Source organism: Nuphar pumila, chromosome 13, assembly GCF_984573655.1.
Source record: "Nuphar pumila chromosome 13, dmNupPumi1.hap1.1, whole genome shotgun sequence".
Taxonomy (NCBI): Eukaryota; Viridiplantae; Streptophyta; class Magnoliopsida; order Nymphaeales; family Nymphaeaceae; genus Nuphar; species Nuphar pumila.
This window is the reverse complement of record NC_143261.1, coordinates 58,242,337-58,314,425: the sequence shown is the minus strand read 5'-3', so window position 1 is coordinate 58,314,425 and position 72,089 is coordinate 58,242,337. Positions and strand designations below refer to the sequence as shown.

Sequence of the window (72,089 nt, the reverse complement as noted above, 5' to 3'; positions counted from 1 at the left end):
CTTTTTTGCCAGCAGGGGCCGATGGCCCCCTGCCCTTTGTGCGCGAGCCTATACCCTTGGCCGACAGGCCCGAGAAATCTTTTGAAGCTACATCGTGATGGGGACAGATCATTACAATTGTTGGTCTCCAACGAGGAATTCCTAGTAGCGCGAGTCATCTGCTCGCATGGGCTACATCCCTCTTTTGGCAGCTAGAGTCTTTTGATCCTGCCCCATCTTCTTTTCGAGTCAATTGGGATGGTTGGCCCCAACCTTATGTATCGACAAAGTTGAGTCTTTGCCTTGCTTTTGCTTTTGTCAGAGTTTGATTGTTAATATCGCATATTTGCAGCTACGACAGATCCCACTCGCGCTCCGCGACCCGAGCCGTCAATCGTGTACGTCCGCAGACGTTAGCAAGCTCGTAACCCTCCAAGGTAGGGGAAAAATTGCACAGAAGACTTGGATAATTGAATTAAGTTCAATTGAACTAAAAGCGACCATTGAATGAATATATATATATATACAAATATATATATTTATACGAGCATCCACTTCACTTAAGGATGCGGTTTCGCAATCCTTGCCCTTTACCTTACCGTCGCGCTCTGCGCCTAGGCTCTTGCTTTTACATTTGTGTTGGTATTGCCTTGCTATTGCAGATGACGTGCAGGTTCTTACTCTTTGCGGATGCCTTAAGGGCATCCTCGTGGAGGATGCAAGAAGCATTTACCACTCTCCCTCTTGCGACAAGAGTTTAGTCGGGAGCGAGCGAACTTCTTAGCGGGTGTTCTGTTGAGAAACCCGTATCCCGTCTATCGAGGCCGGTATCGAGTCATGCGAGACATGTAGATACCCCGATAGCGGATGTGATTCGAGATAATCACATGCATCATGTTGGCACAAGGTACTGCAGTTTCAAAAGATAGAGTAAAGTTGATAAACTTTACATCTTTGTGAAACACTCCTGTTGAGGCTTCTATTGAGGAGCTATACCCCCTTTATCCTAGAGTACTTGTAGTCGTGCACGACACGTCTAGTACTGCGATGATCGGATGAGACGGTCGTGCGACCTCGAACAACGCTAAATGCAAACTGTTGTAATCACATAAATGGCCTCACATTCGCCTTCACAGGCAAGATGCTCGAGTGGTTTAAAGACCATAGCATAGAATGGGTCGTTAGTTAAGCAACCCCTAACGCACCCGTTCGCTTCTGGTTGTCTGTCAAGGGAGAGGACAGATCGGTACAAAAACTCCAATGGACAGGTTGTTAACAACCACCCCACGGGCAATGATCCGGCCTCCCCAGTCATTGGAGTTAGGGGAAAGGGGCTACAATAGTTGGCTCAACACTTCTGCAGAAGTTGGATGCATCCGTGGCACTGCTTTTCAGCCTCTGGTGAATCCTCTCTCGGCTAAAGCCGTCCCCTTTGGAGTGGACTCAACTGGCTATTCGGGTTATTGAAAATACATAGAATAATAGACGCCCGAACTAGTCTCAGTTGTTTCTATGTTTTGCCTGCGCGTACCCTCAGGCCAGTAATATCGGAACATAAAGTCTGTTCACATTGGTTGCTGAGCCGTGAGACTCGCCTGCACTACCGACTCGCTTGCACCACCGACTCGCTTGCACTACTGATTCCTTGCACTACTGATTCGTTGCACTACTGATTCGCTGCACTACTGATTCGTTACACTACTGATTCGCTGCACTACTGATTCGCTGCACTACTGATTCGTTGCACTACTTATTCACTTGCACTACTTATTCGCTTGCACTACTTACGTGTTTGCACTAGTTATCTGCATGCATTGCTTACCTGTTTAACTGCATATTTGCTTTAAACTGCGTAATCTACTGAATTAAATTGCACAATTCAGTTCCTTGTAGTCTCTCATGTGCACCTACTAGTTTTTTGCGAAACTAACCCATTCTATGGGTACAGGTGATGATTAGGTACACCACAGGCGATGGCAAGATGGCCCCAAGACGTTCTTCTTCCTGCTCTTAGCTCGCGTCCTGTTGTTTGGGGTTTTGTAACGGATTTTCCTTGGAATATCCAAATTTTATACTATTTGGAGAACTTCTTAAATGAAAGTGGCTTTTCCAAGTGTTTGTAAGTAGCATGTGTTGTGCGTTTTGGTTCTTTTAGCTAACGCGCTCAAAGTTGTCAGCTTGCCTTTTTGAAATTAATAAAAGTATAGTCTTCCCCTGATTTCGTAAACCATCTCTGAGATGAAGAGATTCCTTTTTAGTCTCTTGTCTGTTTTTTTTTTGAAAGGTTTGCAAGCTTGAAATTTTGGGGTGTTACAACTTGGTATCAGAGCTAATGGAAGCAAGGATTCTTGACCATTGAGCATCAGCATCGCGCTGTGAGTATACTTTTCCTCTTGCTTAGTAGGTGCACAAGGCATTGTTAAGTTGAGTGGCTTGACATGTTTTGTGTATGTACCAGCATTGCTGGGGTTACATAAACTACTCATGCTAAACATGAATAGTACTTATGTTTTTGCTTGTTTTGAGCTTCCTAAAATTTCTAATTATGGGTATTCCTTGTTTACTCCAAGGATGGCAAGGAACTCGAACGAAGGGTCGGCTGACGAATGGTCAGATCAGCGGGGATTCATGATGGATTCCCTAGGTTCCCTGGCAGCGGCTATGCGAGACCAAATTCGTTCCCAAAGGGAACCAACGCCCGTTCCTGAGCCGATCCCGCATACCGCAGTGACGTATGAGAAATTTCTGAAGCTTGATCCCCCGACCTTCGACGGCAAGCCCGACCCAGACATGGCCGATAGCTGGGTGAAGGAGGTGGAATGAGTGTTCGAGGTCTTGTCAGTGCCCGATGACAAGAAAACGCTATTCGGGACCTTCAGGCTGAAAGGGAATGCCCGCAGTTGGTGGGACATGACACGGGGTGTGCAGTTTTTGGGGATTTCGCCCATTCCTTGGGAAGCTTTCAGAAAGGCTTTCATGGAGAACTACTTCCCGCCTCACGCAAGGGAGAAGAAGAAGGTGGAGTTCTTGGAGCTCTGCCAGGGCAATTCGAGTTTGACGGATTATATCGCCAAATTCCAGAGTTTGGAACCCTACTTCCCTAACCTGTTCGCGGATGATCGCGAGCGAGCAGGAAAGTTTGTTCGGGGGCTGAAGGAGGGACTCATGCATCGGGTCCTAACGAGCATGCCCTCGACCTTCTCTGCAGCAGTTGTTGCCGCCACCGTTCTGAGTGAAGCATGGGAGCGCACTAAGAGTGCTCAGGGCAGGAGGCCACCCGCTATGGGTGGTGAGCCGAAGACACCTTCCAGCGACCCAGGCAAACGACCGCTCCTTCCTGTAAAGAGCAAAGGAGGAAGGAAACGATATCCTCCTTCGAAGCGTCAGCGGCCACAGGGCAACCCTCCAGCCAGGCAACAGGCTGGCAGCGTATGCCCCAGATGCCAGCGATCTCACTTTGGGCAGGCGTGCCCGCTCGACACAGGCGGATGCCTGTATTGTGGCAAGATGGGCCACTACGTCCATGATTGCCGCAAAAAGGCGGCTGATGATTCCAGGCAGACCAGCGGAGCACCTTTGCTCCCTCGGCCACCACTGCCGCAACAAAAGTATCAGTCGCCACCATCACAGACGAGCGGTCAAAGGAGGGTGCCGGGACGCGTCTACTCAGCCAAGGCTAAGCAGTTGACCAAGGGCGACCTAGTGCAAGGTACCCTTTTTGTCGCTAACCAAGCGACTTTTGTGCTTTTAGATTGTGGTGCCACACACTCTTTTATTTCGGTAAATTTTGCCGAGTGTTTGCACATACCTGTAAAACCCTTGCATAATACACTTGAAGTGTATAACCCGATTGGGAAAAATACCATTTATGCGGCCTACGTACCAGAGTTGGACATAGTCTTAGCAGATCGGCATTTACCGGCTTATTCTATCCTGCTAGTGATGACAGAATTTGACGTCATCCTAGGCATGGATTGGCTGCACAAGTATCATGCCAAGATTTTTTGCCGAGATAGCAGGATTGTTTTATCTCCACCAGGAATGCCCAAGATGGAATTCAAGATTGTGAAACCCGTTCGGGCGAGCAAGTTGATTTCGTCGTTGAAGGCGCAGAGCTACCTGAGGAAGAGATGCACTGCCTTTTTGGTCAGTGTCATCCAGTCCGAGCCGACGCGAGTCCCGATGGGAGACTTGGAGATTGTTCGAGATTTTCCAAACGTCTTCCCGGAGGAACTGCCAGGCCTTCCTCCACCTCGCGAGGTGCAGTTCAGCATCGAGTTGCTGCTGGGTACTGCGCAAATTTCTAAGGCTCCATATCGGATGGCGCCAGCCGAGCTCGCAGAGCTCAAGAAGCAGTTGCAGGAGTTGATGGATCAGGGATTCATTCGCCCCAGTGTCTCGCCCTGGGGAGCTCCCGTCTTGTTCGTGAAAAAGAAGGACGGATCATTGCGGTTGTGCATCGATTATCGGATGCTTAACCAGGCGACAATAAAGAATAAGTACCCGTTGCCACGCATCGAGGATCTGTTCGATCAGTTGCAGAGGGCCAGGATCTTCTCAAAGATCGACCTTAGATCTGGGTACCATCAACTCAGAATTAAGGGAGATGATATCTCCAAGACGGCCTTTCGGACCAGGTATGGGCATTACGAATTTACGGTCATGCCCTTTGGACTCACTAACGCTCCTGCATCGTTCATGGATCTCATGAATAGGGTGTTCAAACCCTTTTTGGACACCTTCGTGATCGTGTTCATCAATGACATCTTGGTGTATTCAGATAGCTGGGAGCAACATCGTGAGAACTTGAGAGTTGTTCTCGAAACCTTGCGAAAGGAGCAGTTGTTCGCTAAGTACTCTAAGTGCGAGTTTTGGCTCGAGGAGATCATGTTTTTGGGACATGTCATCTCCAAGGAAGGTGTGTTCGTGGATCCAGCGAAAGTCGAGGCTATACTCAGTTGGCAGCAACCGAGGAATGTTCGTGACATTCGGAGTTTTCTTGGATTAGCTGGGTATTACCGAAGATTTATCCAGGACTTTTCTAAGATCTCTCTACCCTTGACGCAGCTCCTGAAGAAAGAAGCTAAGTTCATGTGGGACGACATGTGTGAGAGCAGTTTTCAGATGTTGAAGGAACGTCTTACGACTGCTCCTATTTTGTCCTTACCTTCGGGTCAATGCGGCTTCGTGATTTACACAAACGCTTCCGGGACAGGTTTGGGTTGCGACTTAATGCAGAACGATAGAGTGATCACCTATGCATCGCGCCAACTTAAAATACATGAGAAGAATTACCCGACTCATGACTTGGAATTAGCAGCGGTGGTCTTCGCATTGAAGATGTGGCAACACTATTTGTATGGGGAGCGGTTCGAGGCTTTTACAGATCATAAGAGCCTAAAATATTTTTTCTCGCAGAAGGAGCTGAATATGAGGCAACGACGTTGGCTGGAATTCCTCAAAGATTACGACTTTTCCTTGTCCTACCACCCAGGAAAAGCGAACGTTGTGGCCGACGCTCTGAGCCGCAAGTCTCCCAGCGTTTCCGTAAACTTGTTATTTGCGGGGTGGAAGCTGATCGAGGATCTGATATCGTGGGAACCGTTTGCGGTCACTCCAGTTTCGATCAGTCTTTCCAGCATGGTAGCTCAGCCTGAGCTATTGTCAAAGATCTTTGTCAGTCAGAAGATCGATGCGCAGTACGGAAAGCTGAAGGCTCTAGCGCAGCGGGTCGATACCCCCTTCCGACTGAGTGACGAAGGAGGTGTATGGCGTAAGGATCATCTCTGGGTGCCAGAAGATCCTTTTTTGAGAGATGAGATTCTCGCTGAGGCCCACAAGTCCAAGTACACGATCCACCCAGGCGGCACAAAGATGTTCAAAGATTTGCAGCGCAGATATTGGTGGAATGGAATGAAGCGGGACGTAGCCGAGTACGTTTTGAAGTGCTTGACTTGCCAACAGGTTAAGATCGAGCACCAACGACCAGGCGGAGTGATGCAGCAAATGGAGATTCCACAATGGAAGTGGGAGGACATCACGATGGACTTCATCGTCAGTTTGCCGAGGACGCGGAGGAAACACGATGCGATTTGGGTGATCGTGGATCGACTCACTAAATCGGCGCATTTCCTCCCTATACGGCTCAGTCAGTTACTGGACAGCTTGGCAGACCTCTATGTCAGGGAGATTGTGAGATTGCACGGTATTCCTGTGTCAATCATCTCCGATCGTGACCCGAGGTTCACCTCCAGGTTTTGGGGGCAGCTGCAGTTGGCCTTGGGCACAAAGCTAAAATTCAGCACCGCCTTCCACCCTCAGACTGATGGACAATCTGAACGCACGATTCAGACTTTGGAGGATATGCTGCGAGCGTGCATATTAGACTGGAGGGGAGAATGGGACTCTCATACTGGGTTGGCAGAATTCGCGTACAATAATAGTTACCATGCCAGTATCGGTATGGCCCCTTACGAAGCCTTGTACGGGAAGCCTTGTTGATCACCCGTTTACTGGGATGAGGTTGGTGAACGAATGCTAGATTCACCTATAGTGCTACAGCACTATACTCAGCAAGTGTAGATGATCAGGGAACGTCTGCGTACCGCGCAAAGTCGGCAGAAGTGTTACGCCGATCGTCGACGTAGAGAGCTCATGTTCTCAACAGGAGATATGGTTTTTGTTAAGGTATCTCCTACCAAGAGCGTCTTCCGGTTCGGGAAAAAGGGAAAGCTGAGTCCGCGATTAGTCGGACCTTTTGAGATCCTGGAATGGATCGGCGAAGCGGCTTACCGCATTGCGCTGCCTCCTCAGTACGCTCAGATTCACAACGTCTTTCACGTATCCATGCTGAGAAGATATGTTCACGACCCATCGCACATCATTCATTATGATGATGTGGATATCCAAAAGGACTTGACGTTCGAGGAAAGACCAGTGGCAATCGTTGATCGTCGAGACCAAGTGCTCAGGTCGAAGACGATTTCTCCTGTAAAAGTACATTGGCAACACCATGGAATTAGTGAATGTACATGGGAGCTTGAGTCAGATATCAGGGATAAATACCCTGACTTGTATTTTGACCAATTTATGCTATAGAAATTTCGCGGACGAAATTATTTTAAGGAGGGTAGGATGTAATATCAAAATTTTTTTTTTTTTTTTTTGGTTTGGGCCGGATCCGACCCGGGCCACCGCCCCTCGCTGTCATTAAAAGACAGCGAGGCAGGCGGGAGGAGGGTTACGAAACCCCCCTCACCGCCACTTGCTCTCTGTCTCTCCGTTTCCCTCTCTCGCTCGTCCACTGTCACCGACGCCGGCGACCCCCGACAGCCGCCGCCACCGACATCGGCGACCCTCCTTCCTTCCGGCGAGCTCCTCTTCGGCGAGCTTCCTCCGAAAACCCCCTGGTACACCATCGCTTCCTCTTTCTCCCTCTTTTCCCTCTCTGTCTCTTCTCTCTCTCTCCCTCACTTCTCTGTGTGCCCACGGGAGGGGTCAAACCCCCTCCCTGTGCCCCCTTTTTTGCAGGGGAGGGGCCCGACACCCCTCCCTGCTCTCCGTTATGGTAGGGGAGAGGGCTGAGCCCCCCTCCTTGCTTCCGTTACGGTAGGGGAGGGGCCGAGCCCCTCCTCCCTGTTCTTGGCTATGGCAGGGGAGGGGCCGAGCCCCTCCTCCCTGTTCCTTTTAGTTGCGCCAGCAGGGGCCATTGGCCCCTGCCTTTCCGTGTGCCAGCAGGGGCCGATGGGCCCCTGCCTTCCTTTTTGCGAGCCAGCAGGGGCTTATGGCCCCTGCCTTTCTTGTTGCCAGTAGGGGCCATCAGCCCCTGCTTTGTTGCCAGCAGGGGCCGATGGGACCCTGCCTCTCTTTTTGCTAGCCAGCAGGGGCTTATGGCCCCTGCTTTTCTGTTTGCCAGCAGGGGCCATCGGCCCCTGCCTTGTTGCCAGCAGGGGCCGATGGGCCCCTGTCTTTCTTTTGCCAGCAGGGGCCATTGGCCCCTGCCTTTCTTTTGTTGCCAGCTGAGGCCGATGGGCTCCTGTCTTTCTTTTTTGCCAGCAGGGGCCATCGGCCCCTGCCTTTCTTCTTTTTTCCAGCAGGGGCCATCGGCCCCTGCCTTTCTTTTTTGCCAGCAGGGGCCGATGGCCCCCTGCCCTTTGTGCGCGAGCCTATACCCTTGGCCGACAGGCCCGGGAAATCTTTGGAAGCTATATCGTGATGGGGACAGATCATTACAATTGTTGGTCTCCAACGAGGAATTCCTAGTAGCGTGAGTCATATGCTCGCATGGGCTACATCCCTCTTTTGGCAGCTAGAGTCTTTTGATCCTGCCCCATCTTCTTTTCGAGTCAATTGGGATGGTTGGCCCCAACCTTATGTATCGACAAAGTCGAGTCTTTGCCTTGCTTTTGCTTTTGTCAGAGTTTGCTTGTTAATATCGCATATTTGCAGCTGCGACAGATCCCACTCGCGCTCCGCGACCCAAGCCATCAATCGTGTACGTCTGCAGACGTTAGCAAGCTCGTAACCCTCCAAGGTAGGGGAAAAATTGCATAGAAGACTTGGATAATTGAATTAAGTTCAATTGAACTAAAAGCGACCATTGAATGAATATATATATATATATATATATACAAATATATATATATTTATACGAGTATCCACTTCACTTAAGGATGCGGTTTCGCAATCCTTGCCCTTTACCTTGCCGTCGCGCTCTGCGCCTAGGCTCTTGCTTTTGCATTTGTGTTGGTATTGCCTTGCTATTGCAGATGACGTGCAGGTTCTTACTCTTTGCGGATGCCTTAAGGGCATCCTCGTGGAGGATGCAAGAAGCATTTACCACTCTCCCTCTTGCGACAAGAGTTTAGTCGGGAGCGAGCGAACTTCTTAGCGGGTGTTCTGTTGAGAAACCCGTATCCCGTCTATCGAGGCCGGTATCGAGTCATGCGAGACATGTAGATACCCCGATAGCGGATGTGATTCGAGATAATCACATGTATCATGTTGGCACAAGGTACTGCAGTTTCAAAAGATAGAGTAAAGTTGATAAACTTTACATCTTTGTGAAACACTCCTGTTGAGGCTTCTATTGAGGAGCTATACCCCCTTTATCCTAGAGTACTTGTAGTCGTGCACGACACGTCTAGTACTGCGATGATCGGATGAGACGGTCGTGCGACCTCGAACAACGCTAAATGCAAACTGTTGTAATCACATAAATGGCCTCACATTCGCCTTCACAGGCAAGATGCTCGAGTGGTTTAAAGACCATAGCATAGAATGGGTCGTTAGTTAAGCAACCCCTAACGCACTCGTTCGCTTCTGGTTGTCTGTCAAGGGAGAGGACAGATCGGTACAAAAACTTCAATGGACAGGTTGTTAACAACCACCCCACGGGCAATGATCCGGCCTCCCCAGTCATTGGAGTTAGGGGAAAAGGGCTACAATAGTTGGCTCAACACTTCTGCAGAAGTTGGATGCATCCGTGACACTGCTTTTCAGCCTCTGGGGAATCCTCTCTCGCCTAAAGCCGTCCCCTTTGGAGCGGACTCAACTAGCTATTCGGGTTATTGAAAATACATAGAATAATAGACGCCCGAACTAGTCTCAGTTGTTTCTATGTTTTGCCTGCACGTACCCGCAGGCCAGTAATATCGGAACATAAAGTCTGTTCACATTGGTTGCTGAGCCGTGAGACTCGCTTGCACTACCGACTCGCTTGCACCACCGACTCGCTTGCACTACTGATGCCTTGCACTACTGATTCGTTGCACTACTGATTCGCTGCACTACTGATTCGTTGCACTACTGATTCGTTGCACTACTGATTCACTTGCAGTACTTATTCACTTGCACTACTTATTCGCTTGCACTACTTACGCGTTTGCACTAGTTATCTGCATGCATTGCTTACCTGTTTAACTGCATATTTGCTTTAAACTGCCTAATCTACTAAATTAAATTGAATAATTCAGTTCCTTGTAGTCTCTCATGTGCACCTACTAGTTTTTCGCGAAACTAACCCATTCTATGGGTACAGGTGATGATTAGGTACACCACAGGCGATGGCGCGATGGCAAGATGGCTCCAAGACGTTCTTCTTCCTGCTTTTAGCTCGCGTCCTGTTGTTTGGGGTTTTGTAACGGATTTTTCTTGGAATATCCGAATTTTGTACTATTTGGAGAACTTCTTAAATGAAAGTGGCTTTTCCAAGTGTTTGCAAGTAGCATGTGTTGTGCGTTTTGGTTCTTTTAGCTAACACGCTCAAAGTTGTCATCTTGTCTTTTTGAAATTAATAAAAGTATAGTCTTCCGCTGATTTCGTAAACCATCTCTGAGATGAAGAGATTCCTTTTTAGTCTCTTGTCTGTTTTTTTTTTGAAAGGTTTGCAAGCTTGAAATTTTGGGGTGTTACAGACATACCTTAAATGTTGAACTTATAAAGGATGTATATATAAAATAAAACGGCATCTACTTGGGATTGGAAGAAAAGTGAAGGCTTATGATAAAACAATTGCAGAAATCAAGCAAGTACTTTCTAAGTACATGGAGGAATCAAAGAAGAATAGAGATGAAAAAAATAAGAGAGAGACAGTTAATATATACGAAAGAAATGAAAGTTTATTCTCAGCTTCCGATTAAGGCGAAGGACGTGAATGCAGTTTCATAGATGGAGGGGAGTAGTACATTCGGCTTTAGACCAAAAGGGCTATGGATCTATACTTTCAAAGTGATTCAACAGAGAAAGGAAGGCAAGCAAACAAACACACTATGTTTGAAAATTGCTTCAAAAAGAAAAAAAGAGAAACAGTGTACGAGTACATTAATAGGTGATTTTATGACGGTGGAATACCTTTTAATACAGCGAAGTTGCCTTCATTTTACAGTATGATTGAAGCTATAGGCCAATTTGAACCAGTGATGAAGCCTCCATCATATCACGAGTTGCGAGAACTACTTTTGAATAAAGAAATGAAGAAAATGAAGGAGTTCTTGGACCAATACAAAGTGCATTAGTCCAAACATGGATACAAAAGGGTATACACTCATTAATTTTTTTGTTAATTGCCTTTTGGGAACAATGTTTTTGAAATCAGTTGATGCATCAAATGAAGTAAAAGATGCAAATTTGCTTTTTGCATTGTTGAATGATATTGTTGAAGTTTGGGAGGAGAATATGGTTCAAGTTGTTATTGATAATACCTCAAACTATGTGAAAGCAGGTAAATTATTTATGGACAAGAGAAAGCATTTAGTTTGGACTCTTTGTGCTGCACATTGTATAGATATGATGTTGGAATATATAGGATAATTGAAAGAGTTGAAGAACATTTTCGGAAAAGCAAGGCAATTGGTGGTATTCATTACAAACATTCTCAAGTGTTGAGTATGATGAGAGCACACACACAAAAGGACTTACATAGTCCTGCAGTGACAAAATTTGCCATTTTTTTACTCTAGAAAGCATATATAATTGGAAAAAATGCCTAAAGTTCATATTTCTTAGAGATGATTGGGAAAAAAATAGTTTTTCAAAAACGTCAGTTGGTAAAAGATGTGAAAGCATGATTTTGAGTTCAAAATTTTAGAAGAGAGTGAGTTGTGCTATGAAAACAATCGCCCCCTTGTTTGACATGCTTCGATTGGTTGATAGCGATGAAAAGCCTGCTATGGGTTACATCTACAAGAAAATGGATCGTGGAAAGGAAAAAATAAAAGTATAATTATAAATTAATTTTTTTGTATTCTACTAATTGTAAATTACATTTTATCTTAACTTCTATAATGGTTACTTTCAATTCTTTTACTTAGTAGGTAAATGTGTGTGGTGATAAACAAATATACGGTTGGGTTTGGGAGATAATCGATAAAAGGTGGAGCAATCAATTGCACAAACCTTTGCATGCAACAAACCTATATTTGAATCCAGCCATATATTATAAGTATAAAAATATCGAGTCCAATGAGGAGATAAAGAATGACTTATATGATTGTGCCAATCGTCTTGTTCAAAGCGAAGAGGATCGAGACACACTACTAGACCAACTCATAAGATATAAAACTGCTATTGGGCCTTTTGGAATGGAGTTAGCAAAGAGGAAGAAGAAAGTGTAAACCAGAGTTACCGGAAGCGCCTAGGTAAAAGGGGAAGCGCGCTTCGAAAGCACGAAACGTCGCACTTCCGAAATGTGTGGGGAAGCATCCCCCTTTTTTGGGAAGCGCGCTTCCCCCACGCTTCCCCATTTTTTCATTTTTTTTGCTTCCCCCTCGCTTCCGGTTTGCTTCCTAGGTCGCTTCCGGTTCGCTTCCTTGGTCGCTTCCGAGACGGTTCATAATTTTTTTCTTAGTGGTCCCACGCTTCCTAAATTTTTGAAAGTGTCTCGCTTCCCGCTCCCGCTTCTCGTATCGTTTCCCGCTCCCGCTTCCTTGACTGGTAACTCTGGTGTAAACCCTAGGTAAGATGATTAAATTTCATATAACCCCTTTTGCATTATTTTTATAACTTATATACAGTTGAGAGTTATTATCGTGAGGGGTTTATTGGAAATCAGAAAAGTTATCAGTTGGTCTTGTTTATATTTTAACTTTTAATGGTCTCTTTTGTAATTTTCTTTATTGACCCTAATCACTACTTAAGGGTGATTAGGGCTAATCATGAAGGTACTTTTCTATCTTTTCTCAAACCAAGTTTCAACATGGTATCAAAGCCTCTCGTTCTTGGGAGAATCTAACGCCTAGGCTGAATTTCTTTCTTCCCTCTTTATCATAGTTTTTTTCTTTCTTCTTCTCTCCTCCTAGCCTATATCTAGTTTATTCGATCTTCCTTCTGATCGAACCCTACGTTCTTTCCTCAGTCTCACAACCTGGGATCTGACTAGTTCTTCACAATATGCAGATCTGATCAGACACCCTAGATCGTGTGTTCCTCTTTTGCTCCTTGTTGATGACGCCTCAGTAATATTGATGGATCGTGGTGCATCAGATCTACCATCATGTGGAGATTGCGTGGAGCAGATCTGACATCATGATCGTGTTGCATTAGATCAACGATCATTTTGTGATTGGGTGGAGCAGATCTGAGATCGTGTAGTAATTGGATGTCGTGTAGCGTTGATGTTGGATCAGATCTGAATGGTGTGGCTGACTGACTGTTGCTCGTATTAGAGTCGTGTTGATGTGGTAGGTGTTAAATCTGTAGTGCTTGCTGTCGTTGGAATCAGATTTACTCGTATCAGAGTCGTGTTGATGTGGTAGGCGTTAAATCTGTAGTGCTTGCTGTTGTTGGAATCAGATTTAATCAGATCTGATTAATTTTTGTTGAAGTTCAGATGTGAAATCAATTTTTGTCATCTAAAATTAATTTTTATAGTGGTGATCAAATTTATTATCTTGCTGGTGGCGTCTGTGATATATATATATATATATATATATATATATATATATATATATATATATATATATATATATATATATATATATATATATATATATATATATATATTGCAAGACAAGGATTTTATTTCAGCTGGAATCTATTTCTTTACTATCAGTTTGCTCATGATTACTTTCTGGTTATTATTATTATCCGGCTCATTAGCTAGCTACTGTCAGCAGTGAAATACCATGGCTGAAATAAAGTCCAGTGATGGTGAACAAAGGTTTGAAGTGTTTGCAGATTACAAAGCTTTTGCTAATCCCTTCTCTTATGGGTCGTCCGTAAAGCTGGACGACAATAATTATAAAAGGTGGTCGAGGACTTTTATGATGTCTGTGTCAGGACATCGTCAAAAACATATTTTGTTAAAAAAGGAACCAACAGAGAAAACTGGGAAATATGCCACATGGCAGGAAGATAATGACATTGTTATGTTTTGGATTATGAACAGTGTTCAGCCACATATTGCAGACGGCTTAATTTACTATTCTACTGCAAAGGAGATGTGGGATTCAGTACGTGACACGTACTCTCAAGACAAAAATGTTAGTAGAATTTTGTAAGTTGAGCAAGAGATATTTCAGTTGCAGCAGGGTGATCAGAATCTTTCCCAATATTATGCATCAGTTAAATCAGCCTATAAAAGGCTCAACTCTGTTCGTCCTCAATGCTGCACTAATCATAAAACCCATCAGGAGTATACTATGGTGGCTCATTTTCTATCAGGATTATCTCCAGATTACTCAGTAGCCAAGGTGCAAATGCTTACTAGCTCAGAGATCCCTACTCTAGCTGATGCCTACAACCGGTTAAGTCGTCTTGCTGTTACCCTTCCTCCGCCTCATGGAGACTCTCAGACTTCAGCTCTTGTTGTCACAGGTGGAGGAGGCCATGGTTTACCTAGTTCTTCCAGAGGCAGAGGTCGTGGAAGAGGCAGTGGAGGTCGTAGCAGGCTTCAGTGTACATATTGTGGCAAGCAAGGGCACCTTGAGATTCGTTGTTTGGATAAGAACCCTAGAAGTCGCCCTCAGAGCTCATTATCGTTCCCCAAAGCAACAACTCCGGTTGTCTCTTCCATCACTGAACCTGTGCCTACTTCTTCAACCAATACGATTACTCTCAGTCGTGCAGAATATGATCAGCTTTTTTCTCAGAGTTTTGCATTTGTGTCTGCCTCTATTGTAGTGACTGATGTGGCATGCTCTGCGGGTACTCAGTTGGATGATGGAGGTAAGATATGGATTATTGATTCTGGCGCCTCTCAACACTTTTGTGAAGATTCACATAGTTTCTCTACACTGGTTCATACATCTTTCCCTCGTCATGTTAAATTGGCAGATGGTAGATTATCCCCAATGGTGGGGCAAGGAGATGTGCATTTTACCCCTACATTACGGATTCAATATGTTCTCCATGCTCCACAGTTTTCTAAGAATTTATTATCCGTAAGCCAGCTTACAAAAGAACTAAATTGTCGAGTTATATTTGACCCGGGTTCTTGTGTATTTCAGGATTTGCTGTCTGGGAAGAAGATTGGTGGAGGCCATGAGGAGGGAGGTGTTTATATCTTACACAACCTGTTGGAGTAGCAACTTCGTGTGTGGAATCGAGTTCTAATTCCTACCAATGGCATCTCAGATTGGGTCATCATTCTCTTTCCAAGCTTCAAAGAGTCATTCCACAGGTCTCTCCTACAACGTCCTTTTAGTGTGAAGCATGTCAGTTGGGCAAACATCATCATAGTTCTTTTTCTTTAAGTCAAAGTTGTACTAGTCAAAGTCCTTTTGATCTAATTCATGTTGATGTTTGGGGGCCTAGTCGGGTTCCTAATAGGTTTCAGTCCAAGTATTACCTTGTCATTGTTGATGACTACTCTAGATTGTCTTGGGTCTTTTTAATAAAGGAGAGATCTGAAGTCTTGTGTATTCTCCAATCTTTTATTCTTGAAATAAATACTCAATTTGGTTCCATTGTTAAAATTGTTCGCATTGATAATGCTCTTGAATTCAAATCTAGCAAACTATTACAATTTTATCGGGATAATGGGATTTGCCCTCAATTTTCATGTGCCCATACGTCCCAGCAAAATGGGGTAGCTGAAAGAAAACACCGACACCTTTTGAAAGTAACTCGAACCCTTATGATTCAAACAAACATGCCAGCTTCTTTTTGGGGATATGCCCTTCTTACTTCTTGTTACCTTATTAACAGAATGCCTTCTACTGCTCTTATTGACCAAATTCCTATCAGACAACTTTATCCTGATTGTTCTTTGTTCAAAGTTTCTCCTAAGGTATTTAGTTGTGTTTGTTTTATGCAAAAACTTGGACCTACTAGGGACAAACTAGCTGCACAGGCAACTAAGTGTGTCTTCCTGGGGTATCCAAAAAACCAAAAAGGGTACAAATGTCTTGACCCCATTGCTCATAAAGAGTATATCAGTGCGGATGTCACATTCTTTGAGACCATTCCTTACTTCTCGCCGTGCGCGTCTCGTGTGAATCCTGATATGTCCAAATCATTTCCCTTACCCATTCCTCCCATTCCTTTGGAGTCAGTTCCTTTATTGCCTTCATTATGTTCTGATCCCTCTTCAACTCGGTTCCATGATCCTCCTCTGGTGTATACTCGTCGTCAAGCCTCCTCTCGTGGCCCTTCATCGTCTTCTTCTCCTGCAGTCAGTGATCCTGATTATGTTGATGATTCTATTGCTTATCCTGATGATCGTAGAGCAGATCCTGAGATTAAAAATGATTTGCCCATAGCCCTGAGGAAGGCATGCGTCAGTGTACTCTGCACCCAATTTCAAAGTTTGTGTCCACAGACAAGATTGGAACGAGCATGCAAAACTTTCTATCTGCTTTATCTGCCATCTCTAGTCCTATCAATCATCAACAGGCTTTATTAGATCCTCAATGGAAACAAGCAATGCAAGAAAAAATGGACGCCTTGATTTCTCAAGGGACTTGGGAGCTTGTCGATCCTCCTTCTGATGCAAACATTGTTGGTTGTAAGTGGGTGTACACTATTAAATATCAATTTGATGGGACTCTGGAGAGACACAAAGCTCGTCTAGTCGCCAAAGGCTACACCCAAACATATGGGGTGGACTTCTTTGAGACTTTCTCTCCCGTAGCCAGAATGGGCACTATACGCTTAGTTACTTCTGTGGTTGTTCATCATGGGTGGAGTATGACTCGGCTTGATGTGAAGAATGCTTTTCTGTATGATGATCTATCTGAGACGGTCTACATGCAACAACCGCCTGGCTTCGAACGACAGGGAGAGTTTGGCAAAGTGTGCAAACTAAAAAAGGCAATATATGGCCTAAAGCAAAGCCTGCGTGCATGGTTTCACAAATTGTTTGAGGTGATGTCTAAATTTGGTTTCCAGAGGTCACCATCAAATCATTCTTTGTTCATAAAGAATAGCTCTAAGGGTTTTGTGACTATGGTTGTTTATGTTGATATAATTTTAACTGGAGATAATGAGCAGGAGATTTCAAGCACCAAGGCATATCTGCAGAAATACTTTATTACAAAGGATCTGGGTCCTCTCAAGTACTTGTTGGGAATCGAAGTAGCAAGAAATAGAGAAGGTATGGTTCTTTCTCAGAGTAAATATGTGCTTGATCTTTTACAGGAGACAGGGATGCTTGGTTCAAAACCAGCCACTATTCCCATGAATCCTAAACTGTTCTTGTATGACGAGCAATCTGAGGCAGTTGATAGTAAGTCCTATAGGACTCTCATTGGTAAACTTCTCTATGTTACTGTAACTAGGCCTGACATATCATTTGTTGTTGGCAAATTGAGTCAATTCATGGATAAACCAAGAAAAGTTCATTGGGAGGCAGCTATGATGGTTCTTAAATACCTGAAGACATCTCCAGGAAAAGGTCTATTGTTTACAAAAGAGGCAAATCTTGATGTGGTTGCGTATACTAATGCTGATTATGCAGGGTCGGTTGATGATAGGAAGTCTACTACAGGGTTCTGTGTTTTTGTTGGTGGCAACTTAGTTTCATGGAGAAGCAAGAAACAAGCTGTAGTAGCAAGATCAAGTGTTGAGTCAGAATATAGGGTCATGGCACAAACTGCTGCTGAAACAATTTGGATAAAATCTATGCTTACCGGATTGAGCATAAAGGTTTCTCTGCCTATTAAGATGATGTGTTTCATGAGAGGACTAAGCATATTGAGATAGATTGTCATTATATTCGGGATATGGTTCAAGTGGGAAATATATCAACTTTTCATGTTTCTTCAGAAGATCAAGTAGCAGATGTTTTTACCAAACCCCTTCCTATCACAGAATTCTCAAAGTGTTGTAACAAGCTGAGCATGATTGATATCTATGCTCCAGCTTGAGGGGGAGTGTTGAGAGTTATTATCGTGAGGGGTTTATTGGGTGGTCTTGTTTATATTTTAACGTTCAATGGTCTCTAGTGTAATTTTCTTTATTGACCCTAATCACTACTTAAGGGTGATTAGGGCTAATCGTGAAGGTACTTTTCTATCTTTTCTCAAAACAAGTTTCAACATATACTTTAATTATATGTAATTTGATTTTTTTATAGTAGATTGGTGGATTTCTTTTGCCATTGGTTGCCTCCAGCTCCAGACCTTTGTTGTTCAAGTCTTAGGTCTCGCATGCATTACATTCAGTTGTGAACGTGATTGAAGTACTTTTGAAGCAGTAAAATATTATTTACTACTAATTACTAAATAATATTTGTCAGTTTGTATATATTTTAACTTTATATATATTTTTATAGATTCATACAAAGAAAAGAAACTGACTTTTGCACAAAAAGTTGAATGGTTTGTTTTTTGTGCAATATAATCATAAATTGAAACGAAGGTATGAGGAGAGAATGAAAAAAAGGAGATCTCGACCCCATTGTCTTAAGAGAAGTCAATGATAATCTTTGAAAATGACACATCACTTACATGAGATCTTGTTGATAAGGCATCCAGAGCGTTAAGGCATAGGGTGGGGGTAAAAATACGTGTAACTAATGTCCTAAGAAAGAAAATGTTTGACAAAGGAAAGAAGGTGGTGAGGGTGGAAGAAGAAGAGGAATAAGCTAACTCTGCAAATAAAACTGAAGAAGAAGAGCAATATATCAATGAAGATGATGATAGACTTTCAAGTTCATCTAAGGATTAAATTTAAGTTGTTATTATAAACTTATTGGTTTTTTTTTACTATTTTATACTTAAATATAGTTAAAGTTAATTATGTTATGTGTGTAGATTTGTTAAATGTCTGTATGCTTATATTTTTATTTGGTGATTAATTGGTTATGTTTTAATTTTTTGCATTGGTTATCAGTTGCATGGTTTATTTATTCCATTGTTCTTTGTTTCATTTTTTAACATGGTTATCAGTTACATTATTTTACATCTTTGTAGTGATTAGATTTATTAATTCATGTTCTAGTAAGTCGATGGAGGGTAGAGGTCTTGGAGGATGCCTCTAAAAGAAACCTGCATTGAAATATTGTACACTATTGACTTAGAGATGCCAAAGAAATAGTGAAGTGTAATTTTTGTGATTTTATAATGCATGAAGGATTGTATAGATTTAAATATCATGTTGTGGGACATATTAACTCCACTGTGAAATTATGTAAACATAGCATTCCTTCTGATATTTGTGTTGAGCTTCTTACTAGTCTTAAAAAAGATGATGAGAGAAAGGCACAAGTACCTGCAACATTTGTGGGACAGAAATTGTATGAAGATGATCTGCCATCATCATCTCAAGCCACTAAAAGATGCAATAAATGAAGGAAATCGTTGAAATGAAGTTTGATACTGAAGAATGAAGATGACTTTTATATATAGACATATGTTTCAGAATTCTATGTTTAGTTAAATGTATTGTGTTGTTAAATGTTTTGTGTTGGACAATGTATTGAGCAGGTTATTTAATATAATTATCTTATAGTGTTTGACGACATATTTTGTTTTGTCTATTGCTTATTGTTGATTGATTTTATGTTGTATACATATTTGTTATTAATTTTAGTAGTTTGTTTACATATTTGTATATATTTTTTTTGTTTTTTTATTTGGGGCACTGCCTAGACTGCCTAGGCTTTTTAGGGGCTCACCGCCTAGGCTCCGCCTAGCGCCTATGACAACTAAGAACAAAACCACCTAAATTCACTGCAAAGTTATCAAAAAATGATGAGAAGAACGTTAAAATTGGGTGATCTAATCAATGGATTGGTCCAACCAGACACTTGCCACTTTATACTAATCTGACTCAACTTGACTCTAAAATTGATTCCCACTGGTATGGATAATCTATGGAATCAATCAGGATTGGTTAGTTGGACCCAATCTGGCCTGATTTGAGCACACCAATCTGGAATAGACACACACCAGAAAAAAAAACAAAAGAAAAAGGGTGAAGGAAAAAAGAACAGAGAAGAGTAGGCTTGATAACATGACTACCGACATGACATACAACCTAAGAAGACAACCATTTATGGCATCAGAATTTTTTAATATCAATAGGAGTCCTACCAATGATAAAATGATAATAGAATGTCGAAAGCCAGTACAATGATGGCCATGTGGAAACTGGAAAGTGATGGACGTCTTACTTTTTCTTCATTGCTTGCAGCTTGAAGCTCCAAACTATGCTTTTCCAGAAACTCAACAAAATTTGGGTCCTGGTGAAACAATGAAGCAAACATAACCTTATTAATATTTCAAGCATCTAGAAATAATGTCGTACTGAAAGAAGTATGAAGAGTTGTCTATATCACAAAAGATGCACTTGTTTTCTTTTTATGAGCAAACACAAAAGCAAAAATAAAAAACAAAAAGCACTTCTATTGCTTTAAATATGCTCTTCATACTTAAGAATAGAACATTTCAAGGGTCATAACATGAAAATCTTTCTGAGCATTAGCCAGGGCAGTAAACTGGAAATATTCAGTTGAGATCTAGGTCTTGGTGAATCTGACCTATCCGGATCTAGCTTAATCAAATTTAGAGTTGGATGGAAAATGCAATATTGAACCTGTACTCGGTTAGCTAATCAGATATATTTTATAAGGAATTGGGTTGGATTACCCTTGGATCCAGATTCAAATGAAAATCTGAAAACTGCATCCGAATTTGATTATTAATCAGATTCATTTGCTATACCGATTCAACTAATCAGATTTGTACTTTTCAGATACCTGACTCAAACGTGATCGATTGACATCCCTAGCATTAGTTCATTTTGGGTAAAACTAAGTGCATTACAATGATGAATGTGAGCCATCAATTTTTTTGTCTTCAAAATAGGAGAGAATTTTTTTAAAACAAACCCTACATGTTTATATTAGTTAGACATACCATCATGTTGAGCTTCATATCTATGGTCATTTCAAGGTCTTAATTAAGTACAAGGTCGTTCTTACCTTTTTCTTCAGCCGATCTAACTTACTTTTCTGCTTCACGAGTTCCACCTGAATTGTCTTGTTCTGCTCAGATAGAGCAGTATGGTAGCTTTCATCTACAACAACAACAATTATATTGAAAAATATCCTCTTGCGATTTTACTAAAACAAAAATTTAGGATATTTCAAACACCAAATTTCACTGTTGTAATTATGTTCCAACCTGAATTATCATCACTTCCATTTTTAACAAGATAAGAACCATTCAAATCCTGAAACCAATATCAGAATTCAGAACTCTTTCATAAATAAATAAGGAATTAGAAAAAGATGAGGCCGGATTTTTAGAAGAGCATGACATTACCTCAGAAAGAAGACCATCACTTTCCGAATCTGAATCTATAACTGAATCATTGTCAACATCATTACCAAAAGTATCTGCAAAAATGTCGTCGAGCGCCTGATTTACAATACCTTCAGGATATCTGACAACAATGATGAGCATAACTATATATGAACATAAACACTTGCATTTCAAGTTAAATCGTTAATTAATTGCCTCACCTTAAGACAACTATACAAAATGGAACAAATGTATGCGCACAGATAATTCCATAATACATTGAAATATATTACGCCCATAATCTAGCTAGAATCTCAGTAAAAAAATTTCGCTACTTTCTGGAAACTGAAAAAGCATCACTACCTCCTGAATAATCATGTCATATAAACTTGCAATATATGACTCAGACTATTTGGAAAACTCAATTGCATTTAACAATTAACCAATGGAAACAATGAAGCTCCTGAATAACATACATGAATGAGGAAAGAACTTAGTAAATTGTGAAATGCTTGACAATTAATCAGTGGGCGAAAGTGAAATTGTGTGATGCTCTCCAAAGTCGAGCATCAGTATCTTTACGATCAAGAATAATACCCACTCCACTAGAATCAACACAAAATTTCAACTGATACACTAGAAATTATTCTAAAAAGAATATCGGCATCGATTATGTCATTTAATCAACACCTAGGAAGAAGAAAATGGTTTGAATTACTCATGCAAGCAGAAATTATGTTAACAATGACCTGTTAAGGCTCCTAAGAAGCGCACCCCCACAATCATTTTATCATTGAATATAATAGACCTTGTGAAATTTTTTAAAAAGGGAAGATAAGGGCAAATTGGCAACACACATTAGTCTTGTACTAGATTCTCTATGCTGATCCTAGTATGCTCTAAAATGCATAATAGCAGCATAGCACTAAATATTTACTCTTACAAGAACATCTCTTCTGGAAACATTGAGCTGTAATAGAGACTCGCAATTTTTTGTGTATGCATGTGTGCACATGTATGTGTGTGGGTTTTAACAAGAATATATGTTGACATCAATCCGATTGCAACAGTCCCTAACAAGGCCCAAGCAATCATTTTTCTCAAGTAATAAAGAAAATAAGCACAAAAAACAACATGTAGGAATTAAGTGCATAGGATTAATTTAAGACCTCAAAAATAAAAAACAATGTCATCCTACTCTGTGCTGTCTAACTAGGGATTGGCTCTGGGAGGATTAGGCGAACACAAGTAGGGTAGGCAGTACCAGTTGACTAGGTAACCACGTATCACTTTTGACAACATAGTTTGCAACTAAACAAAAGTTAGCAACTATCAATGGTGATTACAAGTATGTAAGGATAAAACTCAAGTAATGCAACTGTTTTTCATAAAAACATAAAATTGAATTTTGCAGTAAAAGAAAACTAAGGCAATGGAAGAAGGTATAAGCACAGTCACAAATATCATGATATTTTAAAAAAATATTATGATATCTTTTCATCAGTTCTAACATTTAAAAATATCACGATATTTTTCAAAATGTTGTGATAATTTAAAATTAAAATATCATAATTTATGTTTCATAAATGATTTTAAAAAACTTTGGCTGATAATCCTATTTTATCATTCACATCTCTCTCAATCTTTTTCTCCTAACTAATTAATGGCAATAAATACTGAATGTAACTTAATCCTAAGCAAGAAAGTATTTATTTCGGCCTCTGGACTCTCCCATCTTTCATTTCTTTTTCATTTTTAAAACAATGGATGAGACATATTTATTGCTTTTGGCATTTGAGTAATTTTTTTACATATTTTTAACTTCAGTTTATAAATTTTTAAAAAATTATTCATTTTGCCAAGATTTTTTCAATAAAAGTGTGGGAGAGCACAGATTATCACTATATGCCATATATCATTTAATGACAGATTTTATTTTGAAAATATAAACAGAAGGTAATAAATTAATATACCCAAGTTACACAATAGCACAGAGAAAACACAAGAATACAACCGCTACACGACAAAAATGAACAAGAAGCCACATACAACAGAAGCAGAAGAATAAATGTTATAAAAGTTTTAGTTTGTCTCCTTTCAAAGAGGAGCTTAAGACAATTTTCAAATGTATATAAAATGAGGCTAATTGGATGCTATTCACAACAAACAGAAAAAGCAGCCATGATCTAGGTGGGGGATTCCTTGTAAATCAACTGAAAAAAAAAGCACCTACCTATATATATATATATATATATATATATATATATATATATATATATATATATATATATATATATACAAAGAGAAGGATACATATTCTTCGTAAAATAATTGTATTGTCCTTGTAAAAATGGCACATTTTTCAAAATGTCCCCTAATTTGCTTAAATCCCCTCACATCCAAAATCTTTTTCCCAGTTTTTTAAATAATATTTTTGTCCTTTTGTAAATATAGTACATTGCAAATCATGTGCGAGAATGTCACAAAAAATGTGTGAACTTTCTTTAAGTGAATATTTCTTATGTATATCTACAAATCCAGTACGACTTTCGCATATACTTTTAAGAGGATTAAGAAGAAAATAAGGAGTGGAAGTGTTTAGACCAAGGTTGTTAAATGCGATGAGGCGAAGCGAGGCGTTGAGCCTGCGCTTCGCCTCTGAGGCGTACGCCTCAGGTACTGAGGCGTACGCCTCTCACAACATAAGAATGACTGAATTTGTGATAACTTTTCTCCCAAATTTATTTCCAAGCGTACATTGTTAAATGCTAATGCCGATTGAATTTAATGCGCATTCGACTGCATCAGAACGACCTTTGTTTAATGCTCAGTCAGTTTTTTTTTTATATTAGCTTTAAGCGCATCACAGCAATGCCTCAGTACCTTGAGCATGCGCCTCGCCTCTGAGGCGTACGCCTCTCACAACACTGGTTTAGACCCATTCCTGATGCTGTCCCCATCCCCGTCTCAAAATAACTTTATTCCTATTTTAAGAGCATTAAGAAGAAAATAAGGAGAGGAAATGTTTAAGATTAGGAACATATGTATATATATGAAGATTTTATAATATATAAAGATATATTAATAATTTCATTAATGGGGATCGGTGATGGGGCGGGAGCAAGAGTAAGTCCATCCAGCCTTCATCTCTATACAAGTTTTGATTTTCACCTTCATCCCTGGTTCATTCCTCGTTTTATGTCCATCTCCAGTCCAAACGGGGCAGGTTCAGTCGAATCCCATTTTTCCCCGTTCCACTGCCATCCCTAATTGTGTAGGCCTAGGTGGGAGATAATTAGGATACATGTGTGGTTGTGGGTAGGTTTGGTGTTCAAGAGGTTGATTTTGGGTTTGGGTGAGGTTCGGTTCATGGGTCAGATTTAAGTTTGGGTGGCAATGATATCGGGCTTGGAACCGGATCACAATCGAAAGAGGATATTGGATCGTCGAATTGGATTGGTATATGTCAGATATTGGATTGAGCTTTGAGGGTAAAAGGCCTAGTTAAGACCTGATCCATATCCAAAATTATATTGGGTCTGCTGGTCTGAATTGGAACTAGAGCTCCATCCGAGACCAATTAGGTCTAGTTTTGGCTTGCATCTAATTATTTAGACTAAAATCAAGGTTTTGGGTCTAATCTGGAGGTATAATACCTTGGACTGGACTTACACTACCCGAAAGTAGGGCGTCTGGGGTCAAACCCGATGAAAACTGGCTATGATCTGAGGCCCAAATACCCGAAACCAAGTCATGGGTGTTGAAATCCGTTATTGCCGTGACCCGGTTATGAGAACCGGTTCCTAGGATGAACTGGGTACCCTCCCATGAAACCCTATTCACATCAGGAACCCGTGTGAGGGGTTCCTATGAGCAGTCGGGCGCCGCTTGGGGGGCGGTGGCCCAGGGCCGTCTGTCGGTGGTTGCCCCCTGTCAGCCTACCCTATCCGGCGGCAACCCACCGAACAATGGCAATTTGACAATGGGGTGCCCCAGCACGATGGCTGCTGAGTCCATGGAGGGTCGAACGGTGAGTTGCAACCCACCGTCGAGCCCATCAGCCAGGGCGACGGGTACTTGTCAGTTCTCATCCACCGACAAGAGCTGAGTGTGTCGGGGCTGGTCCTCCAAGCGGTGATAAAGGTGGCCAAAAAGAGAGGGTGTGGAGTCGCCGTGAAGGGAGGAGCCAGAAAAGAAGGAGAGGGATGAGGCCCTCCTCTGTCATCATTTTGTACCAAAGAGGAAGATTTGGCAGTCTCTCGAGCGTTTTCGCTGTTCATTAGTGGGATGTTACCAAGGGTCAAAACCTTTGTTTCATGGGTGTCTTCCCACGAATCACGTATAATCATCGCATGAACGCCTCAAACATAGTGTTTTTCTCCTAATTTGATTGAATTGTTCATCCCAGCATGGCAAGACTTTTGCTGATCTCCACCATAGTCGCTTTCAAGGATATTAGTTTCGTCGGCCAATCTGTTACTTTATCCTTTGCTTCAACCATGATTTCTGTCATTTTCTTTTCTTGAACACCTCATGACATTGTCACAAGATACCAACTGATGTAAATCAAGAGTGCTTGATTTTACCATAAAACTAGGTTACACTATTTATATGCACTGAAATTGAAAAAAGCAAAGAAAACTAAAAATTACATAAAACTCAAGAAAATAGCCATTTTTAATCATTCTAACTCCCCTTAATCCCTCTCTCATAACAAGTATTTATAAAAAACTAAAACCCCAACTCTACCATGAATTTTGGATAAGATTTGAAAGCAAACCCAAAACAGAAATTCAAATCTTAAATACTAACTACGGATCCAATTGAATCCTGGATCTCAATCTCATCACTTTTTCTTCTTTTTTGTTGGACTTGGATCTGATTCTGGATCCACAACTTCATCAGCCCCCAGCAAGATTGTTGTCATGGGGGCAGTAGGGACCAGCGGGTCTGCAAGGCTGTCAAGGCCATCGCTGAACAATGGCAGCCCCGCCTCAAGAATCAGTGGTTGGTTTGGCATCGAAAGGAAGCCGTTGTTGGTGCCAGTTCGTCTGGCCAAGAAAGCTCACCGATCGTCGAGTTGGTTCCCCTCCAGCAGTGGCAGGGGGAGGTGATTCCTCGTTCGCTGTGCTCATGCATTAAAGGCCAGGTGCAAAACAATTGGAGAATGGAAGAAGTATTTTTTTAAAATGGAAGGGGGGAAATCATGAGGGTGTGGGAACGGGAGGCATTCTTTTTTAAAATGGAAGGTAGATATGGTTTGGGGGCCGTTATTACATTACTCATGGTAGTAGGTGGACATTGTTTGTATTTCGGAAACAAAGATGGAAATGTTTGAAGTCAGTTTCCTTGCACAAATTTGGCGAGGTTGTTCTTTTGATTTTATTTCCTCGATTGGCATATCAGGGGATATTTTGGTGGTTTGAAGGGAAGGTATTAGTGGTATGGTTATGGACAAAGGCCTATTTTCGATCATGGTGTATTTTGAACAGCTAAATTCAAGCATTTTTTTAATGCTCACATTAGTATATGCTCCAACTATATTTGCTTTAAAAAGAGCTTTTCAGGATGAGCTTAACTTGTTAGGGTAAAAGAGTTTTGGCAAATTGGTGCATAACTAAAAAATTTAATTTTCTACGTACCTATGAATCCAACCGAGAACAAAGATATACTAGCAGTATGCCGCAGTTTGTTGATTTTGTTGAGTTGGATATGGTGGATTTACAGATCTTGGGTGACTTTATTGTTAGGAAAGTTTTAAAATATTAATGATTACTACCAAAAGAGTTTTGAAAAAGTTTAGTCCCATATCTAAGAGAGAAAAGTTTTTCAAGAAGTTTAAATAGAGAGCTTGTTATCTATTCTTTACTTTGGTAAGCCTTGATTCTTTAGGTGGATTGCGGACGTTGCTGCGCATCGTGCAACAACGGACGCGCCGTTCGCACACACGCGCGTGCGCAAGGGCGCTTGAGGCACAGTGTGGCACTTTGCACTTTGCACGCTCGCAGCGGTGCGAGGTGCTTATGAGGTAAAAATATCCGTTTTGTTTTTCGGTTTGAGTTATCTGGCCGTTTGAAAAGCTTTAAGTTGCATGCATATCGAGTTAATGTTGTATTGTGACTGTTGGGCGGTTTTGGAGGCCTTTGATTGACAGTCAAAGGTGGGTGTCCGTTCAGGTCTTTTTCGTCCTATTTTCAAACCGTCAGATTTATGGCCATTAATCTCATTTATCGCAAAACGTTTTGGCCTCTCTAAAAGTCTATAATATCTTCTATTTCGTCTTTTGAATATACAAGAATTTTACGACTCTAAAAAAAAAAAAAATCTTCTTCTTCCTTCTTCTCGATTTGGCTTGCAGAGTACAAGTGTGGTAGAGATCATCTGTCCTTGCGAAGCAGTGACTCTCTGGAGGTTCAAGCCTAGTTGTATCCTGGGAACTTAGTCGCATCAAACCCCTTTTCGCATCTTCGGTCTTCCCGGAGTGGGGCGATTGAAGTTCTAAAGATAGCGATCTTAAGAACGTGCCTCTAGGCTTGAGATCTCTTTTCTGAAATCCATTTTCATAAGGTTGGTGTAACAATTTTAGAACTTCATTATGGCCTCTGGTTCGACATCCAACTCCATCAATCTGCTTAGCCGTGACCTCAAAAAACTCGATCGATTTGATGGGTCAAACTTCAAGCGGTGGCAATCAAAGGTCTATTTCTTGCTATCCGAGCTGCATATTGACTATGTTCTCAAAAAGCCCTGTCCCACTATCGCTGCTGGAGAAGTTGAGACAGAAGAACAGAAGAAAGAGTGAGAGAAGTGGTTTACTGACAACTACCGATGCAAAGGGCATATCCTGAACACTTTAGCCGATTCTCTCTTTGACTTGTATTCACCATTGGAGTCGGCTGGAGAGTTGTGGAATGCTCTCCGAGATCAAGTACAATGCAGAAGATGCTGGTAACAAAAGGTTTATCGTAGATCAGTATGTTAATTTTTCTATTGTTGATGATAAGCCTATACTTGCTCAAATTCATGAGATGCAAATACTGGCCTATAAGATCAAATGAGAAGGTATGTATCTTGATGATGACTTCCAAGTTGCTGTCATCATTGGGAAGCTGCCGGATTCCTGGAAAGAATATAAGAATCACCTAAAACATAAAAATGAGAAAATTACTTTAGATGCCCTTCTTAAGAACATCCGAATTGAGGAAGAGACTCGTCTTCGTGACAAAAAGAATTCGAGTCCTAAAGAAGGTTATCCTAAAGTGAATTTTGTTAGTAACAAGGGTGGCAAAATCATGAAAACCCAGAAAATCAAAAAGAATTTTGTGAAAGGGAAAAAGCCAACTGATAAAAAGAAAATTAGTTGTTATGTTTGTGGCAAGTTTGGCCATTTTGCTAGAGAATGTAGAGAACGAAAGAGGACTGGTCCTAAGCCAAATGAGTCAGAGGAGAGGCTTGTTGCTGTAATCTCTGAAACCTTTATGGTGGCTGCAAATAAAGACTGGTACCTGGATACTGGAAGCACTGTTCATGTGGCAAACGACAAGAACTTGTTCAAGTCGTATGAAGTAGTGGGGGAAGGATGCAATCTCTTTATGGGAAACTCTTCCTCAACTAAAGTGCTGGGAAAAGGGAGTGTGGAAATTAAGTTCACCTCCGGGAAAGTCCTAACACTTGAGAATGTCCACTATGCTCCATAAGTTCGAAAAAATTTAATCTCTGCAGATCTCCTGTCACGAAATGGTTTTAAGATTGTTATTGAGTCTGGGATTGTAACTGTGACCAAAGAAAAAATCTTTGTAGGAAAAGGGTTTGCCACTGGTGGTATGTTCAAGATGAGCATAAATGAAGCTACTACTTCTGTTTATATGGTTGACTCCTATTTTCTTTGGCATTCACGATTAGGACATATAAATTCTCGTTGCATTCATAATATGAATAACTTTGGTCTTCTTCTGTGTCATGTGAGAATAGAACATAAACATAAGTGTGAGACATGCATTCAAACTAAGCTAACTAGACTCCCGTTTCCTAGTGTAGAAAAGAATTATAAATTGCTTGAATTAGTGCATTCTGATGTGTGTACGATGGATAATGTTTTGAGTCGTGGAGGCAATAGGTACTTTATTACCTTTATAGATGATTACTCAAAATTTTGTTATGTTTATTTGTTGAAACATAAATCTGAAGCATTTTCCAAATTTCTTCTTTATCTAGCTGAAGTACAAAATAGGTTTAAAACAAATATTGTACATTTAAGAACAGATAGAGGAGGTGAATACTTAGGTGGAGAATTTGATAAATTCTGTGAAGATAATGGTATTATCCATCAAACGTCAGCTCCTAGAACTCCTGAACAAAATGGAGTAGCAGAAAGGAAAAACAGAACACTTGTAGAAATGATGAATGCTATGCTACTTAATACGGGTTTGCATTCCAACTTATGGGGAGAGGCTATACTTTCTACTTGTTATATTCTTAATCGAGTTCCTTATTCCAAATCTGATAAATCACCTTATGAATTGTGTTTTGGTAAGAAACCTAATCTTAGTTATTTTCGTGTTTGGGGTTGTTTAGCATATGTTAAAATTCCAGAAAATAAAAGGAAGAAGGTTGGACCTAAAGCATTTAAATGTGCATTTGTTGGGTATGCTAAACATAGTAAAGCATATAGATTTTTGGACATTGTTAATGATGTTATTGTAGAATCTAGAGATGCATCTTTCATAGAACATAAAAATGCATTTGATTCTCTTCTTGATGGCAGCCAGATTATAGTAGATGAACTTCCTGTAAATGACATGATTGAATATTCTAATGATTGTGTTGATGAACCAGAAACTGAAGTTAGACTCAGTAAACACATTAGAAAACCAACTAATTTTGGTTCTGACTTTTATACATTTCTAATTGAGAATGATCCTGTGTCTTTTCAAGAGGCTATGTCTTCTCAAGATGCTGCCTTTTGGAGAGAAGCTATTAATGATGAAATAGAATCAATTATGTCTAATAATGTATGGAAATTAGTGGATTTACCTGTTGGTTGCAAAACTATTGGCTGCAAATGGATTTTCAAAAAGAAATTAAAAGCTGATGGTACAATCGATAAATTTAAAGCACGTTTGGTTGCAAAAGGTTTTAAACAAAAAGAAGGTATTGATTATTTTGATACTTTTGCTCCTGTAACCAGAATATCTACTATTAGAATTCTGATTGCCATGGCTGCCATATATAAGCTTCAAATTCATCAAATGGACGTGGAAACAGCCTTTTTGAATATAGAATTAGATGAAGAGATATATATGGAGCAACCTGAAGGTTTTGTAGTGCTAGGGCAAGAGCGCAAAGTTTGCAAACTTGAGAAATCCTTATATGGATTAAAGCAAGCCCCTAAGCAATGGCATGAAAAATTTGATAGTTCTCTGGTGCATAATGGTTTTAAAATTCATGATGCGGATAAATGTGTCTACAGTAAAGTAGATAGTAGCTCAATTATTATTATTTGTTTATATGTTGATGATATGCTTATTTTGGGTAACAATAGTGAATGCATAAATCAAACAAAAAGATTTTTATCTTCCTTGTTTTGTATGAAAGACTTGGGTGTTGCAGATATTATTTTAGGAATCAAAATTATAAGAAATAAAAATGACATTGTATTATGTCAATCACATTATATTGAGAAAATTTTTACAAAGTATGGATATCTTAATAGTTCACCAACATGCACCCCATATGATCCAAATATGAAATTGACTCCTAATGATGGTGCTAGTGTTAAACAATTAAAATATGCCAGTGTTGTAGGTAGCCTTATGTATGCAATGAACTGCACAAGGCCTGACATTGCCTATGCAATGAGTAAAGTGTGTAGATACACTAATAATCCTGGTCATCAACACTGGAATGCAGTGAACAGGATTCTTAGATATCTAAAGCATACTTTAGACTATGGAATTCACTATACCGAGTTTCCTGCTGTTATTGAAGGGTATAGTGATGCAAGTTGGAATACTGACTTTGAAGATTCCAAGTCTACGAGTGGTTGGGTTTTTACCCTTGGAGGAGGAGCAGTTGCATGGGGGTCTAAGAAACAGACCTGTATAACTCATTCTACAATAGAATCTGAGTTTATTGCTTTGGCATCTGCTTGTAGAGAAGCTGAATAACTTAAAAATATGCTAGTGGATATTCCACTAGGTGAGAAGCCTATACCTGCTATTTCAATGTTCTGTGATAGCCAATCAGCTATATGTAAAGCAGGTAATATGAAATACAATGGGAAGTCTAGACATATTAGTCTAAGACACAATTTTATAAAACAAATGATTGATGACAATATTATTTCATTGAAATATGTGAAGTCATGTCAAAACTTGGCAGACCCATTTACGAAAGGCCTTTCGAGAGATGTCATCAATAAAACTTCGAGGGGAATGGGAATTAAGCCAATTAAGTCATCACCTAAGGATACCCAACCTAGAGCGCTGGAGATCCCACATGCATAGGTTCAATGGGAAACGAATTGGTGAATGACAGATATTGAGCATATTTATGTAAGCCCATTATTGATGTGTGCTCATGAGCTGTAACTAATATGAGGGTTGAGCTAATAGCTCTTAATGAGTTTGTAGGCCTTAAGGCTAAGGTGTGTGTTATAGTACACCTAGACAAACTCACCTATATGAGTGTAGAAATGTGAGCCGTTTCTTATGAGAATTGGCAATTCTCTAGAGCACTCATGAATCCAGGAAAGCACAAGGCTCTAAATGTGCCAACATGAAATCCACACAATCGTACTTTTGGAAACCTATGTATGATTGAAAACTCCATTAACAATATAAGGAGCTAATTTCAAGGTAAGTCCACTTAGCACCTTGGTTAATTTAGGTTTTCTTTCAAATAGTGGGGGTTCAAGTCATGCAGACACTCTCACTAATGCATAAGTTTCTATGCAAGCCAAATATATTTTAAAACTAGTGGGGGATTATTAGGAAAGTTTTAAAATATTAATGATTACTACCAAAAAAGTTTTGAAAAAGTTTAGTCCCATATCTAAGAGAGAAAAGTTTTTCAAGAGGTTTAAATAGAGAGCTTGTTATCTATTTTTTACTTTGGTAAGCCTTGATGCTTTAGGTGGATTGCGGACGTTGCTGCACATCGTGCAGCATCGGACGCGCCGTTCGCGCACACGCGCGTGCGCAAGGGCGCTTGAGGCGCAATGTGGCACTTTGCACGCTCGCAGCGGTGCAAGGTGCTTATGAGGTGAAAATATCCGTTTTGTTTTTCGGTTTGAGTTATCTGGCCGTTTGAAAAGCTTTAAGTTGCATGCATATCGAGTTAATGTTGCATTGTGACTGTTGGGTGGTTTTGGAGGCCTTTGATTGACAGTCAAAGGTGGGTGACCGTTCAGGTCTTTTTCGTCCTATTTTCAAACCGTCAGATTTATGGCCATTAATCTCATTTATCGCAAAACGTTTTGGCCTCTCTAAAAGTCTATAAATATCTTCTATTTCGTCTTTTGAATATACAAGAATTTTACGACTCTAAAAAAAAAAAAAAATCTCCTTCTTCCTTCTTCTCGATTTGGCTTGCAGAGTACAAGTGTGGTAGAGATCATCTGTCCTTGCGAAGCAGTGACTCTCTGGAGGTTCAAGCCTAGTTGTATCCTGGGAACTCAGTCGCATCAAACCCCTTTTCGCATCTTCGGTCTTCCCGGAGTGGGGCGATTGAAGTTCTAAAGATAGCGATCTTAAGAACGTGCCTCTAGGCTTGAGATCGCTTTTCTGAAATCCATTTTCACAAGGTTGGTGTAACATTTATACCTAGTCAGTCAGGAGAAGAGACCCTTGCATGCAGAAATTTGAAAGGTTCATTGTGAGTAGGGGTGGTGGGAGCGACTCCGTGATGGACGAGCCACCATGGGGCGGCGTCTATATCCATTTCGGATCACACGTCAATAATGCTCGAATGGGAGGTAAGATGGATGAGCAATCGAAGGTTCAAGTTTGAACTATGGTAGTTGAGGGACCCAAAGCTGGTTGAAAGCATAGAAGGATGGTGAGCCCACGCGCAGGTAGCCGCTTAGGCTGTTCTTATATTCACAAAAAAATAAACCACATAAGAACTCGATTAATTGAGTGATCCAAAGGAGAAGGGGTTGTGAGATTCAAGCAGATAGAGGAACTGTGTTTAATGCAGAGGGAGATGGCAGCATGGCGGGGTGATGCACATGAGGTGGAGGGATTAAATGACAGGAAAAAGCTATTGATCGATGATATATCAGAATGAAGAGAAAGGCAGGAGATTAAATGGAAGCAAAGATCCAAAGTACATTAGATGTGTTGTGGCGATAAAAACACTAAGTTCTTTCGCTTCCTCTAGAAGAAATAACTTCACTTGGCCTTGTCAATTGGAGGGCATCTTTATGAGAATGATGAAATCTAAAGGGAGGCAACAAAATACGTTAGTGACTTTTTTTTACCTCCAATATGGGTGAGGACTCTCTTGACATAAGTGAGACCCCCATGGGTTGTTTTGATTCGAGGGTGCAAGACTTCGTGAACAGGGGTTTATTGGTAGATGAAGTCAAGCAAACAAAATGAAAACTCCTCAACAACAAGGCCCCGTAGGTGGACGGATTCCTTGTTGAATTTTTTAAGGTGGCTTGGCCAGCATGCCAGAGAGACTTTATGGCAGTGTTTAACGATCTATATAGAAACTCATGTTTGCTAGGGAGATGGGGGTGAATCCCTCTTGGTCCTCTTTCCTAAATAACCTAGGAGATTGAGATTAAAAAGTTCAAACCAATTTCACTCTTAGGCACCCTGTTCAAAATTATAACCAGGGAGATAGCAAATTTTATGCAAATGTCCTCCCAAAATATGCAAACGGCGTTCTTTTATTTTAAGATTTTCTCCCAAATATGTACTTTTGAAGCGGCACTAAAGGCAAAAGCTTTGCTAAAGGCTTTAGTGATACTTTTGAAGTGTTGCCAAATGCCCATCGTGCTTTTGGAGTGTCAGTTTTTTTCAACAAACTCTTTTTACTATAAATCACATAAGAGCACAAGCAGGAAGACATTTGGACATTCACATGTGAAGGTCAGAACATTCACAAATGTGAAAGCATAAGGACATTCACAAATGTGTAAGAGAAAATTCACATATTTGGATATTTGAGAGGGAAGTTCACATATCAAAGGAAATTCATGTGTGAAGGGTGAAAAAGTCCTTTTACAACCGAAAAGTTGTGATTTTTGACATGGGCAGATTTCTCCCTATGCGCTGCAATCTAACAGTAGATGCAATTAATTGAATATCTCCATGTCCCATGTGATTAAATTTGTAAATCCAATACCTTTTTATTTTACAACATTCTACACTTTTTCCACATGCATCTAATTGACATACTTGTACTTGATTTGGTACTCATAGATATACTTGGTTATCAAAACAACCACTAAAAATGACATGATATGTGACTTCTAATTTCTCATGTTAATCATATTTCTTCTTTTTACATTTTCATAACTTTTTAAATATTTTAAATATATAGTTTTATTTCATGAAAAATTGTACTTTTAAATATATTAAGAAAAAACTCCCGAGTCAGCTGAGTTGACTTGCCAAGTCATGAGTTGCAGGTCAACTGAGATTTGACTGAGATTCTTGGTTTGTCAACCATGCATACACATGCCCGCAACACACACACACACACACATGTACACACCCACACACATGTGCACAAGCGAGCACACACACACACACACAACATGCAACTCAACATCTCACCCTATTTTGCAAAAATATGTGCACATGTCAAGAAATAAAAGTGAAAGAAGGTCAATGTCAAAATTTCCCAAACACCAAAACTTTCTAATCCAATAAGCCATCTACGACAAATTATAGAAAGAAAATATGAATAGAAAATTAGATGAAAAGTTAACATTATCTGTCTTTAATAAAGCATGTACACTGTACACTGATAGGTATTTGTACGAGCAGGACAGAACTCGATTGTGTCCCCTACAAAAGACACCATACATATTACAGCGAGGATGAGATGAAATGCCATCACTACAACCAGCACACAAAAATAGATAGAACTGAGAAACAGATCATATGAACCAGTTATAAAAGAGGGGAGCTGGGCACAGCTATCCAAGGGGACAATCAAATGCACAGATAACAACTGATTACACTGATAGCTAGATTATTAAAAGTTGCATTATAGTAGCCAAGGTGTGCAACGTTTGAACCCAACTAGGGATAGTTACCCAGCTTGACAATCGAAGAAGCAGGAAACATATAACAGTAACGGTAATGCCGATGATGGAGAAAAAAAGTGAAACATCAGTTAGGAAAATTAACTGAATAGAAAACCAAATGAAGAAATTTAAGATATAAATAACCAAGCAAACCAATTAAAGGTTGACAAGAGAAATTCAGATTCCAGAACAGCTAAACAATGTGAAACCAAATAACAAGACGATAAATCAGAGGGACATTAGAAACAAAAACTTACACGCAAATGCTCAACCAAGAAAACACAATTCTTTCTAAACTAAGTGATCGGATAAACCCATCGGCAATCAGTGAAAAACACAGAGACCACACCTCTGTTGTACAGGCGGGATGCCTTCCTTCTCTTCCACACGCTCCTTGATCCTGTCGATGGTATCGGTTGGCTCGATATCGATCTCTATTTCTTTCCCGGTAAGTGTCTTCACCTTGATCATCGTTCCACCCCTAAGCCTCAAAACCAAGTGAAGGGTGGACTCCTTCTGGATGTTGTAATCTGAAAGAGTCCTCCCATCTTCCAACTGCTTCCCTGCAAATATTAGCCTCTGCTGATCAGGGGGAATGCCTTCTTTATCCAGAAGAAAACATAACACCCATATTCTCTATTTAGACTATCACCCACAAAACCAATAGAAGAAAACAATGGAAGGAACATTGAAAAGAGGGAATAGGACCAAAAGAATCCATTGAAAAACAAAAAGAACAACAGAAAGGAACTCATTAGTTCGTCATAAACCAAATCTTCGTCTCAGAAATCAGACCGAAAAGATGAAACTCAGAAAACCAGCCGAACCACACAAAGGCCCAAACCTCAACTTCTTAATCCATGCAAAGTTTGTAATCCAAAAACCCAACACATTCCTTCAAAGGGGAGCTAAAAGATGGATTTGTGAACCCTTTTTCTGTTCTAAAAGCAAGACCACAAAAAATAAAACGAAAATTAAGAGCCAAAAACATGAGCCCTTCCATCAAGAGAGAGAGAGAATCAATAGATGGGTATGTCACTACCAATCAGCAAAACGGTAGTCCGAAATGAGAAAGAAGAAAAAGAAAAACCAAATTTCATACTCAGAGCACCGGTTTCTCCTCCTGCTCCTGACACAAATCCCTCGGAAAAGCAATACCAACAAACCAAAAGCGCCCAACAAAATGAAAAGAAGAAAAAAAAAAGGAAGAAAGGGCACGAAGAGAGAGAAAAAAAAGAGAGGGAGGCGTGATCTCCTGTGCCTCCAAAGCACCTGAATCTTGGCCTTGACGTTTTCGATGGTATCGCTACCCTCGACCTCCAAAGTGATCGTCTTCCCCGTCAGGGTCTTCACAAAGATCTGCATCTCTCTCTCTCTCTCTCAGGAAACAAGGGAACGACATTTTTTTTCAATTGGTCGTCGTATTTATGTTGGAGTACTCTCTCTCTCTCCTTCGTATTTATTTGAGAAAATCCCATTTAAGGCCAACATTTTACCCCTTATTCCAGGCATGGGCCTCACATTTCTGACATTCCACATATAGCCTCTGTTTTCTTGTAAATTTCCAAACAAAGGCCTTCACGAAATCGGATTCGGAGTTGGATCCGATTTTAAAAAGCAATTCGACTAAATGCTAGTAGATTGGGCCGGGCCGGGCAGCCCGTGCCGTGCCTGCAGCCTGGCTCAGCCCGTATATAATAATACTAATATAAGTTATATAACATAGAATACTATATATACAACATAGAATATAATGTATATTTTATATATAATATATATTATATATAATATACATTATATGCAAACCTCATTTGAAGTATGAGATAAATGTCATTAAAAATATCACAATTAATAATTGAGAAGTGTTGTTAAAGTCTTATAGATGTTAAACAGCATTTTTGAAAACCAACGTCAGCACTAGCAAAGCAATAAACTCTGTTACTATTTTCAAACATTTCAATAAACAAGTTAGAGAAATAAGGACTTTCCTGATAACAAAAGTCATTCGGATTAACTCATTTTTTAGGTGTTTGATCTGATATCCCATCATACTCATTTTTTCTTTTGTTTTTAGGTGTTTGATCTGATACAAGGTTTGTACCTTGGCTTTAGACAACAACCATTTGCGTTAAGGAAGATATTTTTGATCTCTTTCGTGTTTTCGAGAGAGCTTTGTTGCATTTTGATCTTCATTCACGTGTGCAGTATTTTATTTATTTTTATTCACATTAGGGTACAAGATTTTACATTATTCAACATGTTTAGAATTTAGGATAGGTCGATCAAACATGAAATCGTGTTTCTATGGTTCGATTTATGTTATATTCATATTTAAAACCCTATTTTGCTTTCATAATATCCATTTTAATTCGCAGAAGCGATTTAACCTATTTTCTAATGAAAAATGATGTAGATTCGTATTTAAATTCATGTTATAAGTTAGATTTGATATTTGTAACATGCTGGATATGTTTATGCCTGGAGTTAATATGATTTTGATGGATTATAAAGTTGTTTGGATGTTTTTATAAACTCAAAATCCTTTTTCAAAAATCAATTTTGAGAAAAATATATTATCTTAAGTAAAAATGTTGGTTATTGTGTTTAATTCATGATATGCATGATACTTCTGTGTTACATATATGTAACATGCTTACATATATTTATGTATAAATATGATATGTTTTTGATGAGTCAAAATCATTGGTTGCATATTCTTAGTGTTTTGGATGAAAACATAAAGTTCTTGATGTGTTTCTTAAAAACTGCATGTTGTTATGTATTTTTATTTCGATCTGTTGTAAAGAAAAATATAGTTTTCAAGTCGATGAACCCATAAATTATGAATTTAGAAATGTTTCTGACATACAGAAGCAATTCAAAAAAAAATTGAGCTCAATGAGTTTCGGGTTTACAGATATGACCTCCGCAAGTCGACACAAAATTTATGTCCCGATAGAAAATCTTTGTAGGCTTCATATTTTTGTAAAAATTATACCTCCCAAATTATTCTAGATTTATGGTTGATATTTTTATATGTGTTAGCTTATATATGGTAGAACACACGATAAAAATCATGTAGGCAGATTATTTACAGTTTAAGAATTAAAAATCTTGAAATTTTGGTCCAGAATCTGTAATTTCTAAAAAATAGTTTGCTAAATAATATAAATAGTCTGTATTACAAAATTTTTAATTATTTAAAAAAAAATTTAAGTCTGGGTTTTTGGGGACATCTGTTAGACATATCAAGCCAACCATAGTAAAAAATTTAGAATTTATTTCGTTATGTGTGATGAATGACTAACTTTTCTTTGAAAAGATCAAACCGGACTAGACTGTTCAGTGAACAAAAAATAATCGATGTTTCTAAAAAAATTATTTCTTGACTCTGAATGGGTTTAGGTCAGGGTTTCTTCTTGTAGATAGCTAATGTGTATATGAATGTACATTAAAAATCTTAGATCCAGAATCACTTTATATGATTTATGTTTGAGCTTCTAAGAACATGTAAGATTCTGTTTTTACAGTTTTGCATGTAAATTGTTTTTGCCAGTTTGCATGTGATGTGTTGAATTACATGCATGTATTGGTTCCAGATTTGAACCAGGTTTATTATATGCAATATGATAATAATGTATAGCCTAATGTGATGTTATATATGCTTATGATGATTATGTATAATATGTTATTATGGTATGTGGCTTGTGAACATGATATGTCGCATAATGCAAAATGCTTACTTGAATGTATGAGACGGTTCGAAAGGTGAATGAGATTGTATTGTGACTTATGATTAAGCTACACATGGGCCTATTGAGGCCGTGTGTGAGTAAAATATTATTGTAATAATCATGTGAATGCATTATTTATATTGTCTTATGATGCATATGATTAATTATACTTATTGACATATAATGATACACTGTTATGACTGAGTAGGGTGGTAGCCCAATCAGATGATGCATGATGAGCTGCATGTTATGGATATACAGATCCATTATGTTTTTGTGGAAAGAGTGTATGATAATTTAAAGAGGTATAAGAGACCTTAACAATATACCAATAATATGATTCTTTGATTGTCCTCTGATGATGGTGGGATCCTTGGATGACGGTCATGAGGGACCATGAGGATACTGAACAACATTTGCATTGTTTGTCCCAAGAACCCGATATGGAGGTTCATGTTCCTAGCCATGATTGTTGAAAATTTTCCACCATTTTGTCGAGGATCGTGAGATTGGCTCAACTGTAGCATATTGGTATATTAAGAAAAATGGTGTTGGAGGATGTGTAGGCCTTGTCGTCACGACATTGGGTGATGATGCTCGAAGTCGATCGAGAAACATATATGAGATCCTAGTACATAATAAAATATAATTGTGTATGATTAAGATATAGTTGGGATCTACCTTGGACCTCAGAATTTTACCCATGCTAGTATCCGCGAAGTGGTTAGGAGAATAACTTAAATTGGTTTGTATTAAACATATACATGCATTCAAAAGAAACATTCTATACGGAGATAAAAGTTTTTCATGCAATTTGCATTGGTTCATGTATTGTATATGCATAATATATGCATCGATTTTTGTATCATGTGATATTGCAAGTATGCTTGAATTTATTTATGTTGCAAGCATATCTGAATCGTTATGTGCACATAAATATTTTCTAAACTTGATGTTTAGTAGATTTATACTTTATTCTTTACTATTGGATAATATAATATTTTGTATGAGAACTGTGAGTTCTCAAACTTAATCGAGTAGGTGATGATGCGACTAGTTTTGCTAGAGATGGCAAAATTTATTATGGTTGCTGGATTCTATATGTTATGGGATTGATTTAAACTTTATGAACTTAAAGTTAAAGTTTATTAATTTTTAATTTTGGTTTGAACTATTTCATTTTAAATTATGGTTTAAAATGGATGATTGGTGTGTTGGGATGTGAATCTGTGATGTACCCTAGATTCGTGGGATGTTTTTAGTATTAAAAAAAAAGTTGTATTTCGTTTTTATCTTAACAAAGGGATCTTGTCTTTGGTGTCTCTTTTGCGAACTTAGTTCTAATGGGCTATAAATGCTAGTGCTTGCGTAGAAGTTGACCTCTTAGAGCTTAGTTTGGTTGAAGCAGGACCATAGATCAGTTATAGCATCATTCACTTTCTTTAAAAAAAATCATATATTTTCGGAGGTGAATTTGAGGTCGTTACATAGTTGATATCAAAGCAGGTTTAGAAACAACATCATGATTTATAAATTCGTGATCTAGAAAATAGTCTATGCATCACCGATAACAGAAATGTAAATCTACTAATCAGAGTTCAAATAGGAAACACTGAAAAACTGAGATCTCTTGACTACTTCCAAATACGACTCCACGATGCTCCAATTATGCGTTACCTGAAAAATTTTAATGCAGAAGGGTCAGACTCCCCTGTCTGCGTAAGAAGCATTATATCTATATGTGGTGCTCAGTGTCCTGTGTACAAATATGTGCAACAACTGCAGATATAACTAGCATGGAAATTTATATCATTCTAAGAAAATGATTATGCTTTCAATTCATGATACAGTGCAAAAGAGGATTGAACTAAAGATACATTTATCCACATTAGCACAAGCTGTAGATTCTACAAGTTTTACGAAAGTCATATCAACAATACATAATTCTTCAGGAATAAGTTTTCAGTCAACTTAAATTATTTAATGTTTATCTTACTCTCACCCTGTGGGTAAGCACAGGCATAGACATTGTAGTGAACTGAGACCATACGGTGAGATGCCTAACTCTCACGAAAACACGAACATCCATGAAGCTCATACCACCTACCCTCTCCAAGGTAGATCATGGGTCCAGTAACATACACCATCTTTCAGGTGTACCCAGAGCCTGGAGAATCCGGTAACATATACCGTCTTTCAGGTATACCCAGAGTCTCAAAGGTTTTATATTTCATTTTACATTTTCTTTATAACCAAGTGCGAGCTATCGCACTACGAGGGGTCTGGTAACATATACCTTCTTTCAGGTATAACCAGAGCCTCAGAAATCTCATATTTGATTTCTCAATTATTTTCCTGTGCGAGTCATCACACCAAAGATGATTCTCAAAATCCCGAACCCGCCTTGGGGTTCACACACATTGTATGGACTTATTTTTTTTTTGTCAGGGTGCCATGAGCACCATCAAGATAGCATTTCTCGGAACATGGCTCGACTCGGAGCTCACAGTCATCATTTTTTTTTTGAAGTTATGAGCTAGGGTGTAAACAATAGCATGTGCTTGAATCCACAGAAAAGCAATTGACAAATAATTGAAGGTAATGGTGCCCTTTTTGTTCCACAACCCATAGAAGCAGAAAATCAATTAAAATAAGGCACAACAAGTACAATGTTAAGTTAATTATTTCAAAACAAACAAAACAGTAACAGTGCCTGAACAATTACTTTAAGAATTGTTGCATCAACCAATTCACCAAATTGGCTCATGTGTTGCCTTAAACCTTCATCATCTACCTCCCAAGGAACACCCAAGACCTGAGAAGTTTTATACAAAACAAGATAAATATATTCCCATAAGTAAATGTATAAGGAGTAGGTTTCATAAATAAGCATACCACCAGCCTTGTGCTTCCTGTAGACATTGTTCTCCCACTCCACTCCTTACAAATGACCTTCAACACAACGAAGTAGGGGAAAATATGCTTAATCATTCATGAACTGGCTACATTCAGAAAAATACCACAAATGAAAGCGACCAACATAGTCTATATTACAGCTTCATAATACATTAATGGCTGGCATGATTCTTAGCAGTTCGCATAAATGCATCAGCCTTAATTTCATGTTTTTGCATAATTTCATTCGGTGGAGTTGTAAAACCTGCTCCCTTGGTAAGGGACATTACTAATCTCTTCGTTCAAGTCAAGCGAAAAAAGGAGAGAAAGAGAGACAGATCTTATATTAGCATAACAACTATATCTTCAGTTGTTTAACATATCAAAATCCATATCTGAAAAGCAACAGCAGACACACCAATAGTATGTTGCAAACCAATCATGCACGTGCACACATGCACACACAATACACAGTATCAGTCACACTCAAGAATGTTGGGGTAGATTAAGACATCATCATGCTCTTATGCATAATGCATGCACATACGCATAATTTTGCATATAAATAGAATCACATATGAATTCACCATTACAACACAAACCAAGAAATAAGTGTTTCATCTTATCGTATATGAATTCACCAACAGATGAGAAATTCACAAAACAACCATAATGCAGCAATATACTGTAACTAACACATATCTCCAAACACAAGTTCCATTCTTCTTCAATTCACCAACCGGAGCTCAACAAAGCCTGTAGGTGCCCACTTTCACGTTTGGGGAACTGAACTTGGGTCGGTCCAGCTGACCCGCACTCAACCTAGCCAAGCTGAGTTGAGCACGAGTTTGACCTCGATGTCACCAAAAGCCATCACCTCCTTCAGCGAGGTCATTTCGCCAACCTTGACCCTACCGCTTGTGGTCGTCACCTTCACCACAACCTTGTTCTTCACTACCATCATCGGACTGGAAACCGAGGTTAGCATACGTGTCCTCGCTCATAGTTGGATCGTCAATAAAATACGATCAATGTCATGCTAATCGAGGAGAATTCTCGAGGGCCTTTTTGAAATTTCTTTATTTCTCGTGAGACCACATGCATTACAAGGTAGGTTTATAATAACTTTAACATATATGTGTAGTTTTAGGTTTTTTGAAATGCTTGGGGTTTTCATAATTACATAGTTTATATATATATATATATATATATATATATATATATATATATATATATATATATATATATATATATATATATATATATATATATATATATATATATATATATATATATATATATATATATATATATATATTCAAAAATTATTTGTGTTGCATGCCTTTTGAGAAAATATATATTTAAGTAATATTTGTTTTTCATAAACAAGAATGTGCATATGTTAAAAAAGTATCAAAATTTTCCATATGTGAGTATTTTGAACATGTTTTCAATAAAAGACACGTATATGTTCAGGTTTTACAAACAATTTCTAACATATGTATTTTGGATTTTATGAATAGTTAAATACGAGTGTATTTCAAGATTTTATGAATAAATATATGTATATGGCTCATGTTTTTTGAATATGCATGTTTCTGAAATTATTACGTAGTCTTAAGCCTGTGTAAATGCTTATGATGAATGATAAAATGCATATCAAAGATGCTGCATAGTATCTATGATGAAAAGCATGTTATTCAATTGTTATTTTATGTGAGGCAAAACAGGGTGGTTCAACAAAGAGAGGAGGTTGTTCAGCAGGAGCGGCTGAGAGCAATCACCAGGAGTCAGTGAAGGTGGCACTGGTGGGTGCCATCGGTGGCTGCCCAGTTGGTGGGAAGGAGAGAATCGGGTGGCAATGGTATGGTGCAAGACAAAAATCAGGAGAGAGATGGGCAGTGGTGGTGGTGGTGGTGGTGGTGCTGGGTTTACACGAGAGAGGGGAGAGTGAAGGGTGAAGGGGAGCATGAGTGAAGTTTATGATACAGGTGAGAGGGAATGTAATGGGCAGAGGGGGCATGAGTAGAGTATTTATAGGAAGAAAAAAAGGAAAAAATCCAATTAGAAAGGGGGAAAACCTTTTTGATTTGAAAAAAAGTAGGGGGAAAAAACATTTTCAAAGGCGAGTGTGGAAAGAAAAACTTGAAATTAGAATTTGGTTTTGAATTTCTTTTTAGTTTTAAGTAGGAAAACAAGTGGGCTTGGATTTGGATTTTGGTGAGACCTATTTGGATCTCATTAAATCCAAATCCAACCTACTAATATATATATATATATATATATATATATATATATATATATATATATATATATATATATATATATATATATATATATATATATAATTAAATTCATTTGGGTCATAAGTGGACTTAAATCCTATTTATTTAAATGAGATTCATTTGGGTCTTAGGTGGATCCAAACAAATTTATTATACTTTAATAGGATCCATTTGAGTCACAAATGGATCTAAAATTTTATTTACTTGATGAGATCGAATTGGGTCTCCAAGTGGATCCAAAAGTCCTTTTCTTAGTGAGATCCATTTGGGTCATCTAAATATATCCAAATCTTATTTTACTTAGTAGAATTCATTTGGGTCTCTAAATAAATCCAAGACACTTTCTACTTTAAAGAAAGATCCAATTGCGTCTCAAATGGATCTAAATTTCTTCTATGCCTGATTTAAGCCCCGATATAAATCAAAACCCTACCCAAATCTATTTCGGTTGACTGAAATCATTTGGAGATCCAATCCTAAATAACTTGAGATCGAGTGGATCTTATATGTTCATTCAAATAGTTCAAACTTGCGTTTGAGTTGGTTGATCCTCTTAGATCTATATTGAGGTCGAGATCCAAATACTTCATACAAAACCTCATAACTGCCCAATTAAATATCAAATAACTTCAATAAATGCCAAAATATTATCCATAAATAACTGCTAATTAATCAATCAATATTAGCTAAGTAATTTGCTAAAAAATGATATTTAATCAAAGTTAAATACCAAAATAATTCACAAAAAAAATCTTTTATTTATTTAAAAATTTTGAGAAATTTATAAACTTTACATTATTGCTCAATGAATATTATTTCAATAAAGAGCAATTGGCAATCATTGATGTTAAGTCAATTTAGTTGTTTGAGCAACTGTGTAACAAAAGACTTAATGATATAGAACGATTTCAATGGCTATCAATATAGTCAAAAGATCGAGAAGTTGTTATCGACAAAAGGTTTAATAATCTTTAGCACTATCATAATTTTTTAAAGATCGTGTGATAAGAAATAACTATAAAATAAAATTTATGAAAAACTGCAATAACAGAGTAACTGTAGTATGCATGAGAAATAACTTGCGGAGTATGGTTCATTCCACTTGGAGGATCCATTGAACAAAGGTGCAGAAAACATCATTCTTTCAAGTGAAGAAGTATCAAAGTGAGCATACATGTGGTGGATCATTGGACAACGTAGTAGTGAAAAAAATATCTTTCAAGTGGATTTCAAGTGTTATTCTTGAACACTTACACGATAACCCAAAGTTAACTCTAAAAGAAATCTTAAATGACATTAGTCGCAAGGAAAGTATGAAGGTTACGTACAAACAAGCATGACATTAATGAGAAATGACTAAGGTGATCCTATATGGTTTATTTGAAGAGTTTTTCAAGATGCTTTTTGCCTATTGTCATTATTTGATGACGACTAACCGATGATCGACAATGTGCATTGAAACTGATAGACGACATAGATTTATGTACATGTTCGTATCTTTTCGTGCATGCATTGATCAGTTTTTTAAAGAAAGCCCTCCACTTCTTATGGTAGATGACACATTCCTAAAAGAAAAATACATAAATATTGTTGTCAGCCCATGGTATTGATCCTTGTGATCAAATATTTTCGGTTGCATTTACTGTTATAGATAACGAGTCGAATGAATCATGGGTGTAGTTTTTTTATGCATGTGAATGCACAATTGAGACACTAATACAATGACATACCCAAAGTTAAAGTACAATTAACAGCTATCTCAAATAAGCACACAAAGCTACACAATATGTTCTCCCATACATGGCTAAATTGTCAGGTTGAATTTTACACAAAACACTATGAAAAACTTTTAACATAAATTTGGAATATCACTAGGTCAACTTTGGTAAAGCACAACCAAAGCACTCACGAGACAAAAGTATAATTATTTTCTTAAAAAGATTCAGGAGCAAAGGGAAGATGCATACAAGTATGCAACTAAGGTCATAAAAGAAAAACATTAGGCTAACATATACTTTTCAACTAGAATGTACAAGCGCTTAACCTCTAATATAGTAAATAGATTTAATGCGAGGATTCTCACAATACATGGCTAAATTGTCAGGTTGAATTTTACTAAAAACACTACGAAAAACTTTTAACATAAATTTGGAATATCACTAGGTCAACTTTGGTAAAGCACAACCAAAGCACTCACGAGACAAAAGTATAATTATTTTCTTAAAAAGATTCAGGAGCAAAGGGAAGATGCATACAAGTATGCAACTAAGGTCATAAAAGAAAAACATTAGGCTAACATATACTTTTCAACTAGAATGTACAAGCGCTTAACCTCTAATATAGTAAAGAGATTTAATGCGAGGATTCTCACAATACATGACAAGTCACTAAATCCTCTTATTGAAAAACTTTATCTCATGATGATGAAACTTTTTGAAAACCAAAAGAATAATACCCATAACATGTGTGGTGCCTAAAGTAAAAAAAAGTTGGACGATGGTAAGAAAGAAGCACGAAATCTATGTGTTCAAGTAGTGCATTGCCTTCATCGTCGATACAAAGCCTACAATCACTCTCACAATTGCAATGTTTATCTTAAAAAACAAACATGCTCTTGTAGAGAGTAACAGGTTAGCGAGATTTTGTGCAAACATATAATCACGTGCATTTTGTACGAAGACAAGTTATCAGAAGATTACTACGATAAGTTCTACACTATTAAATCGTATCAAGCTGCATATAATACTTATTCATTTTTTCTAATGACGGATAATATCTCACATCACTCCTCCAAACCTTATTCCAGTCTTACCACCTAAAGCGCATCCTAAAACAAGATACCTTAAGAAGAAACAAAAAACAGAACACAAAAATGTTGGGTAATACAAGTGCAATCATTTTTGATGAAATTGGCCACAACCGGTGAAAGCACAAATAACATTATATTAGAGTACAGATGGTTTACAAAATCTGTATTTATTAGAAGTTGTTTTATGAATTCTTTCTTTGTATTTACAATCTTTTTTAATTAATTATTCCAATGTCTTATATCTTTTATGTATATAAGGAGTTCACAATCAATAATAATAAACCAAAAAAAAACATGGTAGTAGAAAGCAGTTCAAACCCCGTCACCAACCCCAAACAAGGAAGCAGTTGTGTTAATTATACAACACATTGACCAGAATTATAAAGTGAAAATTGCCCAACTTCTGATAATTATTTGGTGCAATGAACTTTACACAATTTGGCTTTGAGGATACAACTGAGCTTGGCCTGCTCATGGAGTCTAATCTACAACGTGTTGTCCAACTAAACTGCCTGGCACAAATCACTTAAGATAGCACCTTTAATAAAATGAAAGGGACTCACACTAGGTTAAAAAATGATAGAGAGAGAGAGAGAGATGGATAACAGGAATAAAAGTTAGGCTTCAGTTATTATAGACTCGATCCCAACAACCAATAATTGAGTGAAACGGCATCTACGGCCTAAAAAGGAAATTAAATGGTCTAAACAATACTAAAAAACCTAAAAACATCTACAGAGGAGGTGACTAGTCAAACGATCAAATGAGAGGAAACAACTAGGCCAATCAATCTTGCATGAAGTACATATCCTTATGTTAAAATCGATGTGAATCTGCTGATATGAATTGAATCTCCTAATTGGAAACAACAACACTTAAAAAGTCACTTGCTCATGCACAAATATCTTGATAAATTAGATCAGTCAATATCAAGCATGCACTAAACCTTTCAATGAATTGCCGTTTATCCGGATCTCCAGTGGAATTATTTCATCATATAAGCCCTCAAAAACTTTGTCAGCATGTACAAAATTTAGATGACTAAAACTAAATAAAACTAATCCAGTTATTATCATTCAATATTAAACAATATTGAAAAACACGACGGTTAAAAAGGTATACAGAATGCACACTCATGTTCTATGTTTCTTCTTCTTACTCGGAGAATTTAAATTCAAGTTTCTTTTCCCTTTGCCTGACCTTTTCATTCCACTTACAAGCTCTGTAACTTCAATAGAATTTGAAGCCGGCTCTTCCAAAATGCTGCAATACCAAGTTGACAACCACCAGAGTAAGATGAATTTATTCAGAAAAAATTCTAGTTGGCAGGCAAAGAATTGCCTTTTTTATATTTTTTGAGAGGAAACCCCAGTTCAGGTGGTGGGGCCCGGTAGAGATTGATGCTCTGCCGTATGGCCCACTCCCAAGCACATAAAATCCCTCCAGGGAGCTTGATGCTTGGGCTTAAAGCAAGGGATGCACACCCTGGGTATCACAGTTACAAATCTCATTCTCAGGTTAAAAAAGTGAGTTTTCCTCAGGAAAATCTCTGTAAGTTGAAAATTTATACATTCATTACTAATATAGAGCAATCCTAGGGTGCTCCCGGAGCACCTACTAGAAATCATATTTGTAGGTTGCATCTTCTCAATCAGATCTTATAGATGTACTTAAAACAGTGTATTTGATAGTAATCATGTTTTGGATCATGTTCAAAATAGGCTTTTTTAGTCATAAAATTTTGGTACCTTGTGAGCCATTGATTTTTGAAGATCTTAAAAAAAAACTACATGTATGACATAATCACATGATCCAAACATTTTTTTCCACTAAATAAAAACTGTAGATCATATCTATAGGGTCTGATCAACGAAAAAAGCACTCAGATTTTGAAAATTTGAAGCTTCTACTAGGTGGCAGTAGGTGACCGGGGAACACCCTATCATTATTAATATAGAGTAATGCTCCAGGAACACCTACTCCCTCCTACTAGAAAGCAAAGTTGTAGATCATATCTATAGGGTTTGATCAACGAAAAAATCACTCAGATTCTGAAAATTTGAAGCTTCTATTAGGTGAGAGTAGGTGCTCTGGGAGCACCTTATATATATATAGAGAGAGAGAGAGAGAGATTTTGAAATTGAGGTAAGGGGCGTTTACAAAAATACTATACAACATAGGTTACTTTGAGCAATGGGGTGAAAGACATTTACAAAATACCATATAATATAAGGTAGTTTCAGCAATGGGGTGAAGGAAGTTTAAATGATACGCAACATATAACACAGTTTCCCTTTAAAAAAACATGCATAAGTTGTTTAGAGTCTAATCGGCTACTTGAATAGTACCATACCAAATGTGTAGGGGAGGGAAGGCCCTCTCAGCTACTATATAAAACGAGGGTGCCTCCCCTTCATTTAGTGAAAAGCCATTGCCATCGGTAGTCAGCATTCAATGCTGCCTGACATGCGCCATTCAATGCCAGCTCAGCTCAGAATTGAATGATTGCTGACAAAAAAAAAGTTCACACCATCAAAAGAAGCAGCATGATTTTTTTGTATATTTCAAAATCTTACAAAAAATCGTGAGGGTCTTGGCAGTATTTTTAAAATATCGCATTTTTTTCAGGTATATATCGTTTTGTGATTATATTGAAGCCTTTGTGAGCCAAGCAGAGAATTAATTAATTATTGGAGATTTCTAACAAAAATCCATCTATTACCTTGATTTCTTCTCAGCTTTTTTTAGAAAGAGATCCCTCAACAATCCTTGCATGATACTTATGGAAAGGAGCACTCCCTTTTCTCTTTTCATCCTAGAGATATTAGAACAGTTGGTGAGAGAAGATGGCTAGTAAACACAAAAAAAAAGAGAAACACTAGCACACCTGGAGAAAAGATTCAAGTGATGTTTGGTCATTTGGAGAAAAAGCAATCTCATCCCTTTTTTTCTGTACAAATTCTATGTTCTGCTCAACCTATATCATAGGAAAAAGAAAAAGGTGAGAGAATTGCCAAATTAATTTGATACTTGAATGCTGAAGAGCGCAGAAGATGGCAAGTCTTTAATTACAAGAAAAGCTCATTTTCATACTCTCCCGTAATTTAAGCTTGAATGAAAAAGAAAAAAGCAGACATCGTCTTTTTTCATGAATATTTGATGTCAGATTATGATATCCAGAAACTTCAAGAGCATGATATTAATACAAAAAAAAATGTGAAGATGATATGTCCATCACGAAATCCACTACTAGTGCATCCTGCTTACAAAGTTTGCATCTGTAGAATACCATTATATACTACAATATGAAACAGTCCTAAAATATTCACTGATGTCAACTAAAAACCAAGACTATGTTTTAGTTTAATTTTCTTTTCCTTATTTCATTAATTAGTTTAACATTGGTCACAAAGAGCACAACAGAGGATGTTTCAAAAATCATCCTGCTACTTTCATTTGGACATTATTTTGGGTGTTGCATGGAATCTGGTCCAGTCAAGGAAATGTCGCAGATAGCTGAAGTGTAAGTGCATATCACAAACACCAAAAGGGATTTGTTTTAATTTTATCAGCAACAAATACTTAAAATGATTTTGGGTAAGATGCTGGGAGCTGGCCCTGCAGCAGAGTGTGCATTTGGCCAGCGGAGTGGGATTGAGGAGTGATGCTAATCCCACATCTCAAGATCAAAACCAGTCATGTGCCTGTGTGCAAGCTGATGCAAGCGGTTGTAATGAAGTATGTGGAATTACAAAAGCAAAGTGCAAAAGCACATAAGTGGACAATTATAAAGAAGATAGACAAGCACAAAAGTGCATAGACAAAAGTCCACTAAAGGACAATACAAAGAGTCAATTAAAAATAAAATATTATTGAAAATGTGCTTTGGGAAGCCATGAAAAAATATAGGGGGAACACTCCCTTATTTATATACAAATACAAGAGGGAGACCATTGGGAGCTCCCTTTCATAGAGACGTTGGGGAGCTCCCTCGGTCATATTTTTTTACTGTTGGGGCCCCTATCGACTCTATAGAGCGGGGCCCAATGACATGATAAAATAGAAATAAAAAAAGAAAATGAAGACAAAAATAAGAAAATGAAAAAATAGTTGTTTCTAATAAACAACTATAATTACATACAAAAAGACAAAAATGCCCTTATTGGGCAAACTGTTTATATATATATATACACACTCCCCTTCAAACTTTTTGAGAAAATGATCGAAAGTTTGCTGAGAAAGAGAAATCGAGGAGCGGAAAGAGCTTTGATGAAGAAATTTGTCAACTGGTACGGCAACGTAATAGTTCCTCTTAGATATTCATCACAAACATAGTGACAATCCATCTTAATATGTTTGATTCGCTCATGGAAGGTATGGTAGCTCGTAATGTAGATTACACTCTTATTGTCATAACTCTTCGAAGGTGTTGAGATGATGATTTCCATATCCCTGAGAAGACTTTTAAGCTACACAAGCTCCATTGTTGTCATAATCATTACCTGATATTCGGCTCCAGCTGAAGATAAAGATATTTTTTGTCGTTTCTTACACCTCCAATAGATCAACGAATCTCTTTAAAAAATACAAAAACCTATCATTTAGGTTACCACCCCGGATAATTAGATCTAAAGATGATGAAGAGGACAAAAAAAAAGCTCTTTTGAAACAGTGTTTTTAATGTATCACACAATCCTCATAATTGCTGCCATGTGCAATGTGGTAGGGGCATGTTAAAACTGACTTGCTGCATGAACACATGAGTGATATTAGGTTGGGTGATAGAGAGATAAGTGAGAGATCCAATCAATTGATAATATGAAATAGAATCTTCAAGCAATACACTATCTTCAAGTCTTAATTTTGTATTTATGACTTTTGAGGTTTCCACCTTTTTATCGAAAACTTTTGACCTAGCACATATGTTAGCAGCTAATTTTATTTGAGAGAGAATATATCCTCTGAGAGAATAGGCAACCTCAATTCCTAAAAAGTATCTCAAAAATATGACCGTTGGGGCCCCAACGACAAGATGAGTGGGGCCCCTTGTGGTCTTAAAAAAGCAAAAGAAAAAAAGAAAAAGTAAAAAAGGGAGAGAAAATGAAAACGGGAGAGTTTACATGGGGATTTACCAAAATACCCCTATTGGGTATTTGGAGAAATAAGAAAACAAAAAAAAGAAATATGTATATATATATACATATATGTATATATATATATATATATATATATATATATATATATATATATATATATATATATATATATATATATATATATATTTTTTTTTTATATACATAATTTAACAGAGACCCCCAATGCAATGCATTTAATGCATTTTACAATCAAAAAAAGAAAAATAAAAAATAAGAAAAAGAAAAGAAAAAGGAAATAAAAGAAAAGTAAAAAGACTGAAATGCCCCTAATGGGCAGAATTACAGAAATACCCTTTATCGGGTATATATATATACACATGATTACATATATATATATATATATATTAACAACAGTACTGTTCATGAGGCAGGGTAGCTGTACAGGATTTTTTCCTGGATAGACAACCAGGTCTTGGCCAAGTCTCCAGACTGGGCCAGGTTTTCCCCGTCTAATAAAAAAGAGATGTTGGGAACTGCTTCTTCATTAGTATAAAATAATGTTTATAACCATAATCCAAATGGATAGGATTAAGCCTATCACCATGATATTGATTCATTGAACAAGATTGTGTCACTTGGCGCCAAGTGGATAACTCAGTCCCGACTGGTTGTTTTGTTAATCCAAATTGGTGGGTCTTGGATTTTCCAAGTCCATCTAACTCTAGGCACAAACCTGGAGAAGTTTGGATACACTTCCTGCATCCTAAGATGGGTTCTGAGCTTCCTAGGTTTTGAAACACCGGCATTGGTCATCAATTTTTTTTCTTGTCTCGAACCAACAAATCTTTCATTAGAACTACAGGCTTCCAAGCTTAGACCATTCAATTTAAGGCTGTTCAGGTGGCAGCGGCATGAAGTGGACAGGGCTGGTTCCACATAATCAAATGTAGGTACAAAATCCTCATATGATCATGAATTGTGGCAAGGGTAGATGTAGAATTGAAGCAAAGTGCCCTTGCCCCAAGTTCAGAGGCCCTTCACCTTATGCACTTGGATTGTGGTCAGGGGTCGGTGCAACCTTGTGACACAGATTCTGTCAGCCCAAGTTAGTTGTACTAAGGATTCCCTGAGCAATGTTTCACATTGTTGGTCAAAAGAAAATCAATTTACAGATAAAAAACACAACTCTGAGCACGTGCTATCGCAAAGTCAAACATGTAAGCTTATTCAAAAATATTTACCTGATCCATGAATGGCTTTACAAGACGTCTGAGGCTCTCACTGGTTGTCTTTTTGCAAAACTTTTTAAAGTTGACGAGTGGAACAAAAGCCAACTCAGGGAAAGATACATGATAACTCCATTGAAAAAAGTGCTCTGAAAGTGTTTCAACTGCAGAGCGTACACATTGCTCATGGTATGCTTTCAGTTTCAGTAGCTGTTTTGGCACCTGTCAGACAAGTAACCAACTAATAAGTAAAGCAGAGAGCCGAGACAGTGAAGATCCTGAAAACTGATGAGGTAGTCTCTCCACTTGAACCAACCTTCAACATACTTGAAAAATTAAAATTTTTTGGAGCACTATTATCAGATTTGCCACCTTCCCCAAATTCTAGAAAGCTTAGAGATAAAGAAGCCACAGGAATGAAGACGCCACTAGAATGTGAAAGCTTATTCAACAAATGGATGCATTTTAGCCTCAAAGGAAAGAAACGAGGTCCAGGCAACATATGGGCAAGTCCATTTATCATCTGAATTGCCAAGTATAGCAAACTCTGAAGATCATGTTCCTTGATGTTAGCACATACAAACTTAACCCAAAGTTCAAAGCAGTTTACATACTGCCAATCTTGTATTTTCCTTAGTCCATCCTGAAAAATATGTAAAATATTAGAAAGAAGATAGAGAAATATGGATCTCGTGTACAAACAGAATTGCAACCACAATTATGAACAGATAAGCAGAAAATTGTGGGGAATAGGCAAAACACTCACTATATTTGGGAAACAACAATATCAGAGTGAATTTCTCAAGAAGGGTAAGAACCATTCTAGGTTCAATGACTTGATTCCATAAGAACATGAATGAGAGCAGGGCAGAGGAAACTAGAGAAGTTGTCGGTTTTCCAATTAACATCAAACCATGCTGCAATAGTTCCAATAATTAACATAATATAGATCCCAGCAGTGTTGGCCGATGAAATTGTGAAATCGCCCATAGCTGATCTATATCAAATCAGATAGTGGTCTAAAACATAGTGAAACACACTTGAGAATGCAAAATAATGCTCACGCACATGGAATTCATCCTATAAAAACTTCAGACTTCTTTTAGTGGCAAATTAACAAGTGTAGCATCATTATCTTCACTGTGGTAAACTTTCTCACTTGCAACTTTCACATACATGAAATAATAATTAATTTCTGTAAGCTTGGTGTCACCCACAGCTTGCCCACAATAAACCCTTTATATATGCAATTTCTGTCATGATGAGCAGAACCACACCCTCTATAACCTTCATGACACAATACTTGGGTTTGTGCTAAAGGAAAACATCATAAAAAATACCTGAAAGAGCAATGAGGCCACGCCATGAAGGTCCAAGACCTTATGACTTGTGATTAGAGGTGATAAACTTGCATGTGAGATAAATCCATCCATACAGTAACATGTATTTCTTTTACTTCTGAGAAGCCTCCAAATAGTCATTACCCACCATTTCCAAATCTACACCAATGTCTTTCTCAGTGGCACAAGAAAGTAATTGATCGTCCAATCTATGCAACATTATCCATTGGCCATGCACAACAACACAAGAACAAAGGAACTAGCCTTTGCACACCCAAAGAGGTGGTGATCATTTTTCTGAAGAGTCTCTATCTAAAGGGACTTTTTCCTTTACCTTTTAGTGAAAGAACCTAAGGGATTTAGTTTTGTTGCACTCGGGGCTCTGAACTAATAGAGCACAGAGTAACTTCAGGAAACAAGTAAAAGAACTGTTTCTAGTTGAATAAAGTGAAAGGAGACAAATTGGTAAAAAAATATAACTTTGGATCGTGAACATTTCATGGTGCTGAAATAAAATGACAAAGATTTAGAAATGAGATCAATACAATATCTATATTTCACATGGGTCCCTGCGTATACCCATATTGTGAGGCCAGCTTACTGACTGGGAAGGCTACCTACGTGCTAGTACTAGGCGATAAAAGTCATGCTCAGGAAACCTCATGTAAACATCACTTAGGTGCTTCTAAGTATGCTTGATCTTAATAAAAAAAAGTCTATAAAGATAGAGAATAGCAAGTTATGTTTGTGATTGAAACTTTTTCTTTCTTTTTTTTATTTGAATTCCTGGGTGCTGTTCAACAATCAACATCACATACAAATGTATTTACAGAGTCATGGATTTTCATATTATGTTAAATATGCCGGTTTGCTTTCCTGGGTGCACGTCACAGTGCCATCTTGTGCTCAAGTAGGTGCACAATTTTTACTAATATTAGCGTACATCTTGTAATGGTGTAAGATGTTAATCTTAACATTACAGCCACCTTGAATTTCATATTATACTATAACTGTTTTTTGCATACAATGTTAAAACATATAATTTCAGAAAATTTCTAGATCTTGAAAGCCTTTTATCAATCTTTTCATTTTGAAAATTTATTTTGTGTGTTTCTGAGCCACACAGCAAGCTGGCACATGTGCACTGCCTAGCTCTTTGACTATAAGACATTTAAGCTAGTTCTGATATCCAAATTTCACTTTTTCTTAAAATGATAAGATGGCATCATCATCAAAGAAAGTAGATGGCTAAAAAAAGCGTTCAAACTTCACATTGGAAAAAAATGAGTTAATCCTGGTTATTTGAAGTAGTTTTTGAAGATGTTTGCAAAGTTGATCCCACAGTCACTGAATTTGCTAATTGCAAGTCATGGGTCACAAAGACCAAAGACACTAATTAAGCAGGGATGGTCGTTCAAACTAAAAATGACTTAAACATGCCACGTTTTTTTAAATTGTTCCAGAACCCAAGGAATCGAGAGAAGCTCAAAAGTCAAAACACATATCCATCTATCCACATCATCTGGCTTTATTAGCGAGAAGCAACTCCTAAACAATTGAAGGACTTTCTAAAGTTTCTATTGTCAATCATATAAACCCTTTATTTGGAGTTTATGAGATATATGCTAGATCATATAGGAACTGGAAATAAAATATTACTACAATTATAGAATAAGGAAACAAGGTTAGGGTTATAAAGTTAAAATTATATTCCTATGTTCTAAGACAACTATAATACACCTCAGCTATACAAGTAGATAAAGTTATAATACTACCACCTTCAGGAAAAAAATATATGAAAAATAAATTGTATGAAATCAATGGGGATTTATAATAAATATGTCACCATAAAATCCAAGTTCGCCATTTCATCAACTCTCTGATTGCTTTGAAGGACATAGATACAAGAGAAATTTCATTGTGCTGGTCAAGTAGAATAGAAACATGTTTCTAAAGATTTCCAATCTCTAATGGTGTTGGGTCAAACCAAAGTGCATCATCTGACCCAACCTCAGTCTCTTTCTTCCAGAAGGGGTGGGTATTGAGCAGGGTACATGGTGCAGGACAGACTTAGCTTGGGCCTGAAACTGATGGGCCCATGCCTAGGCAATCAGGCCAAGCCTTTGCCATGGGGTGAAGTGTAGCCTGGCCAAAATAAACATGGCACTAGGATGGTTTTGGAAGAAACAGGGCTAAAGATTTAAAGTTTCCATTTATGCATTAAAGTTTATTTTAATAGGATATTTTAGACCATTTTTTATCCTTATGAATTGTGAGCCTTCGTTCTTTCACCATCTTTGAAACTGTATTATAATCATAGTCACAAATCTTGGCTATATCTCGGCTAAGGCAAAATATCAGGATATTATATATTTTTCAATCAATCCCAGGAAAATCTATGAACTTAAAAATAAAATGCGAAAAATAAAAAAAAAACTAGGAAAAACAGTTTTCTTTCCTTCTTCCCTCCTTTTTTTCCTTCCTTTCTTCTTTCTTTTCTGCACCTGATATTATCACACGATATATATATATATATATATATATATATATATATATATATATATATATATATATATATATATATATATATAACTGTGACTATGATTATGGTATATTAGACATGATAAAACCTCATAATATAGTAAATAAACTATGTTGAACATGTCTGTGGGGGGTACATCTAACATTTGCTGGTTATATTCATGCAAACAATAGTGCACATCACCATATGGCATCATGGTTCAGAACCAACACACACAAATTACGCTGATAGGATCTGGCTTGCTAAAGGCTTTTCTCACCCATGTCTTCATCCAACTCCAAGTCTGATTAGGTTACATCCTATGTCACATGGGTGCAGGTGCGGGTACGGGTATGGGTATGGGTATGGGTACGGGTGCAGGTACGGGTGCGGCACAATTTCAAAAATTTTGAAGATGGGGACTCGGCTATATATATTTTAAAAATATATATAATTATATATATAACAATAAATTAATAATAAGATTGTAAATTTTACAGCAAAAATAAAAAAGTAATTCTATTGAAGTAACAACACAAACTTACCAAAATATAACACATAAAGAAGCTTGTGAGTGTGATAACAACAAAACTTATCATAAATCTGCCTCATCGTCTGAATTAGAGGGAAGAACAAGATCGAGGTAGTCCATGTTGAGAGTATGCAAATCATGTTCTCCCTCCAAGTCAAAATCTTTTGGATTTACATCTCAATACTTAGATGGTTCACAACTACATCAAAATATGACTAACTTAGTATCTAACTTCAAACTTTGAATATAAATATTTAAATACGAACTTTGAATACAAAAGAAAAAAAAGTACATATACTCATCTTTGGTGTGACGAGAAATTAATCGTAGATTAGAGTGAACATAAACCAAATCCTCTGCTCTTTTACTAATGAGTTTGTTTCTTTTAATGTTGTGAATTTGAACATATGTGAGTCCAATTTCTTTCACAACACGATGATGTAGCAAGTTGGGATAACAACTTCATTGCAAGACGTTGCAGATTTGGTGTATCTGATCCATATGTTGCCCACCAATTAAGGGGATCTTCTCCGTCCCTTGCTATGAGTGTTGCTAAAGAATCAAATCTTCCAGTAAAGAACTTTTCAAACTCACTATTTACAACCTTAAACATGTGAGGATCATTAAAAAGTCTTCCCAAATATATCATTTTGTTCCTTGATATCTCAGGATCTTCATTTGGAAAAACACGACCAACACCTGTTGTCAACCATTTTTTTGCATAATATTTTGGATTGAGAGAGTGTGCCATGCAATGCAAAAGTGTATTGTTTTTATCTCATCTTCTCACTAAAACTGAATGTACATAATTGTAAAATTCTGAATCATCAAGTACAACATCTTTCTTCTCATGTTTAAAAATGATACTTTGAACTTTTTCAATCTTATTGTCCCACGTTTCATAAATTCTATGAAGCATGGGTATATCTCTGTCAACTTCTCTCAACATTTCTCAAATAGGCTCTGTAAATTCAACAAAATGTGTAATTTTATCCCACCAAAAATCATCACAGATGCATTTTTTGATAGCTTGAGACTTAACATCATCTTCAGTGCGATAAAAATCTCAATCTTTATCAGCCACCATCATCATCAATGCATTCTTGAGTTGCTTAATTCTTTGCATCATAACAATGAGAAGCAAAACGAGTTTCAGCAACTTTCAGTAACTTAAGATCATAATGCCGATTAAATATAGAAAGGGCATGATGATGGTTTATAACAAAATTTCTAATATTTCGATCATGCTCTATTTCCTCAATCTATAAACACATTTCATGTGCATGTGCATTATCTTTTGATGGATTGTATATACTCTTAAGTGCCAAATTTAAACTGTGTGCTGCACAAGGAGTCCAAAAAATATGTGAATACGTATCTTCACTTGCCAAATTCATTCATGCGCGATTGCAAACTGAAGCGTTGTCAGTAATGATTTGCACTACACTTTCTTTACCCACTTCTTTTATCACTTCAACAAATAATCTCTTTAAATATTCAGCATCTTTATACTCCCCAGATGCATCAAGAGTCTTCAAAAAGATTGGCTCATTAAGTGAGTAAGCATTGAAGTTTATCAGTGGACGCCTTTGTATATCAGTCCACCCATCAGAAACAATAGACACTCCATGACGTTTTCATGCAAATTTTTTGGTCTCTAACAAGTCTTCAATTCTATTTTTTTCCTCTGCAAGAAAAACTGTTCTTAATTTTTCTGAACTAGGAGGCATATAACCACTCAAATTACAATTAGTCAAAGATGTAATCATATCTTTCCAGTATGGACTTCTAGCTACATTAAAAAGAATTGAGCTTGAGTAAAAGAATCGACCAATCTTTTTATCAATTTCTGCTCTTGCCATGTTTTTGAATGATCCTTGTATTGTTTTATTGCCTTCCATCTTTCTTTTCTTCAAAAACTCGAATCGCTTCTCATCTCTGCAATTTTCTTCTTTTCAGCTTCCTCTTGTTCTTTCTTTAATTGCTTTAACAAGTCTTTATCAACCCCAGAACATTGCCTAATTCCTTGACCACGAATATGCAAAAGATGTGCTTTCACACGCGTATAAGAACCCGTGAAAACAATCGTACATAAATTACAATGAAACTGCACATTCCCACCACTACCACCACTAGCTTTTTATCCCTTTTGTCATAAGCCTCCAAAGTGGTTAAGAAACTTATAATTCAGAGTTAAACTTGAACCAACTCTATTGACACCACTAGAACTCGCCATTATATCTGAAAAGTGAAAAGTGAATATAAAATATGTAAATAAAGTTAATAAACACTTCAAAAAAATAGTAACAAGAGCTCCACCCCTCTAACTGTGTGCCTGATAGAAAATAACAAAGACAGGGGTTGAGGCAGGGGGGAGAGCCCCCTATCAGAAAACAGATCAAAGGCGGGCTCCGCCCCCTGCCGAAAACCTACGACTGAGGTCGGGGGTGGAGATCTGAGGCAGGGGGCAGCCCCATGCCGAAAAATAGATTTGAGGCGAGGTAGGGGGCTCCGCCCCCTACCAAAAAATAAACTGAGGCAGGGGGCGAAGTCCCCTAACGGAAAACAGATCCGACGCAAGGGGCAGCCCCCTGCCGGAAAATAGATCTGAGGCAGGGGGCGGAGCCCCTTACCGAAAAACAGATCTGACGCAGGGAGCAGCCCCCTGTCGAAAAACAAATCTGAGGCACGGGAGCCCCCTGCTGAAAAATAAACTCAAGCAGGGGCCTCCATCCCCTGCCAGAAAACACGAACGAGGCAGGGGGATCCGCCCCCTACCGGACGAAGGGGAAGAAGAACGGAAGAGGGAGGAGTGCATACTTGAGAGGACCGGTGGCTGGGGTCGTCGATGGCTGGCTGCGGCTACGATCGTCAGGGTCTGGGTCGCCGGCGAGAATGAAGGGGACGAAGAGCGAGGGACGGCTGGGGGAGAGGGAAAGATCAGCGGGGAGGGGTCTGTCTTAAGCCCCTCCCCTTGCGTAGCCTCTTTAGGGTTCGGCCCCGACCCCGATAAACATTTTGGATCCGGATCGGACCCGACCCGAGTCCAAAATAAATTTTAAATATGGACAACAATAGGCTCGGTCAAAGTTGACCGAGTCTATAAAGTGGACGAACTCGGCCCCGATGCATTGACCGAGTCCAACACTTGTTGACCGAGTCTGCCCCGTGTCTGAAGCCGCACCCGTGTCGGGGCGTGTCGACACGGGTGCATCGACCTCCTAACCGAGTCCATGTGACATCGGTTATATCCAATTATGCCTACATTGAAACCACATCCAACCCAGTTACATCCCTAGATGTGTCTGACATCTATCCAGCTATATCTTGATCATGTGGCTTGATCAAATTGCAAATTCCGCATTCCAATCTACAGAATTGGAAGTGTCAATGACTCTTAAGGAAATGAGAAGGTTTGTTTGTTACATACATAATGTTCATAATTTCGCAAGGTTGAGGTTCAATCGACTACACTGTACAAGTATTATAAATTGTGCTTTTGTTCTTTCAGATTTTTTTTTTTTTTTGGATATTAAGTATTATTAGGAGTTTCCCATTATCAAAGAAGGCACCAAACAAGGGCCTAGCAAGTTTCACAGAGAGAGAAAGTGAAGGAGTGGGGGGAGATGGTTTACTAGAACTGAGGAATTTTCTTTATATTGTAACATCATATTTCATATATATAGGTTCTACATAAATATTTCCTCTTGAAAGGCTAAGCTTTTTTATACCAAAAACGGTACCAAAACATCCAATAATGCATAATATTACAATATTCAATAACCTAAAATCTTAGACTTTTTAATATATTCAATAACTGCAATATTCTACATTATGCATAGATGGACAAGCATGAACAATTAGACATGATAACTAGTAAACTAATTTGGCTTTTAAAATTGTGATATGCATGAGCTGAAAAACTGACCTCCGTCTTGGTTTTGAGGGCATGCTGCAAAACCTTGGAAAGGTGCTGTATAAGGATGGATGTCTTCTGGTAAGACTTAGCAATATCTAGTGAGTACAACTCCACAACAGAATCAGCAAGAAACTGGATATGTTTTATGTTTTCCGGCTCAACAAATTTGGAGTGTGCCAAAAATGTTCTGTACATGTTCGTTAGGAAGGAATCATAGCAATCTGAATTTAACTGCAGAACCATGCTTCGGATGAGTAAGAATGCTGCCAAAGAGACTCTCCCTCCTCTAGTTGCCCATAGGTGGATGGCAATCTGCAATCACCTCACATATGAGATAATAAAAATCCATTAAGTGTAACAGCAATGGTTCAAATCAATCTCATGTATAATGATAATAAGTTAACTATAGGGGTTCCAATCTATGTGACCTTCGGGCTGATTAAGTACACCTCTTCCCATGTGATGGGCAAGCACTTTGAGACAAACAAGGAAAAAACCTTTCTCAAAATATGAATTATTATGAAATAATAGATGCAAACACCTAAAAAGGGTTTTCCATCTGCAATAAATGAATTTTGTGAAATAACCACATTTGCTCATTAAAAAATTTAGCACTGAAACCCCTTGTTCCCTACGTCTTTCCTCATAAAGAAAACTTTTCTCCCAAAGAAATACCAAATATATCCTTTCTGCTGTACCAGCAGGATCATGCAATATAGATCCTGGAAACTTCATCGCATTTAAAAGAAGTCTCACGATTTTGCCGTAGAAATGGCCTAATGTAATGAACAAAGCATAAAACTAAAAAACAAACATGTTTTTTGGAAAAACACAGACATGACAACGTCAGCACACAAATACAAGCATGCACATGGATAGCATGGGGCACATCCGTGCATGTTTACGCATACACATGCATATCTTTTGCTTCTCAATAGATTCTAGCTTGTTCAACAACAGTTACCTTGCTAAGCCTTTGTAGCAAAACCGGAAATGCAACTAAAAATATAACTGAATCTCTGAGCCGAGAAAGGACGAAGACAATTATCTGTGTATCTGTAGCCTGAGTCAGAAGATACAATGTACTTTTGATGTAAGACTTAACCAGTGGTTTCACTGAGGCCCATTTTGAAGTATTTTGCAAGCTCAGTACAATGTCCTTGCAACCAGAGCTTGACATTCCCAATAATCTTCGGAATATACTGTCTGCTTCATGAAGCACAATTAACAAAACCTTGCAGAAAGCTGCTCTTGTTTGAATCTTGTATAATAGAGCATCAGAGTTATCACTTCCATAATGGCATGCAACCCAGAATCCATTTAACAGATTAGGAAGCACAGAGATGTTTTGTTGATTCATGATCTGTTGGCACCATGAATCAATGGAGAAACTTGTGAGGATTTTATGTTCACATAAACTTGAATTTTCCCCGGTTTTGTTGCTGCTGCTCTCATTTGGTTCACCTTCATCATCTGAAAGCTGTCATGTGAAGGCTAACAGAGTAAGCAACACATAAAAGTTGAGAATAAGTGAACACAGGAAAGAAAGAATCAAGAAATAGCCCAAATAATGGCATCAAACAGAATAAACAATATTTTAGAAATTTTTATATCACAGTAGTATAAAATATAAATCAATGATCAACAAGCAATAAAATAGGTAGACATGCATTATATAAATATAAAAAATATATATTATCATAGTCACAAATATCGGTCTCGGACATATCTTAGCAAGGCAATTTCTCTAGGTTTGGTTGATAAATATAGACTTGGTGCTTAAAATTTTTTTAAAAACAGTAGCAATAAGTGAGAAAAGCAACACATAATACAAAAAATAAGTAAAAAAACAAAAGAAAGAAGAAAAACATAGTTAAGATATAATAAAAAGTAAAAGGCAACTTATAATATCATGATATTATCACGATAATATCATGACATATATAAATTTATGATATTTTTAAAATATTGTGATATTTTGCCTTTAATATCGTTTTATGAATTTACAGCTATATTCTCGCTTCTTATGTTAAATCACATATGAGACTTATGTATCATATGTGTATTACATTTAGTGTGGTACCCCCTCTTTGTATTTATGTGTACATTTCATTTTTTCAGGGGTACTTATGGATTTTAGCATTAGTTAGTGGTAAGCTTAGTTGTCAAAGGTGGTGCCTAGGCATATGCCTAGGTCGGTATTTTTTTTCCGTTGACTGTTATCAACATGTATAAAAGGGGGAAAAGGGTCATTTTCCCCCTTTTTTTCGCTCCACTCTCTCTCGCTCCGTTCTCTCTCCTTTCTCTCGCTAGGGCAGAGCCGAAGAAGGTCAACCTTCTCCTCCCTCTACAGGTACCGCTACCTCTCTCTCTCTCTCTCTTAAAAGTTGTACTCTCCATATGAACCTTATAAACAAAGGTAAGTGAAGAAAAAGAATTAAAGTATTCTAATAATGTGTTCAGTGTTTCAAGCTGTTGGTGCCACGGTTTTCTTCATCATATTTTGGGACATTATTTGGTAGCATTTTGTTTAACATTTCACATTTTTTTTAACATTTTTAAACTGTCCTTTTGAGTTCACACTTCACAGTTTGGGCTGGCTCCGTGGTGTGATTCCAATGATGTGAGTGTGATATATTTGATCAGAATATAAATCTAGAAAGATCAAATGCTCAGTGATGGCTTGCCTATAAAAAAAAAGAGTGATGAAGCAAACTGTTGGGTGTCATATTTGTACTAAATAGACATTATCGGTTTATTAGGATCACTTTATACTAAGGTTGCCAGACTAGGAAATGGAAGCGGGAAACAATACAGAAAGCGGAAGTGAGAAGCAATGAATTTTAATATATATAGGAAGCGGGAAGCGAAGAATAAATAAAAGAAATATATGAATTGAATGAAAATCAAAATGAAACACAAATAAAAACTAAAATAAAAGTGACGAATATTAAATTTCATGTTTTTTTAGTGTAAGAATTAAATGTATAACAAAATCTAAAAATGATGACTACCAATTTAGAGAAAGCACATGGAAGTGAGTGAGAAAAGTGAGAGAAAACACATAAAAAACAAGAAAAGTTGAGTAAGAGAACATATAAGAAGAATAGATGAGGCGTGTGGAAAGCATAGGAGAAGCATGGGGGAATCGAGGTTCTCATCAAGTTTCGGAAGCGAGGAGTATCACGCTTCTAAAGCGAGTTTCCAGGAAGCGAGCTTCCCACCTATCTAAGAAGCTTCCGGTAGGTCTGCTTTATACACCAGTGTAAAGAGTATCTCCATGAAATTGGGATCAATGCTGCCATGAATAATATTTTCATCTATGTTGTGGCAGTTATGTTTTTCTCTTTTTTTTCCTCTTATAAACCAAACATTTTTGTTTGTTGGCTTTTGTAAATTTCCTTTTGACTTTTTCTCTAAATTACTGATTCTATGAAAGAAAACCAATCATTTTTTGAAAATCCCCTACAAATTCCCGTGCGGACAAGTTAGAAATTCTTCTAAAAAGATTTACTGTGATCCGAACAAATCTCAGCCACACTCCAATTTTTGTTACTGGCTATTTCCAATGTTGCATGTGTGGGCACAAATATACATTTGTTAGGGTATAAGTGCACAGATAAACATTTGTTTGGGTATAAGTTCACTGATCTCATCTTGGGCAGTCAATGGGCCGGATCCATGTCTGGTATCTGACTGAGCCCAAACCCAAACATCAGGATAGGCATAAAATAATGACCAGAACCCAACTCAAATTAGGTTTAACTATGTTTTTTGGGGGACATTTTAAAAAAAACACCTAAATTTTGGTTGATTATAAAAAACACATCTAAGTTTTCAATATTGTTAAAAACACACCTAAACTTTTTTATAGTTAATAAAAAACCTAGGGTTTGCTCCAGTTAAAGTTGTCATTAAATGTGTACTGCAATTACAAAAAAAAACTTAAGGGTTTTTTTATTATGAATTCATATTTTACTGATATGTTATTTGTTGCTTACTCCTTTTTATTTAGCAAATTTAGATGTTTCCTTTTTTTAGATTCTTATCATTTTTTAGAACAATGGAAGGGGGCTTCATCTGAAAGTGCTAGTGGGTCCACATTTTCAAATTTGGAACATATTCAGAACTTTAAGAGAAAATCAGGTGATCTAGCATGGGAGTGGGCCTATATTAAGGATAAACAAGATCTGAATTCTGTGACATACCTTAAATGTTGAACTTATAAAGGATGTATATATAAAATAAAACGGCATCTACTTGGGATTGGAAGAAAAGTGAAGGCTTATGATAAAACAATTGCAGAAATCAAGCAAGTACTTTCTAAGTACATGGAGGAATCAAAGAAGAATAGAGATGAAAAAAATAAGAGAGAGACGATTAATATATACGAAAGAAATGAAAGTTTATTCTCAGCTTCCGATTATGGCGAAGGACGTGAATGCAGTTTCATAGATGGAGGGGAGTAGTACATTCGGCTTTAGACCAAAAGGGCTATGGATCTATACTTTCAAAGTGATTCAACAGAGAAAGGAAGGCAAGCAAACAAACAAACTATGTTTGAAAATTGCTTCAAAAAAGAAAAAAGAGAAACAGTGTACGAGTACATTAATAGGTGATTTTATGACGGTGGAATACCTTTTAATACAGCGAAGTTGCCTTCATTTTACAGTATGATTGAAGCTATAGGCCAATTTGAACCAGGGATGAAGCCTCCATCATATCACGAGTTGCGAGAACTACTTTTGAATAAAGAAATGAAGAAAATGAAGGAGTTCTTGGACCAATACAAAGTGCATTGGTCCAAACATGGATACAAAAGGGTGTACACTCATTAATTTTTTTGTTAATTGCCTTTTGGGAACAATGTTTTTGAAATCAGTTGATGCATCAAATGAAGTAAAAGATGCAAATTTGCTTTTTGCATTGTTGAATGATATTGTTGAAGTTTGGGAGGAGAATATGGTTCAAGTTGTTATTGATAATACCTCAAACTATGTGAAAGCAGGTAAATTATTTATGGATAAGAGAAAGCATTTAGTTTGGACTCTTTGTGCTGCACATTGTATAGATATGATGTTGGAATATATAGGATAATTGAAAGAGTTGAAGAACATTTCTGAAAAAGCAAGGCAATTGGTGGTATTCATTACAAACATTCTCAAGTGTTGAGTATGATGAGAGCACACACACAAAAGGACTTACATAGGCCTGCAGTGACAAAATTTGCCATTTTTTTACTCTAGAAAGCATATATAATTGGAAAAAATGCCTAAAGTTCATATTTCTTAGAGATGATTGGGAAAAAAATAGTTTTTCAAAAATGTCAGTTGGTAAAAGATGTGAAAGCATGATTTTGAGTTCAAAATTTTAGAAGAGAGTGAGTTGTGCTCTGAAAACAATCGCCCCCTTGTTTGACATGCTTCGATTGGTTGATAGCGATGAAAAGCCTGCTATGGGTTACATCTACAAGAAAATGGATCGTGGAAAGGAAAAAATAAAAGTATAATTATAAATTAATTTTTTTGTATTCTACTAATTGTAAATTACATTTTATTTTAGCTTCTATAATGGTTACTTTCAATTCTTTTACTTAGTAGGTAAATGTGTGTGATGATAAACAAATATACGACTGGGTTTGGGAGATAATCGATAAAAGGTGGAGCAATCAATTGCACAAACCATTGCATGCAACAAACCTATATTTGAATCCAGCCATATATTATAAGTATAAAAATATTGAGTCCAATGAGGAGATAAAGAATGACTTATATGATTGTGCCAATCGTCTTGTTCAAAGCGAAGAGGATCGAGACACACTACTAGACCAACTCATAAGATATAGAACTGCTATTGGGCCTTTTGGAATGGAGTTAGCAAAGAGGAAGAAGAAAGTGTAAACCAGAGTTACCGGAAGCGCCTAGGTAAAAGGGGAAGCGCGCTTCCCCGAAGCGCGCTTCGGAAGCACGAAACGTCGCACTTCCGAAATGTGTGGGGAAGCATCCCCCTTTTTTGGGAAGCGCGCTTCCCCCACGCTTCCCCATTTTTTCATTTTTTTTGCTTCCCCCTCGCTTCCGGTTCGCTTCCTTGGTCGCTTCCGAGACGGTTCGTAATTTTCTTCTTAGTGGTCCCACGCTTTCCCGCTTCCTAAATTTTTGAAAGTGTCTCGCTTCCCGCTCCCGCTTCTCGTATCGTTTCCCGCTCCCGCTTCCTTGACTGGTAACTCAGGTGTAAACCCTAGGTAAGATGATTAAATTTCATATAACCCCTTTTGCATTATTTTTATAACTTATATACAGTTGAGAGTTATTATCGTGAGGGGTTTATTGGAAATCAGAAAAGTTATCAGTTGGTCTTGTTTATATTTTAACTTTTAATGGTCTCTTTTGTAATTTTCTTTATTGACCCTAATCACTACTTAAGGGTGATTAGGGCTAATCGTGAATGTACTTTTCTATCTTTTCTCAAACCAAGTTTCAACATGGTATCAAAGCCTCTCGTTCTTGGGAGAATCTAACGCCTAGGTTGAATTTCTTTCTTCCCTCTTTATCATAGTTTTTTTCTTTCTTCTTCTCTCCTCCTAGCCTATATCTAGTTTGTTCGATCTTCCTTCTGATCGAACCCTAGGTTCTTTCCTCAGTCTCACGACCTGGGATCTGACTAGTTTTACACAATATGCAGATCTGATCAGACACCCTAGATCGTGTGTTCCTCTTTTGCTCCTTGTTGATGACACCTCAGTAATATTGATGGATCGTGGTGCATCAGATCTACCATCATGTGGAGATTGCATGGAGCAGATCTGACATCATGATCGTGTTGCATCAGATCAACAATCATTTTGTGATTGAGTGGAGCAGATCTGAGATCGTGCAGTAATTGGATGTCATGTAGCGTGGAGCGTTGATGTTGGATCAGATCTGAATGGTGTGGCTGACTGACTGTTGCTCGTATCAGAGTCGTGTTGATGTGGTAGGTGTTAAATCTGTAGTGCTTGTTGTCGTTGGAATCAGATTTGCTCGTATCAGAGTCGTGTTGATGTGGTAGGCGTTAAATCTGTAGTGCTTGCTGTTGTTGGAATCAGATTTAATCAGATCTGATTAATTTTTGTTGAAGTTCAGATGTGAAATCAATTTTTGTCATCTAAAATTAATTTTTATAGTGGTGATCAGATTTATTATCTTGCTGGTGGCGTCTGTGATATATATATATATATATATATATATATATATATATATTGCAAGACAAGGATTTTATTTCAGCTAGAATCTATTTCTTTACTATCAGTTTGCTCGTGATTACTTTCTGGTTATTATTATTATCCGGCTCATTAGCTAGCTACTGTCAGCAGTGAAATACCATGGCTGAAATAAAGTCCAGTGATGGTGAACAAAGGTTTGAAGTGTCTGCAGGGTACAAAGCTTTTGCTAATCCCTTCTCTTATGGGTCGTCCGTAAAGCTGGACGACAATAATTATAAAAGGTGGTCGAGGACTTTTATGATGTCTGTGTCAGGACATCGTCGAAAACATATTTTGTTAAAAAAGGAACCAACAGAGAAAACTGGGAAATATGCCACATGGTAGGAAGATAATGACATTGTTATGTCTTGGATTATGAACAGTGTTCAGCCACATATTGCAGACGGCTTAATTTACTATTCTACTGCAAAGGAGACGTGGGATTCATTACGTGACACGTACTCTCAAGACAAAAATGTCAGTAGAATTTTGTAAGTTGAGCAAGAGATATTTCAGTTGCAGCAGGGCGATCAGAATCTTTCCCAATATTATGCATCAGTTAAATCAGCCTATAAAAGGCTCAACTCTGTTCGTCCTCCCTGCTGCACTAATCATAAAACCCATCAGGAGTAGACTATGGTGGCTCGTTTTCTATCAGGATTATCTCCAGATTACTCAGTAGCCAAGGTGCAAATGCTTACTAGCTCAGAGATCCCTACTCTAGCTGATGCCTACAACCGGTTAAGTCGTCTTGCTGTTACCTTTCCTCCGCCTCATGGAGACTCTCAGACTTCAGCTCTTGTTGTCACGGGTGGAGGAGGGCATGGTTTACCTAGTTCTTCCAGAGGCAGAGGTCGTGGAAGAGGCAGTGGAGGTCGTAGCAGGCTTCAGTGTACATATTATGGCAAGCAAGGACACCTTGAGGATCGTTGTTGGGATAAGAACCCTAGAAGTCGCCCTCAGAGCTCATTATCGTTCCCCAAAGCAACAACTCCGGTTGTCTCTTCCATCACTGAACCTGTGCCTACTTCTTCAACCAATACGATTACTCTCAGTCGTGCATAATATGATCAGCTTCTTTCTCAGAGTTCTGCATTTGTGTCTGCCTCTATTGTAGTGACTGATGTGGCATGCTCTGCGGGTACTCAGTTGGATGATGGAGGTAAGATATGGATTATTGATTCTGGCGCCTCTCAACACTTTTGTGGAGATTCACATAGTTTATCTACACTGGTTCATACATCTTTCCCTCGTCATGTTAAATTGGCAGATGGTAGATTATCCCCAATGGTGGGGCAAGGAGATGTGCATTTTACCCCTACATTACGGATTCAATATGTTCTCCATGCTCCACAGTTTCCTAAGAATTTATTATCCGTAAGCCAGCTTACAAAAGAACTAAATTGTCGAGTTATATTTGACCCGGGTTCTTGTGTATTTCAGGATTTGCTGTCTGGGAAGAAGATTGGTGGAGGCCATGAGGAGGGAGGTGTTTATATCTTACACAACTTGTTGGAGTAGCAACTTCGTGTGTGGAATCGAGTTCTAATTCCTACCAATGGCATCTCAGATTGGGTCATCCTTCTCTTTCCAAGCTTCAAAGAGTCATTCCACAGGTCTCTCCTACAACGTCCTTTCAGTGTGAAGCATGTCAATTGGGCAAGCATCATCGTAGTTCTTTTTCTTTAAGTCAGAGTTATACTAGTCAAAGTCCTTTTGATCTAATTCATGTTGATGTTTGGGGGCCTAGTCGGGTTCCTAATAGGTTTCAGTCCAAGTATTACCTTGTCATTGTTGATGACTACTCTAGAGTGTCTTGGGTCTTTTTAATAAAGGAGATATCTGAAGTCTTGTGTATTCTCCAATCTTTTATTCTTGAAATAAATATACAATTTGGTTCCATTGTTAAAATTGTTCGCATTGATAATGCTCTTGAATTCAAATCTAGCAAACTATTACAATTTTATCGGGATAATGGGATTTGCCCTCAATTTTCATGTGCCCATACGTCCCAGCAAAATGGGGTAGCTGAAAGAAAACACCGACACCTTTTGAAAGTAACTCGAACCCTTATGATTCAAACAAACATGCCAGCTTCTTTTTGGGGAGATGCCCTTCTTACTTCTTGTTACCTTATTAACAGAATGCCTTCTACTGCTCTTAATGACCAAATTCCTATCAGACAACTTTATCCTGATTGTTCTTTGTTCAAAGTTTCTCCTAAGGTATTTAGTTGTGTTTGTTTTGTGCAAAAACTTGGACCTACTAGGGACAAACTAGCTGCACAGGCAACTAAGTGTGTCTTCCTTGGGTATCCAAAAAACCAAAAAGGGTACAAATGTCTTGACCCCATTGCTCGTAAAGAGTATATCAGTGCGGATGTCACATTCTTTGAGACCATTCCTTACTTCTCGCCGTGCGCGTCTCGTGTGAATCCTGATATGTCCACATCATTTCCCTTACCCATTCCTCCCATTCCTTTGGAGTCAGTTCCTTTATTGCCTTTATTATGTTCTGATCCCTCTTCAACTCGGTTCCATGATCCTCCACTGGTGTATACTCGTCGTCAAGCCTCCTCTCGTGGCCCTTCATCGTCTTCTTCTCCTGCAGTCAGTGATCCTGATTATGTTGATGATTCTATTGCTTATCCTGATGATCGTAGAGCAGATCCTGAGATTAAAAATGATTTGCCCATAGCCCTGAGGAAAGGCATGCGTCAGTGTACTCTGCACCCAATTTCAAAGTTTGTGTCCACAGACAAGATTGGAAAGAGCATGCAAAACTTTCTATCTGCTTTATCTGCCATCTCCAGTCCTATCAATCATCAACAGGCTTTATTAGATCCTCAATGGAAACAAGCAATGCAAGAAAAAATGGATGCCTTGATTTCTCAAGGGACTTGGGAGCTTGTCGATCCTCCTTCTGATGCAGACATTGTTGGTTGTAAGTGGGTGTACACTATTAAATATCATTTTGATGGCACTCTGGAGAGACACAAAGCTCGTCTAGTCGCCAAAGGCTACACCGAAACATATGGGGTGGACTTCTTTGAGACTTTCTCT

At 38.2% G+C, this 72,089-nt stretch overlaps 1 protein-coding gene and 1 long non-coding RNA gene across 2 annotated transcripts; both read right to left on the bottom strand.

The window, feature by feature from the left end:
- Positions 1-40,736: 40,736 nt before the first annotated feature.
- On the bottom strand, positions 40,737-49,975 carry LOC149818477 (uncharacterized). Its single transcript, XR_016427461.1, has 3 exons — positions 49,876-49,975; positions 48,354-48,416; positions 40,737-40,841 (listed from the first exon to the last, which is right to left on the bottom strand). It is a non-coding gene; the product is annotated as an uncharacterized LOC149818477 (long non-coding RNA).
- Positions 49,976-50,031: 56 nt separating this feature from the next.
- On the bottom strand, positions 50,032-54,465 carry LOC149818476 (protein REBELOTE-like). The gene is made up of 4 exons (XM_089986221.1): positions 54,328-54,465; positions 53,792-54,118; positions 53,491-53,697; positions 50,032-50,130 (listed from the first exon to the last, which is right to left on the bottom strand). The coding sequence occupies exons 1-4, from the start codon at positions 54,463-54,465 to the stop codon at positions 50,032-50,034; spliced, it is 771 nt and encodes a 256-aa protein (XP_089842347.1).
- Positions 54,466-72,089: the final 17,624 nt, after the last annotated feature.

Bases quoted from the DNA above. Each gene is read 5' to 3' on its own strand.
- LOC149818476 (XM_089986221.1), bottom strand. From the start codon at position 54,465: ATGGGCGATTTCACAATTTCATCGGCCAACACTGCTGGGATCTATATT. The intron at 54,119-54,327 runs GTTCTTATGGAA...CATATTTTTCAG, and splicing joins TCTGCCCTGCTCTCATTCAT to GATGGACTAAGGAAAATACA. The intron at 53,698-53,791 runs GTTGGTTCAAGT...CTTGTCTGACAG, and splicing joins ATTTTTCAAGTATGTTGAAG to GTGCCAAAACAGCTACTGAA.